Source organism: Rhinopithecus roxellana, chromosome 8, assembly GCF_007565055.1.
Source record: "Rhinopithecus roxellana isolate Shanxi Qingling chromosome 8, ASM756505v1, whole genome shotgun sequence".
In the NCBI taxonomy this organism is placed as follows: Eukaryota; Metazoa; Chordata; class Mammalia; order Primates; family Cercopithecidae; genus Rhinopithecus; species Rhinopithecus roxellana.
In genome coordinates this window covers 44,961,633-45,033,721 of record NC_044556.1, presented here as the reverse complement: position 1 = coordinate 45,033,721, position 72,089 = coordinate 44,961,633, and the positions used below count along the sequence as shown (strand labels likewise).

Sequence of the window (72,089 nt, the reverse complement as noted above, 5' to 3'; positions counted from 1 at the left end):
CTTTAGATTGTTTATTTGAAGTCCTTCTGCTTTTTTTCATGTAGGGCATCTATTGCTGTCAACTTACCTCTTAGAATTGTTATAGAACCTACATTCTATGGTTTTGGTATGTTGTGTATCCATTTTTTTTTTTGTTTCAAGGAACCTTTTAAATTTCTTTTAAATTTTTTCATTGACCCTTTCATTTTTGAGGAATTCATTCATTTCCATCAATTTGTACAACTTCCATTGTTCCTTCTATTATTGATTTCTAATTCTATTCCAATGTGATCAGAAAAGGTGCTTGATGTGATTTTGACTCTTTAAGACTTGTTTTGTTTTTCTTTGAAAGTTTGGTTGTATTTGGCAATGAAGCCAGGCAGTCCTGAACTTTTACTTCTTGGTAGGTTGTATGTGTCCATGAATTTACCTATTTTTCTTTAGGTTTTCTAGTTTGTTAATATATCATTTTTTATAGTCTCTGATGAACTTTTGTGTTTGTGGGGTATTAGTTGTGCTGTCTCCTTTTTCATTTTTCATTTTGTTTATTTGGGTTCTTTTTTCTCATTTTTGTCTTGGTTAGTCTAGCAAGTGATTTTCTTTGTTTGGGTCTTTTTTTCTTGGTTAGTCTAGCAAACACTTTATTGATTTTGCTTATCTTTTCCAAAAACAACTTTTCATCTCATTGACCCTTTCTGTCATTATTTTAGTCTATACTTCATTTAGTGGTGGACTCTGATCTTTATTGTTCTTTCCTTCTACTAATTTGGGGTTTGGTTTGTTCTTAGGTTTTTAGTTATTCAAACTATATTTCAGGATTGTTTATTTGAAATCTTTCTACTTTTTTGGTGTAGGTGTTTATTGCTATGAACTTCTTTCTTATCACTGCTTTTGTTGTATATCGAAGGTCTTGTTATGTTTTGTTTCAGCTTTCATTTGAAGAAATTTTTAAAATTTTTCTTTAATTTCTTTCTTGACCCAGTGGTCATTCAGGAGCATGTTGTTTAGTTTCCATGTATTTGTACAGTCTCCCAAGTTCCTCTTGTTATTGATTTCCAGTTTTATTCTATTGTAGTTTCAGAAGATACTTGATATGATTTTAATTTTTAAAAATTTATTGAGACTTTTATTTTGTCCTAATGTATGATCTACCTTGAAAAATGTTTCTGTGGTAATGAGAAGAATCTGTTCTGTAGTGTTTGGATGAAATATTCTACAAATGTCTGTTGGGTTTATTTTGTCTAATGTGAAGTTTAAATTCAAGGTTCCTTTGCTGATTTTCTGTCAGGAAGATCTGTCTGATACTGAGAGTGGTGTGTTGAAGTCCCCAGCTGTTATTTTATTGGAATCTATCTCTCCTTTTAACCTCAATAACATTTGCTTTATCTAATGGGTGCTTCAGTTTTGAGTGCATATCTGTTTAAAATTGTTATATATTCTTGTTGTATTAATCCCTTTATCATGACATCATTACCTTCTTTGTCTCTTCTTACTGTTTTTTACTTCAAGTCTGTTTTATCTGATAGAAGCATAACTATTTCTGCTCACTTTTGTTTCTTTTTGCATGAAATATCTCTTTTCATCCCTTTATTTTCAGTCTGTGTGTGTCTTTAGAGGTTAGACAAGTTTCTTGTAGGCCACATATAATTAGGTCTGGGTTTTTAAAACATCCATTTAGCCAGTCTGTATCTTTTAAGTTGAAAGTTTAATTCCTTTACATTCAAAATTATTACCCATATGTGAAGGCCTATTTCTTTAATTTTATTGTTTTCTGATTTTTTCTACATCCTTTGTTGCCTCGTTTCTCTCTTACTGTTTAGCATTGTGGTTTGGTGGTATTCTATAGTGGTAATATTTCAGTTTTTAAATCTTCTTTGTGTGTTTTATATACCAGTAGTTTTTGCATTCTCATGTGTTTTCATGATGCTATTAACTGTTCTTTCTCTTCCTGGTATAGGACTCTCTTAAGCATATCTTGAAAGACTGGTGTAGTGGTGATAAATTTTCTCAGCTTTTGCTTGTATGGGAAAGCTTTTATTTCTTCTTTACTTATGAAAGATAACTTTTCTTTGTTTAGCATCCTTGGTTGGGAGTTTTTTTTTTTCTTTCAGCACTTTGAATATAGCATTGAATTGTCTCCTGGCCTATACGGTTTCTACTGAGAACTCCACTGTTAGTCTGATTTCTTTTTTAGATAAGTGACTAAACATTTATCTTATGCTGTTTTTAGAATTTTCTCTATATCTTTGACTTTTGACAGTTTATAATGTGCTGTGGTTCTCTACAATTCTTTTAAAAAATTGTATCTATGAGGGTGTGCCCAAGATGGCGAATAGGAACAGTTCCAGCCTCCAGCTCCCAGCATGAGCGACACAGAAGATGGGTGATTTCTGCATTTTCAACCGAGGTACCGGGTTCATCTCACTGGGGCGTGTCGGACAGTTGGCACTGGTCCACGGGTGCAGCCTGACCAGCAAGAGCTGAAGCAGGACGAGGCATCACCTCACCTGGGAAGTGTAAGGGGGAAGGGAATTCCTTTTCCTAGCCAAAGGAATCCAGTTGACTCGATCAGCTGGAAGAAAGAGTATCAGCGATTAAAGATTAAATGAATGAAATGAAGTGAGAAGAGAAGTGTAGAGAAAAAAGAGTAAAAAGAAATGAACAAAGCCTCCAAGAAATACGGGATTATGTGAAAAGACCAAATCTGCATCTGATTGGTGTGCCTGAAAGTAATGGGGAAAATGGAACCAAGTTGGAAAACACTCTGCAGGATATCATCCAGGAGAACTTCCCCAACTTAGTAAGGCAGGCCAACATTCAAATTCAGGAAATACAGAGAATCCCACAAAGATACTCCTCAAGAAGAGCAACCCCAAGACACATAATTGTCAGATTCACCAAAGTTGAAATGAAGGAAAAAATGTTAAGGACAGCCAGAGAGAAAGATTGGGTTACCCACAAAGGGAAGCCCATCAGACTAACAGCAGATCTCTTGGCAGAAACTCTCCAAGCTAGAAGAGAGTGGGGGCCAATATTCAACATTCTTAAAAAAAAGAATTTTAAACCCAGAATTTCATATCCAGCCCAACTAAATTTCATAAGAGAAGGAGAAATAAAATCCTTTACAGACAAGCAAATGCTTAGAGATTTTGTCACCACCAGGCCTGCCCTACAAGAGATCCTGAAGGAAGCACTAAATATGGAAAGGAACAACCGATACCAGCCATTGCAAAAACATATCAAAATGTAAAGTCCATCGATGCTAGGAAGAAACTGCATCAACTAATGAGCAAAATAACCAGCTAATATCATAATGACAGGATTAAGTTCACACATAACAATATTAACCTTAAATGTAAATGGACTAAATGGTCCAATTAAAAGACACAGACTGGCAAATTGGATAAAGAGTCAAGACCCATCAGTTTGCTGTATTCAGGAGACCCATCTCACATGCAGAGACAAACATAGGCTCAAAATGAAGGGATTGAGGAAGATCTACCAAGCAAATGGAAAACAAAACAAAACAAAAAGCAGGGGTTGCAATCCTAGTCTCTGATAAAACAGACTTTAAACCATCAAAGATCAAAAGAGACAAAGAAGGCCATTACATAATGGTAAAGGGATCAACTTATCAGGAAGAGCTAACTATCCTAAATATATATTCACCCAATACAGGAGCACCCAGATTCATAAAGCAAGTCCCTAGAGACTTACAAAGAGACTTAGACTCCCATACAATAATAATGGGAGACTTTAATACCCTACTGTCAACATTAGACAGATCAATGAGACAGAAAGTTAACAAGGATATCCAGGAATTGAACTCAACTCTGCACCAAGTGGTCCTAATAGAGATCTACAGAATTCTCCACCCCAAATCAACAGAATATACATTCTTCTCAGCACCACATCGCACTTATTCCAAAATTGACCACATAGTTGGAAGTAAAGCACTCCTCAGCAAATGTAAAAGAACAGAAATTATGACAAACTGTCTCTCAGACCACAGTGCAATCAAACTAGAACTCAGGACTAAGAAACTCAATCAAAACCACTCAACTACATGAAAACTGAACAACCTGCTCCTGAATGACTACTGGGTACATATTGAAATGAAGGCAGAAATAAAGATGTTCTTTGAAACCAGTGAGAACAAAGATACAACATACCAGAATCTCTGGGACACATGTAAAACAGTGTGTAGAGGGAAATTTATAGCACTAAATGCCCAGAAGAGAAAGCAGGAAAGATCTAAAATTGACACCCTAACATCACAATTAAAAGAACTAGAGAAGCAAGAGCAAACACATTCAAAGGCTAGCAGAAGGCAAGAAATAACTAAGATCAGAGCAGAACTGAAGGAGATAGAGACACAAAAAACCCTCAAAAAATCCATGAATCCAGGAGCTAGTTTTTTGAAAAGATTAACAAAATTGATAGACCGACTAGCAAGACTAATAAAGAAGAAAAGAGAGAAGAATCAAATAGACACAATAAAAAATGATAAAGGGGGATATCACCACTGACCACATAGAAATACAAACTACCATCAGAGAATACTATAAACACCTCTATGCAAATAGACTAGAAAACCTAGAAGAAATGGATAATTTCCTGGACACTTACACTCTCCGAAGACAAAACCAGGGAGAAGTTGAATCCCTGAATAGACCAATAGCAGGCTCTGAAATTGAGGCAATAATTAATAGCCTACCAACCAAAAAAAGTCCAGGACCAGATGGATTCACAGCCGAATTCTACCAGAGGTACAAGGAGGAGTTGGTACCTTTTCTTCTGAAACTATTCAAATCAACAGAAAATGAGGGAATCCTCCCTAACTTATTTTACATGGCCAATATCATCCTGATACCAAAGCCTGGCAGAGAAACAACAAAAAAAGAGAATTTTAGACCAATATCCCTGATGAACATCGATGCGAAAATCCTCAATAAAATACTGAAACCAAATCCAGCAGCACATCAAAAAGCTTATCCACCATGATCAAGTGGGCTTCATCCCTGGGATGCAAGGCTGGTTCAACATTCGCAAATCAATAAACGTAATCCAGCATATAAACAGAACCAAAGACAAGAACCACATGATTGTCTCAATAGATGCAGAAAAGTCTTTTGACAAAATTCAACAGCCCTTCATGCTGAAAACTCTCAATAAATTTGGTATTGATGGAATGTATCTCAAAATAATAAGAGCTATTTATGACAAACCCACAGACAATATCATATTGAATGGACAAAAACTGGAAGCATTCCCTTTGAAAACTGGCACCAGACAGGGAAGCCCTCTCTCACCACTCCTATTCAACATAGTGTTGGAAGTTCTGGCTAGGGCAATCAGGCAAGAGAAAGAAATAAAGGGTATTCAGTTAGGAAAAGAAGAAGTCAAATTGTCGCTGTTTGCAGATGACATGATTGTATATTTAGAAAACCCCATCGTCTCAGCCCAAAATCTTAAGCTGATAAGCAACTTCAGCAAAGTCTCAAGATGCACCAGTAACAGACAGAGAGCCAAATCATGAATGAACTCCCATTCACAATAGCTTCAAAGAGAATAAAATACCTAGGAATCCAACTTACAAGGGATGTAAAGGACCTCTTCAAGGAGGACTACGAACCACTGCTCAGTGAAATAAAAGAGGACACAAACAAATGGAAGAAGATACCATGCTCATGGATAGAAAGAATCAATATTGTGAAAATGGCCATACTGCCCAAGGTAATTTATAGATTCAATGCCATCCCCATTACGCTACCAACGACTTTCTTCACAGAATTAGAAAAAATTGCTTTAAAGTTCGTATGGAACAAAAAAAGACCCTGCATTGCCAAGTCAATCCTAAGCCAAAAGAACAAAGCTGGAGACATCACACTACCTGACTTCAAACTATACTACAAGGCTACAGTAACCAAAGCAGCATGGTACTGGTACCAAAACAGAGATATAAACCAATGGAACAGAACAGAGCCCTCAGAAATAATACCACACATCTACAGCCATCTGATCTTTGACAAACCTGACAAAAACAAGAAATGGGGAAAGGATTCCTTATTTAATAAATGGTGCTGTGAAAATTGGCTAGCCATAAGTAGAAAGCTGAAACTGGATCCTTTCCTTACTCCTTATATGAAAATTAATTCAAGATGGATTAGAATGTTAGACCTAAAACCATAAAAACCCTAGAAGAAAACCTAGGGAATACCATTCAGGACATAGGCATGGGCAAGGACTTCATGTCTAAACCACCAAAAACAATGGCAACAAAAGCCAAAATTGACAAATGGAATCTAATTAAACTAAAGAGCTTCTGCACAGCAAAAGAAACTACCATCAGAGTGAACAGGCAACCTACAGAATGGGAGAAAATTTTTGCAATCTACTCATCTGACAAAGGGCTACTATCCAGAACCTATAAAGAACTCAATCAAATTTACAAGAAAAGAAAACAAACAACCCCATCAAAAAGTGGACAAAGGATATGAACAGACACTTTTCAAAAGAAGACATTCATACAACCAACAGACACTTGAAAAAATGCTCATCATCACTGGCCATCAGAGAAATGGAAGTCAAAACCACAATGAGATACCATCTCACACCAGTTAGAATGGCAATCATTAAAAAATCAGGAAACAACAGGTGCTGGAGAGAATGTGGAGAAATAGGAACACTTTTACACTGTTGGTGGGACTGTAAACTAGTTCAACCATTGCGGAAAACAGTGTGACGATTTCTCAAGGATCCAGAACTAGAAATACCGTTTGACCCAGCCATCCTATTACTGGAGATATACCCAAAGGATTACAAGTCATGCTGCTATAAAGACACATGCACACGTATGATTATTGCGGCACTATTCACAATAGCAAAGACTTGTAATCAACCCAAATATCTATCAGTGACAGATTTGATTAAGAAAATGTGGCACATATACACCACAGAATACTATGCAGCCATAAAGAAGGATGAGTTTGTGTCCTTTGTAGGGACATGGATGCAGCTGGAAACCATCATTCTCAGCAAACTGTCACAAGAATAGAAAACCAAATAACGCATGTCCTCACTCATAGATGGGAATTGGACAATGAGACCACTTAGGCACAGGAAGGGGAACATCACACACCGGGTCCTATTTTGGTGGTGGGGGGATGGTTAACACTAGGAGATATACCTAATGTAAATGACGAGTTAATGGGTGCAACACACCAACATGGCACATGTATACATATGTAACAAACCTGCATGTTGTGCACATGTACCCTAGAACTTAAAGTATTAAACAAAAATGTATCTATTTCGGGATCTTTGAGAATCCTGTATCTGGCTGTCTAAATCTCTTGTTAGACTTGGGAAGTTTTCAGCTGTTATTGCATTAAATAGATTTTCCAACCCTTTTGTTTTCATTTTGCCTTTTAGGAAACCTGAAATTTACAGATTTGGTGTTTTTTTTTTTTTTTTTCTTTTGAGATGGAGTCTCACTGTGTCACCCAGGCTGGAGTGCAGTGGCCTGATCTCAGCTCATTGAAACCTCCACCTCCTGTGTTCAAGTGATTCTCCTGTCTCAGCCTCCCAAGTAGCTGGGACTACGGGCACCCACCACTGTGCCCAGCTAGTTTTTGTATTTTTAGTAGAGACAGGGTTTCACCATATTGATCAGGCTGGTCTCGAATTCCTGACCTTGTGATCCGCCCGCCTCAGTCTCCCAAAGTGCTGGGATTACAGGCATGAGCCACCGTGCCCGGCCCTGCTCATTCTTTCTTACTCTTTTTTCTTCATTTTTATCTGACCTACTTATTTCAAAAGATCATCTTCAGATTCTGAGATTATTCTGCTTTATATAGTTTATTGTTAAAGCACTTGAATGCATTTTATACTTCAGTCAATGAATTCTTCTGTTCCAGAATTTGTATGTGGTTCTTTTCATCTTACCTATCTCTTTGGGAAATTTCCCATTCATATCCTGAGTTATTTTTTCTTATTTCCTTGTATTATTTTTCAGTATTCTCTTGTATCTCATTGAGCTTCTTTAGTATTGATATTTTGAATTATTCTTCTGAGATTTTATGCATTTCTTTTTAAATTGAGATCTGCTGCTGGAAAATTATTGTGATCCTTTTGAGGTGTCATGTTTCCTGTGTCCTTACATTGATATCTGTACTTTTGGTATAACAGTCGCTTCTTTTAATTTTTAAATTTGCTTTTGTAGGGGAAGATATTTTCCTGTAGATATATCTGTGGTGTTGGCTATGTAGGGCACTTTGGTTTTCATTCTGGGTGCATGTAGTAGTGTAGTCTCTTTCTAATTTCTTTGGCTGTAAACAGAATCAGTGGTATCTGTGATATCCTCAGTAGCTCAGAGTGTGGTTGTTACTGGAGGTTGTGATGTAGTTTTGCTGGAGACTGGGATACTAGTGAAGCCAGTGTTTGGAGCTCATTATTGGGATGAATATGCCTATCTTTGGGCCTCAGAAAGACCTATGCTGGCATCACAGTTAGTGGGTTAGGTTAGACTGATTCCTGGGCCTCCAAGTGGCTTTCTTGGGTTCTGGAAATGGTAACAGTGGCCTGGGGGATAGGTGGGTTCTCTAGCCCCTGAGCAGCAAGCATAGCATGGTTAATAGCAGTAGCATTGGTGGGATAGCCCTCTAGAACCCAAGTAATCCATGCTGGTGTTAGCATTAGCTGCAGTGGGCTAAGTGGGCCAGTGTCCAGGCTCATAGGTGCTAGCTATGGTAGTAGCAAGAAAAGAGATAATAAAGATTAGAGCAAAAATGAATGCAGTTGATGTAAAGAAAAAAAAAGTATGAAAGATCGACACAATGAAAAGTGGATTTTTTGAAAAGATTGACAAAGTTGACATAGCCAGAATAAATAAGAAAAAAGAAAGATGACCTAAATAAATAAAATCAGAGATGAAAAAGAAGATATTGCAACTGATACTGTGGAAATTCAAGGAACATGAAAGACTACTATGAACAACTATGTGCCAATAAATCAGAAAATGTATGAGAAATGGATAAATTCCTAGATGTATACAACCCGTCAAAATTGACCCATGAATAAATAAAAAACCTGAATAAATAAATAACAAGTAATAAGATTGAAGCTGTAATAAAAAGCCTTCCAGCAATGAAAAGCCCAGGCCCTGATGGCTACTGAATTTTACAAAGTTGGGGGCCTGGCACCACCACACCAGAGTTACAGCACATAGACTAGGAGTGCTGAGCTGAGCCTCAGCTTTCTAAAATTTTCCAGAAATGAACCCAGTCAATTGAACTCACCTTATACCACAATCAAACCCACAAGGTTATCAAAGAAGATACCTCCCCCCCAAAAATCCAAAGGACAACTTCAAAGATTGAAGGAACATCAGCACACACAGATGAGAAAGAACCAGTGCAATAACTCTGGCAACTCAAAAAGTCAGAGTGTCTTTCTATCTCCAGATGACTGCACTAGTTCCCCAGCAATGGTTCTTAGCCCAGGCTGAAATGACTGAAGTGACAGAAATACAATTCAGAATATTCATAGGAATGAAGATCATCAATATTCAGGAAAAAATGGAAACACAATCTAAGGAATCTAAGGAATGCAATAAAATAATACAGCATATAAAAGACAAAGTGGCCATTTAAAAAAAAGAATCAAACTGATCTGATGGAGCTGGAAAACTCACTTTAAGAATATCATAATACAGGAGTGTGGAGGATCATGGTGGGTGGGAGGCAGGACTAGATTGTAGCTCCAGACAGAGCAGCACCTGGAGGCTTGCAGTGTGAATTTTAGCTCCAGATTGACTGAAATAACAAGCCACCAATCCTGAGAGGACCCACAGACCCTCTGAAGGAAGTGGACTGCTCCTGAGGAACCTGGAAGATATCCCAAATACTGTGAGTGCCCCAACTGTGGAAGTGGGAAAGGGAGACCCTCCTCTCCCAAACCCACACCCCAACTAGAGAAACTGAAAGTCTGTTTGTGGGAGAAGTTTCTGAGTTTACCTGAAGCTGAGTCAAGTTAAGAGAGCTGAGCAAAATACAGGGGTAGAGGAAGCATTAGGAAGGCCCTGGGAGCTCACTGGGTCCCCAAGCAACCCATTTCTGCTTGGCACCACCAGGATCCTTTGGGAGGGTGGCCAGAGGAGCAGGGGATAAAACTCCACAGGGAGACTGAATTCGCTAGCCAAACTTTGTAACAATTTGAACCAGTCAAGAAGTTTCCTGGCCAGAATTCAGGTGAGGGCACAAATCTGGCATGCGGACTTCACCAGTTGGGGAAGAATTAAAGCCCTTTTCTTTTGCACCTGTGAAGCAGATAGTCTTGGGCAGGTTTTCAAGCCCCTCTTGCCCTCCACCTGGAAACAGACTCAGGGCTGTTGGGGAGGGCACAGTGGGAGTGAGACCAGCCTTTTAGATTGTGTGGGAGCTGGGTGAGGCCTGTGACTGCCGGCCTTCCCCGACTTCGCTGACAACCTGCATGACAGCAGAGACAGCCATAATCCTAGGTACACAACTCTAGTGACCTGGGAATCTCACCCCAACCCTTGACAGCAGCCACAGCAAGGCCCGCCCAAGGAGATTCTGAGCTCAGGCACGCCTAGCCCTGCACCCAACCTGATGGTTCTTCCCTATCCACCCTGGTAGCAGAAGACAAAAGACATATAATCTTGCGAGTTCTAGGGCCCTGCCCACCGCCCATTCCTTTCCATGCTACAATAGCTGATGCTTTCTGGAAAGCACCACCGCCTGGAAGGAGGCCAACCAGCACAAAAATAGAGTATTAAAACACTGATGCTAAGGACCATCACAGAGTCCATTGCACCCTCTGCCACCTCCAATGGACCAGTTGCTGGTAACCACACTGAGAGACCCATAGACACTTCACATCACAGGACTCTGTGCAGACAACCACCAATACCAGCCAGGAGCTGGGTAGACTCACTGGGTGGCTAGACCCAGAAGAGAGACAATATCACTGCAGTTTGGCTCACAGGAAGCCATATCCATAGGAAAAGGGGGAGAGTAGTATATTGAGTGAACACCCCATGGGACAAAATAATCTGAACAACAGCCTTTAGCCTTAGACCTTTCCTCTGACAGAGCCTACCCAAATGAGAAGGAACCAGAAAACCAATTCTGGTAATATAACAAAACAAGGCTCTTCAACACTCCCCCTCCCCAAGAAAAATCACAGTAGTTCACCAGCAATAGATCCAAACCAAGAAGAAATTCCTGATTTACCTGAAAAAGAATTCAGGAGATTAGTTACTAAGCTAATCAGGGAGGGACCAGAGAAAGGTGAAGTGCAATGCAAGGAAATCCAAAAAATGATACAAGAAGTGAAAGGAGAAATACTTATTTAATTAGATAGCTTAAATAAAAAACAATCCAATATCCAGGAAACATTGGACAAACTTTTAAAAATGTGAAATACTTTGGGAAGTTCTCAGCAATAGAATTTAACAAATAGAAGAAAGAAATTCAGAGCTTGAAGACAAGATCTTCAATTTAACCCAATCCAACAAAGACAAAGAAAAAAGAATAAGAGAGTATGAACAAAACCTCTAAGAAGTCTGGGATTATGTTAAATGACCAAACCTAAGAATAATTGGTGTTCCTGAGGAAGAAGAGAATTCTAAAACTTGGAAAACATATTTAGGGGAATAATCGAGGAAAAATTCCCTGGCCTAGCTACAGAGGTAGACATCCAAATACAAGAAGCACAAAGAACACCTGGGAAATTCATTGCAAAAAGATCTTCACCTACACAGATTGTCATCAGATTATCCAAAGTTAAGACAAATGAAAGAATCAGGATCTGTGAGACAAAAGCACCAGGTAACCTATAAAGGAAAACCTATCAGATTAATAGCAGATTTCTCAGAAGAAACCCTAAAAGCTAGAAGGGATTGGGGCCCTATCTTCAGCCTCCTCAAACAAAACAATTATCAGTCAAGAATTGTGTATCCAGTGAAACTAAGCATCATATATGAAGGGAAGATACAGTCGTTTTCAGAGAATTCGCCATTGCCAAGCCACCACCACAAGAACTGCTGAAAGGAGCTGTAAATCTTGAAATGAATCCTGGAAACCCATCAAAATAGAACCTCTTTAAACCATAAATCACACAGGACCTGTAAAACAAATATACAAGATAAAAAGGAAAAGCAAAAAAGCAAACAAAAAAACCCCAAAGTACACAGGCAACAAAGAGCTTTATGAATGCAATGGTACCTCACATTTCAATAATAACATTGAATGTAAATGGCCTAAATGCTCCACTTAAAAGATATAGAACTGCAGAATGGATAAGAACTCACCAACCAACTATCTGCAGCCTTCGGGAGACACAGCTAACATATAAGGACTCACATGAACCTAAAGTAAAGGGGTAGAAAAAGGCATTTCATGCAAATGGAGACCAAAAGAGAGCAAGGGTCACTATTCTTATATCAGACAAAACAAACTTTAAAGCAACAGCAGTTAAAAGAGACAAAGAGGGACAGTATATGGCAAAAGGCCTTGTCCAACAGGAAAATATCACAGTACTAAACATATATGCACCTAACACTGAAGCTCCCAAATTTATAAAACTATTACTAATGGGCCTAAGAAATGAGAGACAGTAACACAATAATAGTGAGGGATTTCAATATTCCACTGACAGCACTAGAGAGGTCATTAAAACAGAAAGTCAACAAAGAAACATTGGATTTCAACTATACCTTGGAATAAATGGAATTAACAGATACATACAGAACATTTCATCCAACAACCACAGAATACACATTCTATTCAACAGTGCATGGAACTTTCTCCAAGATAGACCATATGATAGGTCATAACATGAGCCTCAATAAATTTTAAAAAATTGAAATTATATCAAGCATGCTCTCAGACCACAGTGGAATAAAACTGGAAGTCATCTCCAAAAGGAACCTTCAGAACCATGCAAATACATGGAAATTAAATAACCTGCTTCTGAATGAGCATTGGGTCAAAAACAAAATTGAGATGGAAATTAAAAAATTTTTCAAACTGAATGACAATAATGACACAACCTATCAAAACCTCTGGGATACAGCAAAGGCGGTCCTAAGAGGAAAGTTCATAGCCCTAAATGCCTGCATCAAAAAGTCTGAAAGAGCACAGACAATCTAAGGTCGCACCTCAAAGAACTAGAGAAACAAGAACAAACCAAACCCAAACCCAGAAGAAGAAAGGAAATAACAAAGATCAGAGTAGAACTAAATGAAATTGACACAAATGAACAAAAAAAATGCAAAAGGTAAATGAAACAAAAAGCTGGCTCTTTGAAAGATAAATAAAATTGATAGACCATTAGCAAGATTAACCAAGAAGAGAGAAAATCCAAATAACTTCACTAACAAACAAAATGGGAGATATTACAACTGACACCACTGAAATACAAAAGATCATTCGAAGCTATTATGAACACCTTTATGCACATAAACTAGAAAACCTAGAAGAGATAGGTAAATTCCTGGAAAAACACAACCCTCCTAACTTAAATCTGGAAGAATTAGATACCCTGAGCAGACCAATAACAAGCAGTGAGATTGAAATGGTAGTTTAAAAATTACCACCAAAAAAAAAGTCCAGGCCCAGATGGATTCACAGCAGAATTCTACCTGACATTCAAAGAATAATTGCTACCAATACTTTTGACACTATTCCACAAGATAGAGAAATAGATAGCTTAAAGAAATAGACAAGAAAGAAGGAACCCTCCCTAAATCATTCTAAGAAGCCAGCATCACCCTAATGCCAATAACAGGAAAGGACACAACCAAAAAAGAAAACTATAGACTGATATCCTTGATGAACATAGATGCTAAAATCCTTAACAAAATACTGGTTAACTGAATCCAACAACATATAAAAAAGGTAATCCACCATGATAAGTGGGTTTCATACCAGGGATTCAGGGGTGGTTTAGTATACGCAAGTCAATAAATGTGATACACCACATAAACAGAATTTAAAAAAAAATCACATGATCATCTCAATAGATGGAGAAAAAACATTCAACAAAATCCAACATCGTTTTATAATTAAAGCTCCCAGCACAATAGACATACAAGGGATATACCTTAATGTAGTAAAAACCATCTATGACAGGCCCACAGCCAACGTAATACTGAATGGGGAAAAGTTGAAAGCATTCCTGCTGAGAACTGGAACAAGACAAGTATGCCCACTCTCACCACTCCTCTTCAACATAGTACTGGAAGTCCTAGCCAGAGCAATCAGACAAGAGAAAGAAATAAAGGGCATCCAAATCAATAAAGAGGAAGACAAACTGTCACTGCTGATGATATGATCATTTACCTTGAAAACCCTAAAGACTCCTCCATAATGTTCCTAGAACTGATAAAAGAATTCAGCAAAGTTTCCAGATACAAGATTAATGTATGCAAATCAGTAGCTCTTCTATACACCAACCGTGGCCAGGTGGAGAACAAAATCATGAACTCAACTCATTTTACAATAGCTTCAGAAAAATATAATACTTAGGAATATACCTAACCAAGGAGTCAAAAGAGTTCTACAAGGAAAACTACAAAACACTGCTGAAAGAAATCATAGATGACACAAACAAATGGAAACACATCCCATGCTCATGGATGGGTAGAATCAATATTGTGAAAATGACCATACTGCCAAAAGCAGTCTACAAATTCAATGCAATCCCCATCAAATATCACCATCATTCTTCATATAATTAGAAAAAACAAATCTAAAATTCATATGGAACCAAAAAAGAGCCCACATAGCTAAAGCAAGACTAAGCAAAAAGAACCAATCTGGAGGCATCACACTACCTGATTTCAAACTGTACTGTAAGGCCATGGTCACTGAAATAGCATGGTACTGGTATACAAATAGGCATATAGACCAATGGAACAGAATAGAGAACCCAGAAATCAACCCAAATACTTACAGCCAACTGATCTTCGACAAAACAAATAAAAACATAAAGTGGGAAAAGGACACCCTTTTCAGTGAATGATGCTGGCATAATTGGCTAGCCATATGTAGGAGAATGAAACTGGATCCTCATCTCTCACTTTATACAAAACTCAACTCAGGATGGATTAAAGACTTAAACGTAAGACCTGAAACTATAAACATTCTAGAAGATAACATTGGAAAAATCCTTCTAGACATTGTCTTAGACAAGGATTTCATGACCAAGAAGCCAAAAATAAATGCAATAAAAACAAAGATAAATAGTTGGTACCTAATTAAACTAGAGAGCTTTTGCATGATAAAAGGAACCTCAGCAGAGTAAAAAGACAATCCACAGTGTGGGAGAAAATCTTCACAGTCTATACATCTGACAAAGGACTAATATCCAGAATCTGCAATGAACTCAAATAAATCAGTAAGAAAAAAAACTCATCAAAAAGTGGACTAAGGACATGAATGGAAAATTATCAAAAGAAGATACACAAATTGCCAATAAACATATTTAAAAAACTCAACATCACTAATGATCAGGGAAATGCAAATCAAAACCGCAATGTGATACCACCTTACTCCTGCAAGAATGGCCGTAATAAAAAAATAAAAATAAAAAAACAACAACAGTAGATGTTGGCGTGAACGATAGATGTGGTGAACAGGGAACACTTCTACACTGCTGGTGGGAAAGTAAACTAGAGCAGCCACTATGAAAAAGAGTGTGGAGATACCTTAAAGAACTAAAAGTAGAACTACTATTTGATCCAGCAATCCCACCACTGGGTGTCTATCCAGAGGAAAAGAAGTCATTTGAAAAAGACACTTGCACATGCATGTTTGTAGTAGCACAATTCACAATTGTAAAATCGTGGAGCCAACCCAAATGCCCATCAATAAGTGGATAAAGAAACTGTGGTATGTATATATATGATGGAATACTACTCAGCCATAAAAGCGAATGAATTAACAGCATTTGCAGTGACCTGGTTGAGACAGACTATTACTGTAAGTGAAGCAATGCAGGAATGGAAAACTAAACATTGTATGTTCTCACTGATATGTGGGAGCTAAGCTATGAGGATGCAATGACATAAGAATGATACAATGGATTTTGGGGACTTGCAGGGAAGAGTGTGAGGGGGGCAAGGGATAAAAGACTACAAATATGGTGCAGTGTTTACTGCTTTGGGTGCACCAAAATCTCACAAATCACCACTAAAGAACTTACTCATGTAATCAAATATCACCTATATCCCAATAACTTATGGAAAAAAAATTATAATGCAGTCACAAGTATTATCAGCAGAATCAACCAAGCTGAGGAAAGAATTTCAGAGCTGAAATACTGGTTCTGCAAAATAACTGAGTCAGACAAAAGTAAAGAAAAAAGAATAAAGACAAATGAACTGAACATCTGAGAAATATGGAATGATGTAAAGAGACCAAGTCTATGATTCATTGGCAAACCTGAAAGAGAGGGAGAGAAAGCAAGAAACTTGGAAAACATATTGAGGATGTCATTGACAAGAATTTCTCCAACCTCACTAGAGAAGCTGACATTCAAATTCAGGAAATGCAGAGAACCTCTGTGAGATACTACACAAGATGACCATCCTCAAAATAAACAGTCATTAGATTCTCCTAGATAGAAATGAAAGAAAAAGTGTTAAAGGCAGCTAAGAGAATGGGCAGGCAACCCACAAAGGGAACCCCATCAGCCTAAGGTGTATGTTTCAGCAGAAACTCTACATCAGAATATATTGATGACCTATATTCAGCATTATTAAAGAAAGCCAATTCCAATCAAGATTTTAATATCCAGCCAAAGTAAGCCTTAGAAGTGTAGGAGGAATAAGATCCCTTTCAGACAAGCAAATACCATAGAAATTTGTAACCACCAGATTTGTCTTAAAAGAGGTCCTTAAGGGAGTGCTAAATATGGAAAGGAAAGACCATTACTGGCCACCACAAAAATATGCTTAACTACATAGACCATTGACACTATGAAGCAACCACACAATCAAGTCTGTGTAACAACCAGCTAATATGATGATAGGATCAAATCCACACATATCAGTATTAACCTTCAGTGTAAACGGCTAAATGTTCCAATTAAAAAGCACAGGATGGCAAGTTGGATAAAGAAGCAAGACCTAACTGTATGTTTTCTTCAATAGAGCCATCTCATATGTAATGTTCATTCATAAGCTCAAAGTAAAGGGATGGAGAAAAATCAAAAGCAAATGGAAAACAGAAGAAAAGCAAGGTTTCCTATTCAAATTTCAGGCAAAACAGACTTTAAACCAACTATCAAAAAAAGACAAAGAAGGGCATTACATATTGGTAAAGGGTTTAATTCAACAAGAAGTCCTGACTATCCTAAATATATATACAGCCAATACAGGAGCACTCAGATTCATAAAGCAAGTTCCTAGAGACCTACAAAGTTTAGATAACCACACAATGATAGTGGGAAACTTCAACACCCCAATGACATTATTAAACAGATAATTGAGGCAGAAAACTAACAAAGATATTTGGTGGTGTGAGTTGGTTGAAGGTATAAAAAAAAAATAAAATAAAGCAAAGAAAAATATAAAAATATGAATAAAAAAGATATTTGGGTCTTAAACTGACACTTGGCAAAAATAGGCCTAATAGACATCTACAAAACTCTCCACCTAAAACCAACAGAACATACATTCTTCTCATTTGCACATGACACATACTCTAAAATCAACTACACAAATGGCCATAAAACAATCCTCAGTAAATTTCTTAAAAAATGAAAACATAGGGGCGGAGCAAGATGGCCGAATAGGAACAGCTCCAGTCTCCAACTCCCAGCGCGAGCGACACAGAAGACCGGTGATTTCTGCATCTTCAACTGAGGTACTGGGGTCATCTCACTAGGGAGTGCCGGACAATTGATGCTGGTCAGTTGCTGCAGCCTGACCAGCGAGAGCTGAAGCAGGGCGAGGCATCGCCTCACCTGGGAAGCGCAAGGGGGAAGGGTATCCCTTTTCCTCGGTTTCCAGGGGAACTGAGACACACAACACCTGGAAAATCGGGTAACTCCCACCCCAATACCGCGCTCTAAGCAAACAGGCACACCAGAAGAATATATCCCTCACCTGGCCGGGAGGGTCCCACACCCACGGAGCCTCCCTCATTGTTAACACAGCAGTCTGCGGCGATCTAACCGCGAGGCAGCAGCAAGGCTGGGGGAGGGTCGCCCGCCATTGCTGAGGCTTAAGTAGTTAAACAAAGCTGCTGGGAAGCTCGAACTGGGTGGAGCTCACAGCAGCTCAAGGAAACCTGCCTGTCTTTATAGACTCCACCTCTGGGGGCAGGGCTCAGCTAAAAAAACAACAGGGGAAGCAACAGAGGCCTGAGCAGACGCGAACGACTCTGTCTGACAGCTTTGAAGAGAGCAGTGGATCTCCCAACACGGAGGTTGAGATCTGAGAACGGACAGACTGCCTGCTCAAGTGGGTCCCTGACCCCTGAGTAGCCTAACTGGGACACATCCCCCACTAGGGGCAGTCTGACACCCCACACCTCACAGGATGGAGTACACCCCTGATAGGAAGCTTCCAAAGTAAGAATCAGACAGGTACACTCGCTGTTCAGCAATATTCTATCTTCTGCAACCTCTGCTGCTGATACCCAGGCAAACAGGGTCTGGAGTGGACCTCAAGCAATCTCCAACAGACCTATAGCTGAGGGTCTTGACTGTCAGAAGGAAAACTATCAAACAGGAAGGACACCTATACCAAAACCCCATCAGTACGTCACCATCATCAAAGACCAGAGACAGATAAAACCACAAAGATGGGGAAAAAGCAGGGCAGAAAAGCTGGAAATTCAAAAAATAAGAGCATCTCCCCCTGCAAAGGAGAGCAGCCCATCGCCAGCAACGGATTGAAGCTGGTCAGAGAATGACTTTGACGAGATGAGAGAAGAAGGCTTCAGTCCATCAAACTTCTCAGAGCTAAAGGAGGAATTACGTACCCAGTGCAAAGAAACTAAAAATCTTGAAAAAAGAGTGGAAGAATTGACAGCTATACTAATTAATGCAGAGAAGGTCATAAACAAAATGACAGAGATGAAAACCATGACACGAGAAATACGTGACAAATGCACAAGCTTCAGTAACCGACTCGATCAACTGGAAGAAAGAGTATCAGCGATTGAGGATTAAATGAATGAAATGAAGTGAGAAGAGAAACCAAAAGAAAAAAGAAGAAAAAGAAATGAACAAAGCCTGCAAGAAGTATGGGATTATATAAAAAGACCAAATCTACGTCTGATTGGGGTGCCTGAAAGTGAGGGGGAAAATGGAACCAAGTTGGAAAACACTCTTCAGGATATCATCCAGGAGAACTTCCCCAACCTAGTAGGGCAGGCCAACATTCAAATTCAGGAAATACAGAGAACGCCACAAAGACACTCCTCGAGAACAGCAACTCCAAGAAACATAATTGCCAGATTCACCAAAGTTGAAATGAAGGAAAAAATCTTCAGGGCAGACAGAGAGAAAGGTCGGGTTACCCACAAAGGGAAGCCCATCAGACTAACAGCAGATCTCTCGGCAGAAACTCTACAAGCCAGAAGAGAGTGGGGGCCAATATTCAACATTCTTAAAGAAAACAATTTTCAACCCAGAATTTCATATCCAGCCAAACTAAGTTTCATCAGTGAAGGAGAAATAAAATCCTTTACAGATAAGCAAATGCTTAGAGATTTTGTCACCACCAGGCCTGCCTTACAAGAGACCCTGAAGGAAGCCCTAAACATGGAAAGGAACAACCGGTACCAGCCATTGCAAAAACATGCCAAAATGTAAAGACCATCGAGGCTAGGAAGAAACTGCATCAACTAACGAGCAAAATAACCAGTTAATATCATAATGGCAGGATCAAGTTCACACATAACAATATTAACCTTAAATGTAAATGGACTAAATGGTCCAATTAAAAGACACAGACTGGCAAACTGGATAAAGAGTCAAGACCCATCAGTCTGCTGTATTCAGGAGACCCATCTCACATACAGAGACATACATAGGCTCAAAATAAAGGGATGGAGGAAGATCTACAAGCAAATGGAGAACAAAAAAAAGCAGGGGTTGCAATCCTAGTCTCTGATAAAACAGACTTTAAACCATCAAAGATCAAAAGAGACAAAGAAGGCCATTACATAATGGTGAAGGGATCAATTCAACAGGAAGAGCTAACTATCCTAAATATATATGCACCCAATACAGGAGCACCCAGATTCATAAAGCAAGTCCTTAGAGACTTACAAAGAGACTTAGACTCCCATACAATAATAATGGGAGACTTCAACACTCCACTGTCAACATTAGACAGATCAACGAGACAGAAAGTTAACAAGGATATCCAGGAATTGAACTCATCTCTGCACCAAGTGGACCTAATAGACATCTATAGAACTCTCCACCCCAAATCAACAGAATATACATTCTTCTCAGCACCACATCACACTTATTCCAAAATTGACCACATAATTGGAAGTAAAGCACTCCTCAGCAAATGTAAAAGAACAGAAATTATAACAAACTGTCTCTCAGACCGCAGTGCAATCAAACTAGAACTCAGGACTAAGAAACTCAATCAAAACCGCTCAACTACATGGAAACGGAACAACCTGCTCCTGAATGACTACTGAGTACATATTGAAATGAAGGCAGAAATAAAGATGTTCTTTGAAACCAATGAGAACAAAGATACAACATACCAGAATCTCTGGGACACATTTAAAGCAGTGTGTAGAGGGAAATTTGTAGCACTAAATGCCCAGAAGAGAAAGCAGGAAAGATCTAAAATTGACACTCTAACATCACAATTAAAAGAACTAGAGAGGCAAGAGTAAGCACATTCAAAAGCTAGCAGAAGGCAAGAAATAACTAAGATCAGAGCAGAACTGAAGGAGATAGAGACACAAAAAACCCTCCAAAAAATCAATGAATCCAGGAGTTGGTTTTTTGAAAAGATCAACAAAATTGACAGACCGCTAGCAAGACTAATAAAGAAGAAAAGAGAGAGGAATCAAATAGATGCAATAAAAAATGATAAAGGGGATATCACCACCGACCCCACAGAAATACAAACTACCATCAGAGAATACTATAAACACCTCTACGCAAATCAACTAGAAAATCTAGAAGAAATGGATAATTTCCTGGACACTTACACTCTCCCAAGACTAAACCAGGAAGAAGTTGAATCCCTGAATAGACCAATAGCAGGCTCTGAAATTGAGGCAACATTTAATAGCCTACCCACCAAAAAAAGTCCAGGACCAGATGGATTCACAGCTGAATTCTACCAGAGGTACAAGGAGGAGCTGGTACCATTCCTTCTGAAACTATTCCAATCAATAGAAAAAGAGGGAATCCTCCCTAACTCATTTTATGAGGCCAACATCATCCTGATACCAAAGCCTGGCAGAGACACAACAAAAAAAGAGAATTTTAGACCAATATCCCTGATGAACATCGATGCAAAAATCCTCAATAAAATACTGGCAAACCGGATTCAGCAGCACATCAAAAAGCTTATCCACCATGATCAAGTGGGCTTCATCCCTGGGATGCAAGGCTGGTTCAACATTCGCAAATCAATAAACGTAATCCAGCATATAAACAGAACCAATGTCAAGAACCACGTGATTATCCGAATAGATGCAGAAAAGGCTTTTGACAAAATTCAACAGCCCTTCATGCTAAAAACGCTCAATAAATTCGGTATTGATGGAACGTACCTCAAAATAATAAGAGCTATTTATGACAAACCCACAGCCAATATCATACTGAATGGGCAAAAACTGGAAAAAATCCCTTTGAAAACTGGTACAAGACAGGGATGCCCTCTCTCACCACTCCTATTCAACATAGTGTTGGAAGTTCTGGCTAGGGCAATCAGGCATGAGATAGAAATCAAAGGTATTCAGTTAGGAAAAGAAGAAGTCAAATTGTCCCTGTTTGCAGATGACATGATTGTATATTTAGAAAACCCCATCGTCTCAGCCCAGAATCTCCTTAAGCTGATAAGCAACTTCAGCAAAGTCTCAGGATACAAAATTAATGTGCAAAAATCACAAGCATTCTTATACACCAGTAACAGACAAGCAGAGAGCCAAATCAGGAATGAACTTCCATTCACAATTGCTTCAAAGAGAATAAAATACCTAGGAATCCAACTTACAAGGGATGTCAAGGACCTCTTCAAGGAGAACTACAAACCACTGCTCAGTGAAATCAAAGAGGACACTAACAAATGGAAGAACATACCATGCTCATGGATAGGAAGAATCAATATTGTGAAAATGGCCATACTGCCCAAGGTTATTTATAGATTCAATGCCATCCCCATCAAGCTACCAATGAGTTTCTTCCCAGAATTGGAAAAAACTGCTTTAAAGTTCATATGGAACCAAAAAAGAGCACGCATTGCCAAGACAATCCTAAGTCAAAAGGACAAAGCTGGAGGCGTCACGCTACCTGACTTCAAACTATACTACAAGGCTACAGTAACCAAAACAGCATGGTACTGGTACCAAAACAGAGCTATAGACCAATAGAACAGAACACAGTCCTCAGAAATACTACCACACATCTACAGCCATCTGATCTTTGACAAACCTGAGAGAAACAAGAAATGGGGAAAGGATTCCCTATTTAATAAATGGTGCTGGGAAAATTGGCTAGCCATAAGTAGAAAGCTGTAACTGGATCCTTTCCTTACTCCTTATACGAAGATTAATTCAAGATGGATTAGAGACTTAAATGTTAGACCTAATACCATAAAAACCCTAGAAGAAAATCTAGGTAGTACCATTCAGGACATAGGCATGGGCAAGGACTTCATGTCTAAAACACCAAAAGCAACGGCAGCAAAAGCCAAAATTGACAAATGGGATCTAATTTAACTAAAGAGCTTCTGCACAGCAAAAGAAACTACCATCAGAGTGAACAGGCAACCTACAGAATGGGAGAAAATTTTTGCAATCTACTCATCTGACAAAGGGCTAATATCCAGAATCTACAAAGAACTCAAACAAATATACAAGGAAAAAACAAACAACCCCATCAAAAAGTGGGCAAAGGATATGAACAGACATTTCTCAAAAGAAGACATTCATACAGCCTACAGACACATGAAAAAATGCTCATCATCACTCGCCATCAGAGAAATGCAAATCAAAACCACAATGAGATACCATCTCACACCAGCTAGAATGGCAATCATTAAAAAATCAGGAAACAACAGTTGTTGGAGAGGATGTGGAGAAATAGGAACACTTTTACACTGTTGGTGGGATTGTAAACTAGTTCAACCATTATGGAAAACAGTATGGCAATTCCTCAAGGATCTAGAACTAGATGTACCATATGACCCAGCCATCCCACTACTGGGTATATACCCAAAGGATTATAAATTATTCTACTACAAAGACACACGCACATGTATGTTTATTGCGGCACTATTCACAATAGCAAAGACTTGGAATCAACCCAAATGTCCATCTGTGACAGACTGGATTAAGAAAATGTGGCACATATACACCATGGAATACTATGCAGCCATAAAAAAGGATGAGTTTGCGTCCTTTGTAGGGACATGGATGCAGCTGGAAACCATCATTCTTAGCAAACTATCACAAGAAGAGAAAACCAAACACCGCATGTTCTCACTCATAGGTGGGAACTGAACAATGAGATCACTTGGACTCGGGAAGGGGAACATCACACACCGGGGCCTATCATGGGGAGGGGGAAGGGGGGAGGGATTGCATTGGGGAGTTATACATGATATAAATGATGAATTGATGGGTGCTGACGAGTTGATGGGTGCAGCACACCAACATGGCACAAATATACATATGTAACAAACCTGCACGTTATGCACATGTACCCTTGAACCTAAAGTACAAAAAAAAAAAAAAAAGAAAACATACCAAACACACTGTCAAATCACAGCACAATAAGAATAGAAGTCAGTACTATGAAAATTGCTCAAAACTATGCAATTATATGGAAATGAAAGAATCTGGTCTTGAATGACATTTGGGTAAATAATATAATTAAGGCAGAAATCAGGAAATTCTTTGAAACTAATGAGAATAAAGGTAGAGCATACCAGAATCTCTGGGACACAGCGAAAGCAGTGTTTAAAGGGAAGATTATAGTGCTAAACACCCACATCAAAAAGTTAGAAAGATCTCAAATTAATAAACTAACATTGCACCTTGAGGAAAGAGAAACAAGAGAAAACCAACATCAATGCTAGCAGAAGACAAGAAATAACCAAAATCAGAGCTGAACTGAAGGAAATTGAGATGTGAAAAATGATACAAAAGAGCCATAAATTCTGGAGCTGTTTCACTGAAAGAATAAGCAAAATTGATAGACAGTCAGACTGATAAAGAAAAAAATAGAGAAGATCCAAATAAACACAATCAGAAATGATAAAAGGGGCATTACCACTGACCCCACGGAAATACAAAAAACCTCCAGAGACTACTGTGAACACCTGTATACAAAGTAGAAAATCTAGAAGAAATGGATAATTTCCTGGAAACATATAACCTCCCAAGATTGAACCAGGAAGAAAAACTGGAATTCCTGGACAAACCAATAATGAGTTCCAAAATTGAATCAGTATTAAAAAGCCTACCAACAAGAAAAAAGCCCAGGACTTGATCGAATTCTACCAGAGGTATAAAGAAGAGTTGGTATAATGCCTACTGAAACTGTTCCACAAAAATTGAAGAGGAGGACTCCTCCCTTACTCATTCTATGAGGCCAGAATCATCCTGATACCAAAACCTGGCAGAGGCACAACAACAACAACAAAAGAAAACTTCAGGCCAATATACTTGATGCTAATAGATGTGAAAATTTTCAACAAAACACTAGCAAACCAAATTTAGCAGCACATCAAAAAGCTAATCCCCTACAATCAAGTAGACTTTATCCCTGGTATGAAAGGTTGTTTTAATATACACAAACCAATAAATGTGATTCATCACATGAGCAAAACTAAAAACAAAAATCACGTGATTATCAAAATAGATGCAGAAAAGGCTTTCAATAACACTTAACATCCCTTCATGATAAAACTTGAATCAAACTAGGCATTGAGGGAAGATACCTCAAAATAATAAAGAGCCACCTATGACAAACCCACAATCAATATAATACTGAACAGGCAAAAGCTAGAAACATTCTTCTTGAGAACTGGAACAAGACAAGTATGCCACTCTCACCACTCCTATTCAACACAGTATGGGAAGTCCTAACCAGAACAGTTATGCAAGAGAAAGAAATAAAAGACATTCAAATAGGATGAGAGGAAGTGAAAGTATCTCTGTTTGAAGATGATATGATGTTATACCCCCAAAACCTCACAGTCTCTGTGCAAAAACTTCTAGATCTGATAAACTACTTCAATAAAGTTTGTGCATACAAAATCAATGTACATAAATCAGCAACATTTCTATACATCAACAGCATGCATGCTGAGAGCCAAATCAAGAATGCAATCCAATTCACATTAGCCAGAAAAAGAATAAGATACCCAGGAATATGGCTAACAAGGGAGGTAAAAGATCTCTACAATGAGAATTATAAAACACTGCTAAAAGAAATCAGAGAAGACACAAATGGAAAAACATTCTATGCTTATGGATAGAAAATGGCTATACTACCCAAAGCAATTTATAGATTCAGTGTTATTACTATCAAACTTCCAAAGACATTCTTCACAGAATTAAAAAAAAAACTATTTTAAGTATTCTATGGAACCAAAGAAAGAGCCCAAATAGGCAAGGCAATGCTAAGCAAAAAGAATAAAGGTGGAGGCCAGGCACGGTGGCTCAAGCCTGTAATCCCAGCACTTTGGGAGGCCGAGACGGGTGGATCACGAGGTCAGGAGATCAAAACCATCCTGGCTAACACCGTGAAACCCCGTCTCTACTAAAAAATACAAAAAACTAGCTGGGCGAGGTGGCAGGCACCTGTAGTCCCAGCTACTCGGGAGGCTGAGGCAGGAGAATGGTGTAAACCCGGGAGGCGGAGCTTGCAGTGAGCTGAGATCTGGCCACTGCACTCCAGCCTGGGCAATAGAGCGAGACTGCGTCTCAAAAAAAAAAAAAAAAAAAAAAAAAAAAAAAAAAAAAAAAAAAAAAAAAAAAAAAAAAAAGAATAAAGGTGGAGACATCACATTACCCAACTTCAAACTATATTACAAGGCTATCAAAATAGCATAGTGCTGATACAAAAATAGACACATAGGCCAATGAAGCAGAATAGAGAGCCCAGAAATAATGCCACATACCTACAACCATTTGATCTCTGACAAAGTCAACAAAAACAAGCAATGGGGGAAAGATGTCCCTATTCAATAAATGGTGCTGGCATAACTGGCTAGCCGTAAACAACTAATGTGCAAAATAACCTGCTAGCATCATGATGACAGGATCAAATTCACACATAACAATATTTACCTTAAATGTAAATGGGCTAATTGCCCCAGTTAAAAGACACAGACTGATACCTGTGTAACAAACCTGCACATTCTGCACATGTATCCCAGAACTTAAAGTGTATGTATATATACACACACACACTTTATATATGTACTTTATATATATACATGCATATATATATATATATATATATATATATATATATATGATACAGACTGACAAGTTGGATAAACAGTCAAGACCCATTGGTATGCTGTATTCAGGAGACGCATCTCACATGCAAAGGGATAGAGGAATATTTACCAAGCAAATGGAAAGCAGGGGTTGCAATCCTAGTCTCGGATAAAACAGACTTTAAACCAACAAAGATCAGAAAAGACAAAGAAGGGCATTACGTGATGGTAAAGGGATCAATGCAACAAGCAGAACTAACTATCCTAAATATATGTGCACCCAATACAGGAGTACCCAGATTCATAAAGCAAGTTCTTAGAGACCTACAAAGAGACTTAGACTTTCACATAATAATAGTGGGAGACTTTAACACCCCACTGTCAATATTAGATTGATCAATGAGACAGAAAATTAACACGGATATTCAGGACTTGAACTCAGTTCTGGACCAAGTGGACCCAATAGACATCTAAAGAACTCTCCACCCCAAACCAATGGAATATACATTCTTCTCAGCACCACATAGCAGTTATTCTAAAATTGACCACATAATTGGAAGTAAAACACTCCTTAGCAAATGAAAAAGAACAGAAATCATAATGAACAGTCTTTCAGACTACAGTGCAATCAAATTAGAACTCAGGATTAACAAACTCACCCAAACTGCACAACTACATGGAAACTGAACAACCTGCTCCTGAATAAGTACTGGCTAAATAATGAAATTAAGGCATAAATAAATAAATTCTTTGAAACCAAGGAGAACAAAGACACAAAGTACCAGAATCTCTAGGACACATTTAAAACAGTGTTTAGAGGGAAATTTATAGCACTAAATGCCCATCAGAAAGTGGGAAAGATCTAAAATCGACACCCTAATGTCACAATTAAAAAAACTAGAGAAGCAAGAGCAAATTCAAAAGCTAACAGAAGACAAGATATAACTAAGATCAGAGCAGAACTGAAGGAGATAGAGACACAAAAACCCTTCAAAAAATCAATGAATCCAGGAGGTGTTTTTTCGAAAAGACCAACAAAATTGATAGACTGCTAGCCAGAATAATAAAAAAGAAAAGAGAGAAGAATCAAATGGACACAATAAAAAATGATGAAGGGGATATTACCACTGATCCCACAGAAATACAATCTGCTATCAGAGAATACTATAAACACTTCTACACAAATAAATTAGCAAACCTAGAAGAAATTGATAAATTCCTGGACACATTCTCCCCTTCCAAGACTAAAGCCGCAAGAAGTTGAATCCTTGAATAGACCAACAAGTTCTGAAATTGAGGAAGTAATTAATAGCCTACCATTCAAAAAAAAGCCCAGGCCCAGACAGATTCACAGCCAAATTCTACCAGAAGTACAGAGGAGCTGGTACCATTCCTTCTAAAACTATTCCAAACAATAGAAAAAAGGGACTCCTCCATAACTCATCTTATGAGGCCAGCATCATCCTGATACCAAAACCTGGCAAAAAAAAAAAAAAAAAAAAAAAAAAAAAAAAAGAAAAAGAAAAAGAAAAAGAAAATTTCAGGCCAATATCCCTGATGAATATTGTTGCAAAAACCCTCAATAAAATACTGGTAAATTGAATCCAGCAGCACATCAAAAAGCTTATCTACCACAATCATGTCTGCTTCATCCCTGGGATACAAGGCTGGTTCAACATACACAGATCAATAAACGTAATCTGTCACATAAACAGAACCAATGAAGAAAACCACATGATTCTCTCAATAGATGTAGAAAAGGCCTTGGATAAAATTCAACGCCCCCTCATGCTATAAAACACTCAATAAACTAGGTATTGATGGAACATGTCTCAAAATAAAAGAGCTATTTATGACAAGCCTATAACCAATATCATACTGAATGGACAAAAGCTGGAAGCATTCCCTTTGAAAACCAGCACAAGACAATGATGCCCTCTCTCACCACTCCTATTCAACATAGTATTGGAAATTCTGGCCAGAGAAATCGGGCAAGAGTAAGAAATAAAGGGTATGCAAATAGAAAGAGAGGAAGTCAAATTGTCTCTGTTTTCCGATGACATGATTGTATATTTAGAAAACCACATCGTCTCAGCCCAAAAGACTCCATAAGCTGATAAGCAACTTCAGCAAAGTCTCAGGTTACAAAATCAATGTGCAGAAAATCACAAGGATTCTTACACACCCATTGTAGACAAACAGAAAGCCAAGTCATGAGTGAACTCCAATTCACAATTGCTACAAAGGGAATAAAATACCTTGGAATCCAACTTACAAAGGATGTGAAGGACCTCTTCAAGGAGAACTACAAACCACTGCTCAAGGAAATAAGAGAGGACACAAACAAATGGAAAAACATTCCATGCCCTTGGATAGGGAGAATCAATTTTGTGAAAATGCCATACTGCCCAAAGTAATTTATAGATTTAATGCCATCCCTATCAAGCTACCATTGACTTTCTTCACAGAAATTAGAAAAAACGACTTTAAATTTCATATGGAACCAAAAAGAGACCATATAGCCAAGACAATCCTAAGCAAAAAGAAGAAAGCTGGAAGCATCACACTACCTGACTTCAAACTATACTACAATGCTACAGTAACCAAAACAGCATGGCACTGGTACCAAAACAGATCTATAGACCAATAGAACAGAACAGAGGCCTCAGAAATAACACCACACACCTGCAACCATCTGATCTTCGACAAACCTGACAAAAACAATTAATGGCAAAAGGACTCCCTATTTAATAAGTGGTGTTGGGAAAATTGGCTAGCCATATGCAGAAAACTGAAACTGGACCCCTTCCTTACACTGTATACAAAAATTAGCTCAAGAAGGATTAAAGACTTAAATGTTAGACCTAAAGCCATAAAAACCCTAGAAGAAAACTTAGGCAATACTATTCAGGACATAGGCATGGGCAAAGACTTCATGACAAAAACACCAAAAGCAATTGCAACAAAAGCCAAAATTGACAAATAGGATCTAATTAAACTAAGGCACTTCTTCATGGCAAAAGAAACTATCAGAGTGAACAGGCAATTTACAGAATCAGAGAAAAATTTTGCAACCTACCCATCGGACAAAGGTCTAATATCCAGAATCTATAAGAAACTTAAAGAAATTTACAAGAAAAAAATGAACAACCTCATCAAAAAGTGGGCAAAGGATATGAACAGACACTTCTCAAAAGAAGACATTTATGCAGCCAACAGACACATGAAAAAATGCTCATCATCACTCGCCATCAGAGAAATGCAAATCAAAACCACAATGAGATACCATCTCATGCCAGTTAGAATGGCGATCATTGAAAAGTCGGGAAACAACAGAAGCTGGAGAGGATGTGGAGAAATGGGAACACTTTTACACTGTTGGTGGTAATGTAAATTAATTCAACCATTGTGGAAGACAGTGTGGAGATTCCTCAAGGATCTAGAACTAGAAATATTTTTTATTATACTTTAAGTTTTAGGGTACATGTGCAGAATGTGGGGGTTTCTTACATAGGTATACATGTGCCATGGTGTTTTGCTGCACCCATCAACCTGTCATCTATGTTTTAAGCCCTGCATGCATTAGGTATTTCTCCTAATGCTATCCCTCCCTGTCCCCCCATCCCCCAACAGGCCCAAATGTCATTTGATCCAGCAATCCCGTTATTGGGTATACACCCAAAAGATTATAAATTATTCTACTATAAAGACACATGCACATGTATGTTTATTGCAGTGCTATTTACAATAGCAAAGACTTGGGACCCACCCAAATGCCCATCAATGATAGACTGGATAAAGAAAATGTGACACATATATACCATAGAATACTATGCAGCCATAAAAAAAGAATGAGTTTATGTCCTTTGTAGGGACATGGATGGAGTTGGAAACCATCATTCTCAGCAAACTAACACAGGAACAGAAAACCAAACACCACATTTTCTCACTCATAAGTGGGAGCTGAACAATGAGAACACATGAACACAGGGAGGGGAACATCACACATTGGGACCTGTCAGGGAGTTGGGGGAGGGGGACAAGGAGAGATAGCATTAGGAGAAATACCTAATGCATGCGGGGCTTAAAACATAGATGACAGGTTGATGGGTGCAGCAAACCACCATGGCACATTTATACCTATGTAACAAACCCCCACGTTCTGCATATGTACCTCGGAACTTAAAGTATAATAAAAAAGTAATTTTATTTATAATAGTTACAAATAAGGCCAGACATGGTGGCTCATGCCTGTAATCCGAGCACTTTGGGAGGCTGAGTTGGGCAGATCACCTGAGGTCAGGAGTTCGAGACTAGCCTGGCCAAAATGGCGAAATGCCATCTACTAAAAATACAAAAATTAGCTGAGTGTAGTGGCATATGCCTGTATTCCCAGCTACTCTGGAGGCTGAGGTAAGAGAACTACTTGAACTCAGGAGGTGGAGGTTGCAGTGAGCTGAGATTGCGCCACAGCACTCCAGCCTTAGCAACAGAGACTTTGTCACACACACACACACAGACACACACACACACACAAAGTTGCAAATAAAATAAAATACCTAGAAATAAACTTAATCAAAGAAGTGAAAGATCCCTACAGTGAAACTATAAAACATTAATGCAAGAATGGAAGAGGACACAAATGGAAATATACTTTATGTTTATAGATTGGAAGAATAAATATTGTTAAAATGTCCATACCACCCAAAGCAATCTACAAATTCAGTGTAATCTCTATCAAAATACCAATGACATTCTTCACGGAAATAGGAAAAATAATTCTAAAATTTATGTGGAACCACACGAGACCAGAATAGACAAAGTTATCCTGAACAGAAAGAACAAAACTGGAAGAGTCGCGTTACCTGACTCAGTATGGTACTGGCATAAAAGCAACAACATAGATCAATAGAACAGAAGAGAGAATTCAGAAATAAAGTTATATATCCACAGTGAACTCACTTTTTTATTTATTTATTTATTTATTTATTTATTTATTTATTTATTTATTATACTTTAAGTTCTAGGGTACATGTCCATCATTCTTAGCAAACTATCACAAGAACAGAAAACCAAACACCGCATGTTCTCACTCATAGGTGGGAACTGAACAATGAGATCACTTGGACTCGGGAAGGGGAACATCACACACTGGGGCCTATCATGGGGAGGGGGCAGGGGAGAGGGATTGCATTGGGAGTTATACATGATATAAATGATGAATTGATGGGTGCGGACGAGTTGATGGGTGCAGCACACCAACATGGCACAAGTATACATATGTAACTCACTTTTAACAAAGGTGCCAAGAACATACACTGGGGAAAGGAGAGTGTCTTCAATAAATGGTGCTAAGAAAATTGGATACCCATATGGAGAAGAATAAAATTAGACCCTCATCTCTCACCATATGCAAAAATAAAAAATGTATTAAATACTTAAATCTAAGACCTACAATTATGAAACTACTAAAAGAACACATTGGGGAAACCATCTAGGACATTTTGAAAGATTTCTGGGCAAAGATTTCTCAAGTAACACCCTAAGCACAAGTAACCAAAGCAAAAGTGGACAAATGGGATCCACATCAAGTTAAAAAGCTTCTGCACCACAAAGGAAACAATCAACAAAGTGGAGAGACAAACCACAGAATGGGAGAAAATATTTGCAAACTCTCCATCTGATAAGGGATTAATAACTAGACTATGTAAGTAGCTTAGACAATTCAATAGGAAAAAATCTAATAATCCAATTAAAATATGGGCAAAAGATCTGAACAGGCATTTCTCAAAAGAAGACATACAAATGACAAACAGGTATATGAAAAGGTGCTTACCATCATTGATCGTCAGATGCAAATCAAATGCAAATCAAAAATACAACAAGATATCATCTGAGTTAAAATAGCTTTTATACAAAAGCAGGAAATAACAAAAGGCAAGGATATAGAGAAAAGGGAACAGTAGTATGCTGTTGGTAGGTGTGTAAGGGCAAGAGATCTGAACAGGCATTTGTCAAAAAAAGACATACAAATGGCAAACAAGTATATGAAAAGGTGCTTACTATCATTGTTCATCTTAGCAATGCAAATCAAAAATATAATGAGATATCATCTCACTGAGTCAAAATAGCTTTTATCCAAAAGCAGGAAATAACAAACAGAAGGCAAGGATGTAGAGAAAAGGGAACAGTAGTACACTCTTGGTAGGAATGTAAATTACAGCTACTGTGGAGAACAGCATGAAAGTTTTTCAGAAACCTAAAAATAGAGCTACTACATGATCCAGCAATCCCACTGCTAGGTACATACCCAAAAGAAAGTAAATCAGTATATTGAAGAGATATCTGCACTCCAATGTTTATTGCAGCAGTATTCACAGTAGCCAAATTTGGAAGCAACCTAAGTGTCCATTAAGAGATGAATGGATAAAGAAAATGTACCTACACACATGGAGTTATAGAAAAGAATGAGATCGTGTCATTTGCAGCAACATGGATGGAACTGGAGGACATCATATTAAGTAAAGTAAGTCAAGCAGATAAAGATAATCTTCACGTGTTCTCATTCATTTGTGAGATCTAAAAATTAAAACAATTGAACTCATGGAGATAGAAAGTAGAATGATGGTTACCAAAGGCTTGGAAGGGTAATGGAAGGTAGAGGGTAAGTGGAGATGGTTAATGGGCACAAAAATATAGTTAAATACAGTGAATAAGATTTAGTATTTGGTAGCACAAAAGGGCAACTGCAGTCAACAGTAATTTTATTGTACATTTAAAAATAAGTAAAATTGTATAATTGGATTGCATGTAACACAAATGATCAATGCTTGAGGTGATGGATACCTGACTATTTTGATACGATTATCATACATTGTATGCCTGTATCAAAATATCTCATGTATCCCATAAATATATGTATACCTACTATGTTCCCACAGAATTTTTAAAAAATATTTTCCCAAAGAAAAACTTAGAAACATGTAGTTATCTTGCAGGAAAATTGTTGATTTATATGTGAGAGAATTGGTCGACCAAGTTAAGGAAAAAGGTGAAAAAACAAATTTTATAAAGGAAGGAGAGAGGACAGAGAAAACTTGATGTTTCAAGTGAATCTTGTTGGCATCTTTTTGGGTAAACTGATTTTCTCTCAAAGAACAAAAAGGGGTGTCTGGTAATTTTATCCTTGAGTGGGCAGGGATACAAAAGAAAAGTTTCAGTTGTTTATGGGTTCTTCAGAAAACTTGAGAATTTAGCTGTCTAAACGTCTGGCTAAAACTATTTTAAGGTCTGTGTGTCCTTCTATCAGTACCTCTCCCATAGTTAGACTAGGTCTGCACTGTTTTCTCATTATATATTTTTTTCTTAGCCTGTTAGTTATGCCTGGCTCCTTTAGACAGGAGCTACAGGAGGTAGCCACATAAGCTGGTTGTGAGACTGGGGGCAAGGTGGCAAAGTGTATCAGACAAATGGACAAAGGCATTCTCTCTGTGTATGTCTGTGGAAGTTCAATGAGGCCTGAAGGTATGGTATCTTACGGAGTTTGCAGCTTTGTAGGGGCATTTGGGGAAGCACTTCAAGCAGCAAAGCATGACACTGGTGGGAAGGAAATACTATCTTCAAGTGGCTTGTGGAGAACAAATATAGACATATTGTTTGAGGCTAACTAGAAAAATGAGTTTGTTTGTTGCTTTTCATTCAATCCCTGCACCTATTGGGTATTATTGTAACTTTGACAATTTTACTTTATCTTGGTTTACTGAAGTGTAAGTTCAATAAAGGTAGCTTTTTGGAAGTGCTTTTATAAAACCACTAAATGCAGACTTGGAGACTTGAGATCTAAGTGCTACTTTGGTGTGGATTATTTGCGTAATAGACTCATCTGCAAAATGTGACCACTGGCCTATATATCACTTCTAGTGTGATATTATGGGAATGAAAATTCGGGTATGATTCTTACAGAAGCATATTCCTTCTAATGGTAGAACTTCATTCATATTTTTACTATTCTTTTTTCAGCCTTTTCATCTACTTGCTTAAATTATAAAGATACAAATATTTTCCTTCCAGGCCAGGAGGGCACTTCTTTTTAATTCTTTTTCCTTTGTCAGGATATATCAGCACAACTTCTCTGCTCCAACTAGTCTCCATTGCAAAGCATCTTCTAGTGTCTTTGGAAGAAGAATCTATGGTCAGTAATTCCTGTTTCCTGATCTTCCTTTGACATGGCTTAATCACCACCTAAGTTGATAATTCCATATTAATAATAGTAATTCTCATGATTGAACAAAGTGTGTTTTTTGTTTTCCTGAATGTGATTGTGGGACAGTGATTATGTTGGAGAAAAATATAGGCCTTGGTTAAATTTTGTCTTTCATTATTTATTACTTGTTATTTTGAATGTACTCTATCTGCTCTATGTTCATATAGCTTTCCAGTGATATAGAAGATATCTAATTCTGGCCATGGGGAAGTATGTAATTTGGGTTTATGACAAATAAGCATACAAGAGACAAGCAGTATTATATGATCAATAGTTTATTTTTAATTTAGATGCAGTTTATAAAATACTAATTATATCCAAGATGATTTTTTTGAACACAGAATAATAGAATTCCAATAGAAGGATAATAGAGAAAGATGTGCTAGCCCTGATGTTGATACAGCCACTTTGGTATACAGAATTGTTTTATATTTTTGGCTCCTTCGATATTTCTGGAAAAGATTAATTTAGAAATTCAGAAAGTATCTAAAATTTAAACTTTCAAAAACATAAAACATTACTTGAACCCCAATCTCCTAAAATACTCCTAGTTTTCTTTTCCTTCTTCTTTTTTGAGATGGAGTCTAGCTCTGAAGCCCAGGCTGGAGTGCAGTGGTGCGATCTCCGCTCACTGCAAGCTCTGCCTCCCAAGTTCACACCATTCTTCTGCCTCAGCCTCCCCAGTAGCTGGGACTACAGGCGCCTGCCACCATGCCTGGCTAATTTTTTGTATTTTTAGTAGAGACGGGGTTTCACCGTGTTAGCCGGGATGGTCTTGATCTCCTGACCCCGTGATCCACCCGCCTCGGCCTCCCAAAGTGCTGGGATTACAGGTGTGAGCCTCCGCACCCGGCCAAATACTCCTAGTTTTGTAAAGATAGCTCTCCATGATATTGATTTCTTCTATTTAATATTTCTGAAATATAGAGTTTAAAGATCACTACACAATAAAAATAAACCACCACCAAACTAATGAAATACTGTAGCATATTTTAAACAGATTGACAGGAAAAGATAACTTCCCTGAAAGTATTATGAAGTTTCTTGATTGAAAGTGATCTTGCTTCATTCTTCTATTCGTGGATTAATTCCTTTGCCATTAATTTCTTACTTATAGTAATAGTATCTCTGTGACTGACTAAATCCCAGTTGTTTTGATATATCACTAGAATGGCCATATAAACCTGGTTGCCTATTAATATTTGTTGCATAATACCTTGGATGATCTTCACCAAATGCACTTGCTTTTCGGATATCAGATCTTTCCTTGAAAACCACAGGATTGGAATTGTAACTAACACTTCCATGCTGAGAGGGTCTAAACCTGGATTCACCATAATCATAATCTGCACTACCATAGCTGCCATGTCTCCAAACTAAACCTGATTGACCTCTTTCCCTTTCAGTGCCCTCAGAGTGATAATTATAAGAACTAGAACTGTGAGGACTGCCACGTGACTGCATTCCTGAACGATATTCAGAATCTTGTGAAAGACTACCAAAGTGACCATGTTCTTTACTGGTACTAGTGTCTGAATGTACAGAGGAAGATTGAACATGATTGGCTGTATCGTGATAATAGGATCTGGGGTGTCTGGATACATCTCTTGACTGCTCCCGAACAGATGCATGAGGGTTTCTGGAAGCAGACTCAGACTGCCTCTCAGAGTCTTCTGAGTGTCCCTCACTGGCACTGTCTTGGCTAACACTGGATCCCCAGCGCATGCTTGTCCTGAACCCCCCTGATTGTCCCTGGCCGGACTGTGAGTGTCTAGAGCTGTCAGCCCAATTGGAAGCCTCGTGGTGACCCGACCCTGAGTGCCTGTATCCGTCTCCTGAATGTTCCTCATGACGTGTTTGTCTGCTTCCACTTCTTGATCCTGACTGCCCATGGGAGGCATCAGACCTTCCTTGGGATGTGGTGTGGCTGTGATGGGACCCTGAGTGTCCAGAGCTGTCTACTGATTGCTCGTGGTGGAATCCCTGCCTTCCTCCTCTGCTAGACCCTGTGTGTCCATGAATGGTATCCTGACCATCATGGGACACTGGGTGCCTGGAGCTGTCTCGTGCCTGCTCATTGCGGGACACTTGTCTTCCTCCAGTGCTAGGCCCGGTCCGTCCATGAGTGGACTCAGACCGTTCATGAGTGCTCACCTGGTAGAGGAAAGACCCTGAACGTCCAGACCTTTCCCCTGACCAGTCACGTGCAGACTCTTGGTGGCTCTGTGGATGGGGCCCAGCCTGTCCGTGGCCTGAAACTGACTGTGTGTCTGAGTCTTCTGAATGTCCCTCACTATCACTGACCTGACTACCTCTTGGTCCCTCATGTCCATGGTCACTGACCGCAGATGAAGCTTGTCCACGCCCAGTTCCTGAGTGTCTGGAGCTGTCTGCTGACTGCTGGTGGCGGAATCCGTGTCTTTCTCCTGGACTTGATCTTGCCTGTTCATGGGATGATGCAGCCTGTCCATGAGAGGAAGTCTCTGTGTGACGAGTCCCTGATTGTCTGGAGCTGTCTGCAGAGTGCCCGTGACTGGCTCTGTCTTCGTGATGGGACCCGGGATGTCTGGATCCATCTGTTGACTGCTCCCGAACAGATCCATGGTGGTTTCTGGAAGCAAACTCAGACTGCCTCTCAGAGTCTTCTGAGTATCCCTCACTGTCACTGTCCTGGCTAACACTGGATCCCCTGTGCGTGCTTGTCCTGAATCCCCCTGATTGTCCCTGGCCGGACTGTGAGTGTCTAGAGCTGTCAGCACGATTGGAAGCCTCGTGGTGATGTGACCCTGAGTGCCTGTATCCATCTCCTGATTGTTCCTCATGACGTGTTTGTCTGCTTGCACTTCTTGACCCTGACTGCCCACGGGAGGCATCAGACCTTCCCTGGGATGTGGTGTGCCTGTGATGAGACCCTGAGTGTCCAGAGCTGTCTACCGATTGCTCATGGTGGGATCCGTGCCTTCCTCCTCTGCTTGATCCCGGGTGTCCATGAATGGTGTCCTGACCCTCATGGGATGCTGAGTGCCTGGAGGTGTCTCGTGCTTGCCCATTGCGGGACCCTTGTCTGCCACCAGTGCTGTGCCCAGTCCGTCCATGGGTGGACTCAGACCGTTCATGAGTGCTCACCTGGTAGAGGAAAGACCCTGAACGTCCAGACCTTTCCCCTGACCGGCCACGTGCAGACTCTTGGTGGCTGTGCGGATGGGGCCCAGCCTGTCTTTGGCCTGACACTGACTGTGTGTCTGAGTCTTCTGAATGTCCCTCACTATCACTGACCTGACTACCGCTTGGTCCCTGGTGTCCACGGTCACTGACTGCAGATGAAGCCTGTCCACGCCCAGTTTCTGAGTGTCTCGAGCTGTCTGCTGACTGCTGGTGGCGAGACCCGTGTCTTTCTCCTGGACTTGATCTTGTCTGTTCATGGGATGATGCAGCCTGTCCACGAGAGGAAGTCTCTGCATGACGAGTGCCTGATTGTCTGTAGCTGTCTGCAGAGTGCCCGTGACTGGCTCTGTCTTCGTGATGGGACTCGGGATGTCTGGATCCATGTCTTGACTGCTCCCAAACAGATCCATGATGGTTTCTGGAAGCAGACTCAGACTGCCTCTCAGAGTCTTCTGAGTATCCCTCACTGTCACTGTCCTGGCTAACACTGGATCCCTGGTGTGTGCTTGTCCTGAACCCCACTGATTGTCCCTGGCCAGACTGTGAGTGTCTAGAGCTGTCGGCCCGATTGGAAGCCTCGTGGTGATGTGACCCTGAGTGCCTGTACCCATCTCCTGATTGTTCCTCATGACGTGTTTGTCTGCTTGCACTTCTTGATCCTGACTGCCCATGGGAGGCATCAGACCTTCCCTGGGATGTGGTGTGGCTGTGATGGGACCCTGAGTGTCCAGAGCTGTCTACCAATTGCTCATGGTGGGATCCCTGCCTTCCTCCCCTGCTTGACCCTGGGTGTCCATGAATGGTGTCCTGACCCTCATGGGACGCTGAGTGCCTAGAGCTGTCTCTTGCCTGCCCATTGCGGGATCCTTGTTTTCCACCAGTGCTGTGCCCAGTCCGTCCATGGGTGGACTCAGACTGTTCATGAGTGCTCACCTGGTAGAGGAAAGACCCTGAACGTCCAGACCTTTCCCCTGACCGGCCACGTGCAGACTCTTGGTGGCTGTGCGGATGGGGCCCAGCCTGTCCGTGGCCTGACACTAACTGTGTGTCTGAGTCTTCTGAATGTCCCTCACTATCACTGACCTGACTACCGCTTGGTCCCTGGTGTCCACGGTCACTGACTGCAGATGAAGCTTGTCCACGCCCAGTTCCTGAGTGTCTGGAGCTGTCTGCTGACTGCTGGTGGCGGGATCCGTGTCTTTCTCCTGGACTTGATCTCGTCTGTTCACGGGATGATGCAGCCTGTCCATGAGAGGAATTCTCTGTGTAACGAGTGCCTGATTGTCTGGAGCTGTCTGTAGAGTGCGCGTGACTGGCGCTGTCTTCGTGATGCGACCCGAGGTGTCTGGAGCCATCTCTTGACTGCTCCTGAGCAGATCCATGATGATTTCTGGAAGCCGACCCAGACCACCTCTCAGAGTCTTCTGAGTGTCCCTCACTGTCACTGTCCTGGCTAACATTCGATCCCTGGTGCGTGCTTGTCCTGGACCCTGCTGATTGTCCCTGGCCAGACTGTGAGTTGCTAGAGCTGTCAGCCCGAGTGGAAGCCTGGTGGTGAGGAGACCCTGCATGCCTGTACCTGTCTCCTGATTGTTCCTCATGACGTGTTTGTCTGCTTTCACTTCTTGATCCTGACTGCCCACGGGAGGCATCAGACCTTCCCTGGGATGTGGTGTGGCTGTGATGGGACCCTGAGTGTCCAGAGCTGTCTACTGATTGCTCATGGTGGGATCCCTGCCTTCCTCCTCTGCTTGATCCCGGGTGTTTATGAATGGTGTGCTGACCCTCCTGGGACGCTGAGTGCCTGGAGCTGTCTTGTGCCTGCTCATGGCGGGATCGTTGTCTTCCTCCACTTCTGGGGCCAGTCCGTCCATGGGTGAACTCAGACTGTTCATGAGTGCTCACCTGGTAGAGGAAAGACCCTGAACGTCCAGACCTTTCCCCTGACTGGCCACGTGCAGACTCTTGGTGGCTGTGCAGATGGGGCCCAGCCTGTCCGTGGCCTGACACTGACTGTGTGTCTGAGTCTTCTGAATGTCCTTCACTATCACTAACCTGACTACCGCTTGGTCCCTGGTGTCCACGGTCACTGACTGCAGATGAAGCTTGTCCACGCCCAGTTCCTGAGTGTCTGGAGCTGTCTGCTGACTGCTGGTGGCGGGATCCATGTCTTTCTCCTGGACTTGATCTCGTCTGTTCATGGGATGATGCAGCCTGTCCATGAAAGGCAGTCTCCGCGTGACGCTTGCCTGATTGTCTATAGCTGTCTGCAGAGTGCCGGTGACTGGCTCTGTCTTCGTCATGGGACTCGGGATGTCTGGATCCATGTCTTGACTGCTCCCAAACAGATCCATGATGGTTTCTGGAAGCAGACTCAGACTGCCTCTCAGAGTCTTCTGAGTGTCCCTCACTGTCACTATCCTGGGTAAGACTGGATCCCCGGCGCGTGCTTGTCCTGAATCCCACTGATTGTCCCTGGCCGGACTGTGAGTGTCTAGAGCTGTCGGCCTGAGTCGAAGCCTCGTGGTGACGTGACCCTGAGTGCCTGGATCCATCTCCTGATTGTTCCTCATGACGTGTTTGTCTGCTTGCACTTCTTGACCCTGACTGCCCACGGGAGGCATCAGACCTTCCCTGGGATGTGGTGTGGCTGTGATGGGACCCTGAGTGTCCAGAGCTGTCTACCGATTGCTCATGGTGGGATCCCTGCCTTCCTCCTCTGCTTGATTCCGGGTGTCTATGAATGGTGTCCTGACCCTCATGGGATGCTGAGTGCCTGGAGCTGTCTCGTGCCTGCTCATTGCGGGACGCTTGTCTGCCACCAGTGCTGTGCCCAGTCCGTCCATGGGTGGACTCAGACTGTTCATGAGTGCTCACCTGGTAGAGGAAAGACCCTGAATGTCCAGACCTTTCCCCTGACCGGCCACGTACAGACTCTTGGTGGCTGTGTGGATGGGGACCAGGCTGTCCGTGGCCTGACACTGACTGTGTGTCTGAGTCTTCTGAATGTCCCTCACTATCACTGACCTGACTACCGCTTGGTCCCTGGTGTCCACGGTCACTGACTGCAGATGAAGCTTGTCCACGGCCAGTTCTTGAGTGTCTGGAGCTGTCTGCTGACTGCTGGTGGCGGGATCCGTGTCTTTCTCCTGGACTTGATCTTGCCTGTTCATGGGATGATGCAGCCTGTCCACGAGAGGAAGTCTCCGTGTGACGAGTGCCTGAATGTCTGGAGCTGTCTGCAGAGTGCCCATAACCAGCTCTGTCTTCGTGATGGGACTCGGGATGTCTGGATCCATGTCTTGACTGCTCCCAAACAGATCCATGATGGTTTCTGGAAGCAGACTCAGACTGCCTCTCAGAGTCTTCTGAGTGTCTCTCACTGTCACTGTCCTGGCTAACACTGGATCCCCGGCGCCTACTTGTGGTGAACCCCCCTGATTGTCCCTGTCTGGACTCTGAGTGTCCAGAGGTGTCGGCCCGATTGGAAGCCTCATGGTGACGTGACCCTGAGTGCCAGGATCCATCTCCTGATTGTTCCTCATGACGTGTTTGTCTGCTTGCACTTCTTGACCCTGACTGCCCACGGGAGGCATCAGACCTTCCCTGGGATGTGGTGTGGCTGTGATGGGACCCTGAGTGTCCAGAGCTGTCTACCGATTGCTCATGGTGGGATCCCTGCCTTCCTCCTCTGCTTGATCCCGGGTGTCTATGAATGGCGTCCTGTCCCTCAAGGGATGCTGAGTGCCTGGAGCTCTCTCGTGCCTGCCCATTGCGGGACCCTTGTCTGCCACCAGTGCTGTGCCCAGTCCGTCCATGGGTGGACTCAGACTGTTCATGAGTGCTCACCTGGTAGAGGAAAGACCCTGAACGTCCAGACCTTTCCCCTGACCGGCCACGTGCAGACTCTTGGTGGCTGTGCGGATGGGGCCTAGCCTGTCCGTGGCCTGACACTGACTGTGTGTCTGAGTCTTCTGAATGTCCCTCACTATCACTGACCTGACTACCGCTTGGTCCCTGGTGTCCACGGTCACTGACTGCAGATGAAGCTTGTCCACGCCCAGTTCCTGAGTGTCTGGAGCTGTCTGTTGACTGCTGGTGGCGGGATCCGTGTCTTTCTCCTGGACTTGATCTTGCCTGTTCATGGGTTGATGCAGCCTGTCCATGAGAGGAAGTCTCTGCATGACGAGTGCCTGATTGTCGGGAGCTATTTGCAGAGTGCCCATAACCAGCTCTGTCTTCGTGATGGGACTCGGGGTGTCTGGATCCATGTCTTGACTGCTCCCAAACAGATCCATGATGGTTTCTGGAAGCAGACTCAGACTGCCTCTCGGAGTCTTCTGAGTATCCCTCATTGTCACTGTCCTGACTAACACTGGATCCCCAGCGCGTGCTTGTCCTGAACCCCACTGATTGTCCCTGGTCGGACTGTGAGTGTCTAGAGCTGGTGGCCTGAGTCGAAGCCTCGTGGTGACGTGACCCTGAGTGCCTGGATGCATCTCCTGATTGTTCCTCGTGACGTGTTTGTCTGCTTGCACTTCTTGACCCTGACTGCCCACGGGAGGCATCAGACCTTCCCTGGGATGTGGTGTGGCTGTGATGGGACCCTGAGTGTCCAGAGCTGTCTACCGATTGCTCATGGTGGGATCCGTGCCTTCCTCCTCTGCTTGATCCCGGGTGTCTATGAATGGTGTCCTGACCCTCATGGGATGCTGAGTGCCTAGAGGTGTCTCGTGCCTGCCCATTGCGGGACCCTTGTCTGCCACCAGTGCTGTGCCCAGTCCGTCCATGGGTGGACTCAGACCGTTCATGAGTGCTCACCTGGTAGAGGAAAGACCCTGAACTTCTAGACCTTTCCCCTGACCGGCCACGTGCAGAATCTTGGTGGCTGTGCGGATGGGGCCCAGCCTGTCTTTGGCCTGACACTGACTGTGTGTCTGAGTCTTCTGAATGTCCCTCACTATCACTGACCTGACTACCGCTTGGTCCCTGGTGTCCACGGTCACTGACTGCAGATGAAGCTTGTCCACGCCCAGTTCCTGAGTGTCTGGAGCTGTCTGCTGACTGCTGGTGGCGGGATCCGTGTCTTTCTCCTGGACTTGATCTCGTCTGTTCATGGGATGATGCAGCCTGTCCACGAGAGGAAGTCTCTGCGTGACGCGTGCCTGATTGTCTGGAACTGTCTGCAGAGTGCCTGTGATGAGCTGTATCTTCGTGATGGGACCCGGGGTATCTGGATCCATCTGTTGACTGCTCCCGAACAGATCCATGATGGTTTCTGGAAGCAGACTCAGACTGCCTCTCAGAGTCTTCTGAGTTTCCCTCACTGTCACTGTCCTGGCTAACAGTGGATCCCCGGCGCGTGCTTGTCCTGAACCCCACTGATTGTCCCTGGCCGGACTGTGAGTGTCTAGAGCTGTCGGCCTGTGTCGAAACCTCGTGGTGACGTGACCCTGAGTGCCGGGATCCATCTCCTGATTGTTCCTCGTGACGTGTTTGTCTGCTTGCACTTCTTGACCCTGACTGCCCACGGGAGGCATCAGACCTTCCCTGGGATGTGGTGTGGCTGTGATGGGACCCTGAGTGTCCAGAGCTGTCTACCGATTGCTCATGGTGGGATCCGTGCCTTCCTCCCCTGCTTGACCCTGGGTGTCCATGAATGGTGTCCTGACCCTCATGGGATGCTGAGTGCCTGGAGCTGTCTCGTGCCTGCCCATTGCGGGACCCTTGTCTGCCACCAGTGCTGTGCCCAGTCCGTCCATGGGTGGACTCAGACTGTTCATGAGCGCTCACCTGGTAGAGGAAAGACCCTGAACGTCCAGACCTTTCCCCTGACCGGCCACGTGCAGACTCTTGGTGGCTGTGCAGATGGGGCCCAACCTGTCCGTGGCCTGACATTGACTGTGTGTCTGAGTCTTCTGAATGTCCCTCACTATCACTGACCTGACTACTGCTTGGTCCCTGGTGTCCACGGTCACTGACTGCAGATGAGGCTTGTCCACGCCCAGTTCCTGAGTGTCTGGAGCTGTCTGCTGACTGCTGGTGGCGGGATCCGTGTCTTTCTCCTGGACTTGATCTTGCCTGTTCATGTGATGATGCAGCCTGTCCACGAGAGGAAGTCTCTGCGTGACGCGTGCCTGATTGTCTGGAGCTGTCTGCAGAGTGCCTGTGACGAGCTGTATCTTCGTGATGGGACCCGGGGTATCTGGATCCATCTGTTGACTGCTCCCGAACAGATCCATGATGGTTTCTGGAAGCAGACTCAGACTGCCTCTCAGAGTCTTCTGAGTTTCCCTCACTGTCACTGTCCTGGCTAACAGTGGATCCCCGGCGTGTGCTTGTCCTGAACCCCACTGATTGTCCCTGGCCGGACTGTGAGTGTCTAGAGCTGTCGGCCTGTGTCGAAACCTCGTGGTGACGTGACCCTGAGTGCCGGGATCCATCTCCTGATTGTTCCTCGTGACGTGTTTGTCTGCTTGCACTTCTTGACCCTGACTGCCCACGGGAGGCATCAGACCTTCCCTGGGATGTGGTGTGGCTGTGATGGGACCCTGAGTGTCCAGAGCTGTCTACCGATTGCTCATGGTGGGATCCGTGCCTTCCTCCCCTGCTTGACCCTGGGTGTCCATGAATGGTGTCCTGACCCTCATGGGATGCTGAGTGCCTGGAGCTGTCTCGTGCCTGCCCATTGCGGGACCCTTGTCTGCCACCAGTGCTGTGCCCAGTCCGTCCATGGGTGGACTCAGACTGTTCATGAGCGCTCACCTGGTAGAGGAAAGACCCTGAACGTCCAGACCTTTCCCCTGACCGGCCACGTGCAGACTCTTGGTGGCTGTGCAGATGGGGCCCAACCTGTCCGTGGCCTGACATTGACTGTGTGTCTGAGTCTTCTGAATGTCCCTCACTATCACTGACCTGACTACTGCTTGGTCCCTGGTGTCCACGGTCACTGACTGCAGATGAGGCTTGTCCACGCCCAGTTCCTGAGTGTCTGGAGCTGTCTGCTGACTGCTGGTGGCGGGATCCGTGTCTTTCTCCTGGACTTGATCTTGCCTGTTCATGTGATGATGCAGCCTGTCCACGAGAGGAAGTCTCTGCATGACGCGTGCCTGATTGTCTGGAGCTGTCTGCAGAGTGCCTGTGACGAGCTGTATCTTCGTGATGGGACCCGGGGTATCTGGATCCATCTGTTGACTGCTCCCGAACAGATCCATGATGGTTTCTGGAAGCAGACTCAGACTGCCTCTCAGAGTCTTCTGAGTTTCCCTCACTGTCACTGTCCTGGCTAACAGTGGATCCCCGGCGTGTGCTTGTCCTGAACCCCACTGATTGTCCCTGGCCGGACTGTGAGTGTCTAGAGCTGTCGGCCTGTGTCGAAACCTCGTGGTGACGTGACCCTGAGTGCCGGGATCCATCTCCTGATTGTTCCTCGTGACGTGTTTGTCTGCTTGCACTTCTTGACCCTGACTGCCCACGGGAGGCATCAGACCTTCCCTGGGATGTGGTGTGGCTGTGATGGGACCCTGAGTGTCCAGAGCTGTCTACCGATTGCTCATGGTGGGATCCGTGCCTTCCTCCCCTGCTTGACCCTGGGTGTCCATGAATGGTGTCCTGACCCTCATGGGATGCTGAGTGCCTGGAGCTGTCTCGTGCCTGCCCATTGCGGGACCCTTGTCTGCCACCAGTGCTGTGCCCAGTCCGTCCATGGGTGGACTCAGACTGTTCATGAGCGCTCACCTGGTAGAGGAAAGACCCTGAACGTCCAGACCTTTCCCCTGGCCGGCCACGTACGGACTCTTGGTGGCTGTGTGGATGGGGCCCAGCCTGTCTTTGGCCTGACACTGACTGTGTGTCTGAGTCTTCTGAATGTCCCTCACTATCACTGACCTGACTACCGCTTGGTCCCTGGTGTCCACGGTCACTGACTGCAGATGAAGCTTGTCCACGCCCAGTTCCTGAGTGTCTGGAGCTGTCTGCTGACTGCTGGTGGCGGGATCCGTGTCTTTCTCCTGGACTTGATCTTTCCTGTTCCTGGGATGCCACAGCCTGTCCACGTGAGGAAGTCTCTGTGTGACAACTGCCTGATTGTCTGGAACTGTCTGCAGAGTTCCGGTGACCGGCTCTGTCTTCCTGATGGGACCCATGGTGTCTGGAGCCATCCCTTGACTGCTCCTGAACAGATTCATGATGGTTTCTGGATGCCAATCCAGACCGCCTCTCAGAGTCTTCTGAGTGTCCCTCAATTTCACTGTCCTTGCTAACACTGGATCCCTGGCCCGTTCTTCTTCTGGACTCTACCAATGGTACCTGGCTCGTATTTGCATGTCGTGACCTGTTCACTCGATGTGAGGATTCATCATGAGATGACCTTGATGTCTCATATCTTCTGTTTTCTTCCAATATATTATCAGTGATGTCATCGGCTTCATCCTGGATTGCGTAATATATGGCAGCATGGCCTGATTCTGTCCATTTTTCAGTCATTCTTCCTGTATTTTCATAGTCATATTGTCCGTCCTCTTTTTCTTCTTTCTCTTCTGGTCTTTCACTTATCCTCTTCCCATTGTGTTCTAATCTAGTTATTTCAGCCTTGTTTTTCTCTTTTTTACTTGACTTATGATGGTTTTGTCCATATTCTTCCTCTCTATGTGTAGGTGAATATCCTTTTCTTTCCTTTTTCTCAGAACCAGATTCATGCCTTTTCCCCCCTGTTTCTCTTGGGCTCTTGGATCTTCCCGTATTCCCTTTTCTATTGTTTCTTCTTTCCAGACTTAAGGGTCTCTTTCTCTTTTCTTTGTTTTCTTCCTCTTTATTATCCTCATGTTTATCATGATGACTGTGCTTTCTGTGCTTGTGTCCTGATGTCGGTAAATTCTGTTTTCTGGTAGACTCATAGTATGCTTGCGCCAACTTGAATACCATCAGAAGAAACTCAGTGAAGTCAATTTTCTTGTTGTGGTCTATATCCAGGTGATCCATGAATACCTCAACCGTATCTGGGTCATCTGGATTCTGTACAGAGGGAAATCACAGAGGGAGACTGCATCAGACAGAATCACATTATCAGCCAATTAATTCAAAATTAATTTAGGCACTATGATCTTTGAGTATCAAATAGTGTGACAAAATCTTTTTGTTTTTTTAAGACTTTTTCATCTCATCCTCACTCAGGTGTTATATGTGAACAAAGATGTAAAGACTAGTAAGGTGTCAAGATATGATGGGGTAAGTGACCCTTTTTCTTATTTTAAAGGTCAGAAGTATATATAATTCATTACTTAATTTTATTTAATAAATACCCCGTTATAATGTTGACGTTTGGCAGAATATTATAAATACCAAATACTAAGAACTAATTTACATTAATTTTTAAATATTTATATATTTTTTTCTCTGAGTGTGTCTGTGTGTTTATAATGTACATCCAGGTATAGGGGAAGAAAATAAAATCTATCTCTTTTGAGACAAGATTAACTCTGTTCCTATTTTAAATGAAATAGTTCACAAAGAGCTCAAAATAACCCTTGCTTAGATTATTGATGAGAAACACAAATGCTGTATCCTTTGGTCTTGTCAGACACTCTTACCTTCAGGATTAGCCGAAACTCCTTTTCCAGAAGTTCCTTCAGCTCTTTTTTGCTCAATGTGTCAGTGTTTTTATCTTTTTTTGAATATTGCTTGAAAAGATTAATTATGGCAAAGATGTTTTCCAGGAGAGTAGACATCTTTTGGCAATAAATGTGAACCTAGAAAGAAGAAATGAAAATGTACTTTTTTTGTACGTCTTTTTTTCTAGGTTATATTAATTATTACAATCATTTTCCACATTTTAAACCTACATTTTCCTCTAAGTAATCCATCTTCAAGAATGGAAGATGGCCATGAGAAACTTTTCTCTACCATCTACATAAAGCAAATGAATAGAGTTTTACTTACTTAAATAAAATTGCCCATTTTTTTTTTGCCTTGTGCCCACTTACAGCTGGACTTAGCAGTCTCACAGACCTTAGTGTGCTCTAGGTAAGATCATCCCTCTTGCTGATCTTGCCATTGCTAATAACAAGAATTTAGAAATGCTGATTGGTTTTAAGCAGTAAAATTTACTCATATAAATTTACTGAAAATTACATCCCTAAAAGCTATCTTAATAAATGATTAATTTGCTAAGATACAATTCTCTGAAAGCCAGTTAGCCATATGACAAGATACTCAATGAACATTCATTCAAATTTTCATTTTTTTTTAACATTTCATGGTTTATAATATTTAATTGTATAGGATGGATTTAATAGCTCTTCAATATTTAAAGAGAAAGGTTTTTCTGACTGGGTTTCATTTTGCCATTTAAGGAATATTCACTTTATCTCATTGGTGAAGAAATTAGTAAGCATGTCAATAAATCTAAGTATGTATTATAAAGAATTATAACTTTATTAGGACTTACAAAACCAGGTGAAACTAAAATACTGTAGAAAACAATGTGAAGGAGATTACTGTAGCAGTCAGAACTAAAACATTTTTGGACCTTGGGTTGTTTGGTAAGAGGAATTAGATATTAATGAATTTTGCTGTGGTTAAGTCATATATGTATTTTGGTAAGTTTATGGGTATTTACTAAAAGAACAGAATTCATAATTTCTAAACCATTAGAGATGAAAAAGAGGAATTAAGAAACTTTAATAATTCAACAGAAGCCAGGAAAGAAGAAAATAAGAAGCACAGAAAAAGAAGGGTAAACAGAAAGCATAAAATAAATTAGTAGAATTATAAGTAATTTTATTATTATTAATTATAACATATGTAAAATAGACCAGATCTTGCCAGTTAAAATATAGATTGTAAAGACTGAATTTAAAAAATGACAGCTATATGCTTCTTATAAAACCCTTTTAAAATTTATGATTATTTTCAGCCAGTCTTATTTATGATGATATTCTATTCCCTGAACTTATCTTTACTTGCAACATATGCAAAATCTCTGTCTCAAGGATCTCACTCTTTGACCTCCTCTTCTACCCTGATGTCAATAATTCTTTAACCTCTCTATTTACTGCTTTATGTACTCACTTCCCTTTTTACCTTGGTTAGACATTATGGTTAATCTCCCTGATTGCTCCTTGGATACATCCACTTGTCCCACTCTTTCTTATACCCACTGGCCAAAGCTTCAACAACTTCTTCCTTTCCTTTGTCTCTGATGTCCTTGATTTTGATTCCTGAGAACTTGGAAGCCATTGGAAAAGAGTTTCCTCATTCTCCTAATATCTGATCTCCAAACCTGCTACATTTCTATCCATGTACCTTGCCTTCACTGAATTCAGGGTGAATAAACTGTCTGTGCTCCTCCTGTCCTTTACTTTGGCACTGAGCCCCATTCTCTCTTGCCTACCCAAACACTTTGCTTTTGCAGTTGCCTACTTTCTCATATGCATCATTAATTCTTCTTTGTCTACTGGATCATTCCCTTCAGTATATATTCGTGCTGAAATATCTATCTAATACTTAACTTCCCATCTCCACCCCACCCCCAATCTCACATCTACCTTTAGGTACCATCTGATTTATCTGTTCCCTTTTGTAGCAAAATTCCTCAAAACATATGCCTGTACATTCTGTCTTTACTTCCTCATTCTTGTTTTCCTTTACTCAAAGTATTTTTCTTTCTAAAAAAAAGTATGAAAACTCTCACTAAGTAAAAATATCCTTCATATTTCCAAATCCATGTATCCATGTTTATTTTACATATTACTTGACATATCAGCAGCATTTGATGCAACTGGCTGCATCCTTCTTTAGAGACCCCGCACTCTCAAGTTTCTCCTCCAACATCAGTGGCCACTTTTTTCTTAGCCTCCTCATTCAGCTCCTAATGTTGCTATGCCCAATGATTCACTCCTTAGCTTCTTTTCTCTATTATACTCCCTTGGGTCATCTCATCTAGTTCTATATAACTTTTTGAATAAGTTGACAGCTCACAAGTTTATGCCGCCAGTCACCGACTGTCCCCTAAACTTGAGATGTGTATGTCTAAATGCCTATCTGATATTCTTACTTGAGTCTTGTAGAGATCTTAAATTTTTTATGTTCAAAACAGAAGTCTTGATTTTCAACTGCTTTACCCTAACAAATGTCCCACACCTTTTATCCTCATCAGTGATTCCTGTCTTCCTGATGGCCCAAGTCACAAACCTGAAAATTAGTTCTGATTCTCCTTTTCTTACATCCAATATCTATTCCATCAACATGTTTTATTGATTCTGCTTTCAAAATATTCATAAAATTAGTCACTTTTCCCTACCTTCACTCTGTTGCCTTCTCTAGTAGTTTATTTTTATCACCACAGAAATATACTGGAGTATCTTCCATCTTAAAACCTTTCCCTTGCACCATTGTTACCCCCTCCCCCAACATTTCTCCGAACATCTTACTAGCCTAATTAACTGCTTCATTTCACAGGAGTCTTGGAGAAGTTTTCTCTGCTTTCTCTTTTAAAACGTTTACCACCCACTTTCTTTTTAACCTGCTTCTCTCAATTTTCTATCACCAAAACTCTACTGAAACTGCTTCATATCAAATCATCTGTGATCTCCAAGTTGTTGAATACAGTGGACTTTCTCCATCATCACCTTATCATTAGCATCTTATTTAATATCTTGGTAGGTGAAATAGAATTAACCATTCCTTTCTTAATGGAGTCTTTTTGTTTCTTGGATCTCATGACACCATATTCTTCTGATAATTCCTCTTACCCGTTGAATGCTGCTGTCTCTCAGTATTCTTTACTAACCTCTCTTCTGCTCAATCTCAAAAGGTTGGAAATATCTGTGGCTGTGTCTTAGACCTTCTTAAAAAAAACAAAAACAAAACAAAAAAACCCCACACCTTTCTGAGGCAATCTCATTGGATCCCATGATTTCAGATACCATCTATCTGATGACTTCAAAATTGATACCTCTAGGCATAACCTTTTCTCTGAGCTTACATTCATTCATTCATTCCTTCATTTATTTAGCAAATACTAAACAGCTACTAAAGAGTTAGGCACTGTTTCATGCTTTGGAGATATAGTAGGTTACAAGATAGCTGAGATGCCCGCCTACTTTTGTGAAGACAATAAACAATAAATGAATTCAACAATTAGATATTGATAAGTGATATGTACATAGTTAAAATAAGAGTGATATTATACAGAATATTTGGGGGTACTTTAAGGAAAGGAGGTTTTGTGGTAGAGGGGACATTTGAGCTTAAAATGGAAAAATAAGAAGGAAGTAGCCTTGTTAATTAATTGGAGAATTTTAGCAAAGGGAACAGTGCAAAGATTCCAAGATGAAAATCAACTTGGCATGTTAGAGATATAGAAAATTGCGGACAAATCAGGAGTAATACAACACAAAGTCAGAGATACAGACAGGGGTCAGATAATGATGCTCTTCTAAATAAGGTGACATTTGTGCATTTTATTTTAGGTGTGATGAGACTAGATGATATTTTTTGGTAAGAGAGTGATCTAATATGGTTTGATTTTTAAAGATTGCTTTGTGCAATTGTTTATTAGTTTGTTTCAGACTAACTCTGAATACAACTAGAAAATGTGTGTGTGTGTGTGTGTGTGTGTGTGTGTGGTGTATGTGTTTGAAGGTATCACACAGCTGTCAAGATTGTGACAATTTATTGGGGCTTACATTTGGATTTAGAGGGAAATACAGTGTTTTGGGAATGAAGAGACAAAATTTTCTAAAACTGATGAAAAATATCAAGGTACAGTTTCAAAAGGATATTACAAACTCCAAGCAGGAGATATAAAAGAAAACCAAAGCAAGACATATAATAATAAAACTGCTGAACATTTGAGGCAATGAGGAATTGTATTACCTTCAAAGGAGCAACAATAAGATTGATATCTATCTTTGCAAAAGAAACAATGGGAGCTAAAAGACAATGAAATGTTATATTCATCTTTCTGAAGAAAAATAAGTTATATGTTAACAGTGAAAATGTCCACCAAAAAGGAAACATATAAAGATATTTTCAAGCAAAGAAAAACAGAGCTAATCACCAGAGAACTGCTGTAAAGGAAATATTGAAGGATAATTCTAGTTGGAAGCACAGAGGAGCAAGAAAGAATAAGAACAACGGAAAGAGCATATGTGTGGAAAAATATAGCTAGATATTGATTGCATAAAATAATAATAGTAAGCTTTCAGGATTTAAGATAAATAAAATTAAATACATAACAATCCCAGATAAGGCAGTGAGAAAATGGAGTTAAGTATTGTAGGATACTTGTATTATTTGGGTAGGGGTTAAAGTATGTTTTTCTTAATAATACACTCTAACAAATCAAGGGTGCATGTTATAATTTTTAGGGCAAGCATGTAGATAATAAAAGAGTGAATAATTAATAAGCTTTTGTATAAAGATAATTAACTGGTAAATATTTACTTAATCCGAAAAATTCAAGAATAGAAAAAGAAATATAAAACAAGTGAGACAGTAGAAACCAAGTAGTAATATGGTAGAGATGTAAACCAAATAGTTCCATAATAACACTGAATATAAATAGAGTAAATATGCTAATTAAGAGACAAGACTGTCAGAGTGGATTAAAAAAAAACAACTGTATGCTGCTTATAAGAGACACACATAAAATGTGATTAAAGTGATTGTAAATGAAAGGATGGAAGAAAGAGATACCATTCAAACTCTAAAAGAAAGCTGTTGTTATTATAATAATATCTGTCAAGTAGAATTTAGGCAAAAAATATTGCTAGAAGGAAATTTTATAATAGTAAAAGATCAATTCTCCAGGAAGCCTCAAAATATATAAATAAAAATTGACAGAAGTATAAGGAGAAATAGGCAATCTACAATCATAGTGGGCTTTTTAAATACACCTCTCTCAGCAACTGATAGAACAAGTAAAAAATATGTAAGAATATAGAATATTTCTGCAAAATATTAATAAAACATCAACATACATTAAACACTATACCTAACAACTGCAGAATACCCATTCTTTTGAAATTGACCATATACTGGGCCGTAAAGCAAGTTTCAATAAATTTTAAAGGGTTGAAATCACATAGTTTGTTCTCTAACACAGTGGAATGAAGCAAGAGTTAAATAATAGGAAGATAACTAGAAAAATCTTAAAGTGTTTGAAAATTAAGTAATAACTTCTAAATAATCAATGGGTCATTGAATAAATTACAATGCAAAATTAGAAAATATTTTGAACTAAATGAAAATGAGAAAAATATGAAATAGCATAACTTGTGGAATACATTAATTCTATGCCTAATAGATATTTATAGCCTATATATATATATACACACACACATATATACACATATACACTCACATATATATATACACACATATATATGAATGATATCTCATCTCTCCATCCTTTCATTTTCAATCACTGTTATCATTTTTTATGTGTGAATCTTATAAGCAGCATACAGTTGTGTGTGTATATATATATAAAAGACTGAAAAATTAATTACCTAAGCATGTATCTCAAGAAGTTTTAAAAAGAACAAATTAAGCCCTAAGAAAGTATAATGAAGGAAATAATAAAGATAACTAAAAATTAATAAAATAGAAAGAAAATTTAGAGAATCAACAATGCCAAGATTCAGCCTTTGAAAAATCTAATAAAACTGATAACCCCAGCAAGATTAATAAAGAAAAAAAGAGTACAGGGATAAGTACCAGTGTCAGGAAAGTAAAAGGGGACATTGCTCTTGAGGTTTTGGACATTAGATAGATGACAAGAGCATATTATATAAAACATTATACCAGTTAATTTGAAAATTTAGATGACATAGAAGAAGTGTTTCTAGAAAAACACTTGTTAACAAAACTGAACCAACAATAAATAGAAAACCTAAATAGTCCTATGTTTATTAAAGAAATTGAATCTTAAATGCATTCATTTTCAGTAGGGGAGGAACCGCAGGTCAGATGGCTTTACTGAATTCTATTCGAGGTGAAAGAAAGAAATAACTGTAACATCACATAGATTATTTCAGAGAAATGAAAAAGAGGGAACACCCGTTTTATTAATCTAAACTGGCCTCAGTACCATAACCTGACAATGATATAAGAATCAAAATTTTCAGGACAATTCCTTTCATATAGATGCAAAACTCTGAAAGAAAATAATAGTAGATTGAATTCAGTGGTATATAAAAAGAATATACGTTATTCCTAACTACATTTTATTCCAAAATTCATGTTTGGATTAACATTTGCAAACCAACCAATTAAGTACTAAAATAGAATAATGGGGAAAATTATATGAACCTCTCAATAGATGAAAAATTGATAGAATCCAACATTAATTCTGATTAATAAATAAAAGATTGATTGTCTTTGAAAAATGTCATAGCAAAAATTATATTTAATGGTGAAATGAAAGCTTTCATCTCCAAGTTTGGGAATGAGACTAGTATGCCTGTATCATCCTATTGATATATACTATGTATAGTACCACCCTCTTTGACATTGTACTAAAGGTCCTAGCTAGAGCAATACATTAGGAAAAGGAATTAAAAGCAGAGTAATTGGAAAAGAAGTAATAAAGCTGTTATTACTCACAGAGTAACTTTTGTATGTGGAAGATCCAAAAGAATGTATAACTAAACTATCAGAATAAATAAACTAAACATACTTCTGGTTATAAGTATATAAAAATCAATTGTATTTCTATATAACTGCAATAAACACTTAGAAAATGAAATAAGAAAGGATGCTATTTACAAAAGCATAAAAAATCAGGAAAATTTTAGGAATAAATCTAATTAAAGGTATGAAATGACTGTACTCAGAATATTATAAATGTTGAGATTATAAGTGCTGAGAAAATGAAATAAGAAAGGATACTATTCATAAAAGCATAAAAAATCAGGAAATTTTTAGGAATAAATCTAATGAAAACATGAAAGAGCTAAACTCAGAAAATTACAAATGTTGAGATAAACTAAAGATTTTAATAAATGGAAGAATATATAGCTTGTTTATGAATTGAAAGTCTCAATAGCATTAAGATATCAAATCTCCTCAAATTCATTTATAGATGCAATGAAATCCCATTCTGAATATCTGAAGTTTTTTTAAAAAATAAAGATTAATGCTGGGCGCGGTGGCTCAAGCCTGTAATCCCAGCACTTTGGGAGGCCGAGGTGGGCGGATCACGAGGTCAGGAGATCGAGACCATCCTGGCTAACATGGTGAAACCCCGTATCTACTAAAAAAAAAAAAAAAAAATACAAAAAACTAGCCGGGCGAGGTGGCGGGCGCCTGTAGTCCCAGCTACTCGGGAGGCTGAGGCAGGAGAATGGCGTAAACCCGGGAGGCAGAGCTTGCAGTGAGCTGAGATCCGGCCACTGCACTCCAGCCTGGGCGACAGAGCGAGACTCTGTCTCCAAAAAAAAAAAAAAAAAAAAAAAAAAAAAAAGATTAATAAGGTGATTTCTAAAATTTATATGAAAATGTAGAGGGCCAAGATTAGGTAAGACCATCTTGAAGAAGACTAAGTTGGAAGACATACCAGATAGCAAGATGTGTTATAAAGGAAGACAATATGGCATGGTGCAAGGCTAAACAAATGGAATGATAAAAGATAATAGTACAAAGTCAGTCTTATATCACTCTGGACATTTGGTTAATGGCAAAGATGGTAGTGTAGGTCAGTAGAGAAAGAATAGTCTTTTGAATAAATGGTGCTGTGTTAATTGAATTTTCAAATGGGAAAAAAAATTAGTTTGCAGGTAGATTTTACATGTAAGAGATAAGGGAAGATAACATTGGAGAATATTTTCAGGACCTTGGGGTGGGGAAATACTCAAATAAAATTCAAAAAGTACTAATTACTAAGAAAAAGACTGATAAATTGTACTGCATTAAAAGTAGGAATGTTTATTCTTTTAAAGATACCATTAAAAGAGAGAAGGACAAGCCACACAGTGGGAGGATACACAAAACACATTTAACCAATAAAGGAATCTGTCCTGAATATAAAAATAACTCCTATAAATCAATAGAAAAAATTACAGTTAAGCCAATAGAAAAATGAATCTCTACCTTAGGAACTTTACAGAAAAGGATATCCAAATGGCCAATAAACATATCAAAAGTTCTCAACCTTGTTATGCACCAGGGAAATGCAAATTGAAATAATGTGTGAGACCACAATACACCCACCAAAGTGACTAAAAAGATAAGACAGAAAAAAATCCTTGACAATACCAAAAATTGGTGAGAATGTGGAGAATTGAGTTTTTTTTTATATACTGCTAAAGGCAGCATAAGCTGACAGAAACACTTTGGAAAATTGTTTGACAGTATCTAAGTCCTAGTGATTTACTCTTAGGAATATTCCCAACTGAAATATGTACATATGTGTAACCAAAAGTAATATACACAAAAGTGCATACACACAAAAGTGCATAGCCCTATTATTTATAATACCCTTCAAAATGGAAGAGACCCAAATATCTATCCATAGAAAAATGGATAAATAAATTTTTGTATTTTCAGATAACATAATAGGCAGTGTTGGGAGATAAAGGTAGCCTGGACTAGGATGATAATGGCAGAGGGGGGATAAATGGATAGATTTGGCATGTTTGTAGGCAGAGTTGACTGGATGTGGTGATGAATCAGTGTGATGAGAAAACAGGAATCGTGGATAACTTCTAGATTTTGCTATGAGCAAACAGTTATTTCTCGTTATTTCTATTATTTCCATCATCTTTCACATAAAAGACAGCAGTCTCTCCCTGTTCCTGCTCTTGCCTTCCTATAATCCTGTTTTCCACATAGCAGCCCAGAGTGGTCTTTTAAAAACATATATTATCTTACTCCTCTTGCTTAATACCCCTTTAAGCACACGTTAAAATCTAATATGTACTGTTTTAATTCTACTGTGCCCCTCTTTACATGGCCTACCCCTGTCTAGCTCTCTGACATCACCATACACCACTGGTCCTCTTTTTAGTTATGTATGCTCTAAGGCACACTAGCTTCTTTTTGCTCCTTGGAACAAGTTTACTCTTGCCTAGAATCTTGCCCTTTGCCTTGGCTAGTTTCTTTTGTGTTTAAGATCTCAACTCAAAGATAACTCCCTGGAGGGTCTTCCCCTGGCCATCTAATTTAAAGCACTCTCCTCCTCCCACCCATCACTTTACTACAAGCTTGTCCAATCTGTGGCCCAGGACAGCTTTGAATGTGGCCCAACACAAATTTGTAAACCTTCTTAAAACATTATGAGTTTTTTTTTAAGGCTCATCAGCTATTATTAGTGTTAGTGTGTTTTATGTGTGGCCCAAGACAATTATTCTTCCAGTGTGACCCAGGGAAGCCAAAAGATGGGACACCCCTGCTCTACTACATCACTCTTTTATTTTCTTCATTGTTCTTATCACTATTTGAAATTATCTTATTCATTTATTGTTTACTGAATGTTTCCCCCTACTAAAGGTAAGCTGCTAGGAAGTTTATGTAGCTCATTGCTGCATAGTCAGAGCCAAGACCAAATAGAAGGTAGTTAATACATATTTGTTAAATAAATGAATAAATGGACAATCTAACAATATAGAGTATTGAGTAGCTCCACGGAAAGCAAATTTATGCCCTCGTTTTCCTTCTACCTAGAAATAAAGCTTTTAGTGACAGTGCCACTAAAAAGAAAGAGAAAAACCCTAAACTTCCAGAACCTTTTGTCTTACAGTACACATACATTCAGATTTCCACCTTGGTTAATAGTAAGTAGGCAAAATTAAATGTATTCCTTCTTACCTTGTTCACCAAAAGAGCAAATAGAATGTAGCCTGAAGGAACCTGCTGGGTATTGAAGGCTGAGATAATGGCCCTTTTATAGCAGGCTGCATGCAGGGAGGAGCCACCCTCTGTGGGAAGGTCTGATTCATTCCTAACCAAACCTAGATCCACCCATATCTCCACCTCTATTTCTCCAGCAACATGTGTTTACTTCCCAGCTTCCTCACGTACTCATCTGTACTTGTTTTAGCAAGTTCCAAATTTAGGTTTACATATTGGAAATTTTATGGAAGGGTCCCTTTGGCCAAAACAGGTTTTTTTTTGTATGCAGGGCCCACACCTACTTTTTTGTAACCCCACTTTGGCTTGGCAGGTGCTTGATAAATATCTATTGATAAATACATTTCCTGATCCTTGTCTCTAGAAGAGTAGGACATATTAATACATTTGTAAGAACTTGAAATTCAATTTGTGATAGGAAAACATCACAAGCATCTACATATATGTTCCTTTTCAATCTATGAATTCCATCTTTGGGTACTGAAAGAACTTGCCATGAGATGAATGCTATCTTCTAGAAATTATGTTCAGTAGAGGATAGGCAAATTTAATTTTAATTTTTCAAAGCAGAGCAAGAATATGAACAATAGAGTTAGAAGTGGTGATCACTAGGAGCATGAGTTTATTGGGCAAGACTCATTAGTGTAATTTTACTTTGTTTTCAAGGTTATTACATCGTGGCATCAGAAACATGTTCTACATACTCTTCCTACTTAAACAATGAATTTTCTCATTTATTGCCACAAATATACAGGGAACTCCTATCCATGGTCTGTCTTATGATATACACACTGTTATGTTGAGCAGATTGCATCTCCATATGGATGTCCCATGGTTATCTCAATCCAGTGTTGAAAACTAAACTTACATTTTGCCTCCTACCAAAATATACTATCCTCCAGAAGTTCATATATTGGTAATGATGCCCCCACACACTGGGTGTCTCAAGCTAGACACAGTCATTTTCATTTCTCCTTTTCCTTAATCCCTCGTGCTCATGTCACATCATATCAATTCTATTCAGACTTATATTTTGTTATGTAGGCCTATTCTCTACCTCCAGTGCTATAATTTTAGTTCTGGACCTGACCATCTTTCAACTGGGTATTGGAAAGAAAAAAAAGTGTCGTAACTAGCCTCTCTTTCTACTGTTAAGCTGGCTAATTCATCTTACCATCTTATGTCATTTGCTGTGCTGGTTTCTTCCTGCCTGCAGAATTCCAAATTTCTTTACTTGACATACATGCCCCTTTACAATAGGCATGAATCTTTCTCTTTTCAGTTGTCCCTCTTATTACCTGTGTCTCATGGAAAAGTCACTCTAGAGTGAGCAATATTTCTTGGATGAATCCCTATTGGTCCACTACTGTTTAAAATCTTTGCATGCTATCCTCCACTACCTTAACTTGAGAGACCCTCAACCTTAACTTCTCTTTATCTTTTAAGATTCTTCAAAATTACCAACTCCTGCATAAAGTCTTACCTGACGTCTCCAGATTTATCAGCGTTCCCTCACATACTCTGTATTTACCTCTCAATAGCACTGGTGATATTTATATTAATTACTTATTAATATATGTGCCCCCTGCCCCCTGGTGCCTTGAATCCTGTGTTTCTTCTCACCCTAGCATTGACTGTGTCTGAGTCATCCTTTGTGTCCTTGGGCCCTATAGCAATGCCTGGGACATGATCAAATAACAGATGCAAGGGTGTGCCAATCTTGTTCAGAGTCAAAGAGATAAAAATATGCCTGAGTTTTTAAAACTGTTGTTAATGTCCTCATTCTTAACCTTATTAGACCATTGATTCTTTCTTTTGTGGAATATCAGTTAACACCTATAGAACACAGATATTCATTTTCTCCTTTTTTCTTCTTGGGTTTAATTTTTTTTTGCCAGTAGTTGTTGCATTTTTGTCTCTACCGTGATGTAATAATGAGAGTAATCTATATTGTATAGTCATTATGTGCTAGGAATGTGCTAAGATTTTGCATGTATTAATTTTAATCATCAGGACAACACTTTGAGGTCATTATTATTCCTCTATTTTAGAGATGAGGGAATTGACACTGATAAGGCACCCAAGGTCACCAAGCAAGTAAGTTACAGAACTAGGATTTAATCTGAGGTTATTCAGACTCCAACTCCCACGTTATTTCCACCATGGCATATTGTTCTGGGTGTGAATTTTATCCTTTTTTGTTAGCCTTATTTATATTTTTAATGTTTTAAACAGTGATTTCTTTCATAGTACCCATGTCTTGGATAAACTTAACTGTGGAAATCATTGCAGGACAGCAGAAAGACTAGGCCACAGACTATGAGTGAGTGAAGAAGGTAGAGTCGAGAGAGTGTCAAGAATGAGACAATCTTGGATATGACCTTTTAATGTCCAGAAGACCCCAAATCTTGCAGAATTATGTCAATATGGAGGGCAGTGTTTAGTGGTCTTCTCTAGGACTTTTTTCCTGACCATGTTATGCTCATTGTATTTTATCAATAACTTGGGCGAAAATTTGGATAGATGGCAAATATTTTTAGGATAGACTGAGGTTTCAAGAATATTTTACCATGTTGCACCAATAGCTGAAATCTGATAAATGAATATTATTGAAAAAGTAAAATTCTGACTCCAGTTCCAAATTACACTTTACAAGGATAGGGTAGAAGACATGAGTAAAAGAAGCAGTATTGTGGCAGTGGCAGAGTGATGCCATAGCCAAAAAGGTAATGCGATATTAGACTGCATTAAAAGAAACATATTAGCTGGAACAAAATAGGTGGTGATGTACTTCGCTCAGCATTTATCAGACTATTTCTGTAGCTCTTTGTTCAGTTCTGATGACCATTTTTCAATAAGGATATGGACAAATTGCTATGTGTTCTGAGTAAAGTAGATAGAATGATTGTCTAGATGAGTGGCAAACAAGTCAGTGGGATGGATGGATGGATGGATGGATGGATGGATGGATGCCTGGCTGGGAGATGCAATATCTGTCTTTGACTATATGAGTGGCTGTTATACAGAAAAGGGATTATACTTGGACTATATAATCTCAAGGCAGGTAGAACTCAGATAAATATTTAGAAACTATAAGAAACCATGTTTTGGCTTTATATAAAGGACTTTTTTTTTTTTTTTTTTTAGATTGGCCAAAACTAAATTCATTATCTTTATTTTCTTTTTTATTTATTTATGTATTTTTATTATACTTTAAGTTCTAGGGTACATGTGCATAACGTGCAGGTTTGTTACATATGTATACTTGTGCCATGTTGGTGTGCTGCACCCATCAACTCGTCAGCACCCATCAACTCATCATTTATATCATGTATAACTCTCCAATGCAATCCCTCCCCCCTCCCCCCTCCCCATGATAGGCCCCAGTGTGTGATGTTCCCCTTTCTGAGTCCAAGTGATCTCATTTAGAATTGTTCAAACATGCAAATAATTATTTTTGGAGATAGTGAGTTCCCTATTATTGCCTAGAGAATTTTGAAGTGGATGGAATCTTGGCATCAACTAGTTTAATCTGCTCACATTGTAGCTGAAGACTAGAAGATCCAATGTTGCATGGCTGGTAAATTAAAAATTCAAGGCCCAGGCCTCCAACTCAGGGCTTTTCACTCCAAAATCTCTTTATGTTGCCTCAGGATGCACCAGTGTGCATCAATTACAGGGAGATGAATATGAGAAAGGGATAATTGGGATGGGAGTTAGGTAGAGGAACATTGGATAGATGTCTGATAGATGCCCCTTTCAACCTGAGAGCTACTATTCTATGATTGAAGTAAATTTCTTTGCTTGACTCAGTTCAGCTCAGTTCAGATAGTTATTTGATCTGGGCAGTTTAATAACTGCAGGGGTAACAGAATTTTGAACTTCACATTATGCTGCAAACAGGAGGATAGTTCTTGGGTTTTCATGCCCCACTTTCTGCCAGTCTGGCTGATCCCACTTGCGTGCTAGCTTTTTACCCTCAGAATCGCACAGGAATTTCCCCCCTAAGTCTTTAAAATTCTTGGTTGTTGAATAGTGAACTCTGTGATGTGGCATGTCTTCTGTATCTCCAGAGAGATCTTATTATCCATATCATTGTTGCCACATAAATGCTTTCAGAGGTGTTTTAGGTGTCTGTAGTTACATATTGTGGCTGCCAGCATTTGCTAAGGAGTGAAGAGAACTCCCCCATGGCAGGAGTTATTGACAAATAATAAATTACAGGATTTCAATTATAATCATTCAATTGGTTGTCCCTCCCTTTTCCTACCCAGTAGGCTGGAAAGGCATTGTGTTGCCATCTGGCCTCTGGGCTGCTGATGTGGGTCAGATTGTCACAATTCAAGGATCAGCCCTTTGAGATGTGTGACTTAGGCTGTAGGAGTGAAGGGGAGTTGGAATTTGTGGTTAAATGATTTCCTACAGGAGCTGTAGTCATCTTTTGGGAGGTGCTGTTTGGGCTTAGAATTTTTCTAGGTTGAATATTCTCTTGAATTCCGTGGCATACTTGAAGCTGATATTCCTGCTTCATTAGCCATACAGTGGTGGAGCAGTATCTGGCTAAAACACTTCCTCTTGCAGCTTATTTTTACCAGGACAATGGTGATGGAAAGGAATCCTGATCCCAAGCAAACAAAATGTTCAAATTACCATTGATGCCCTCAGACGCTGCTTTCTTTATAGCCAGTCTCTCTCTCTCTCTCTCTCTTTCTGTCTCCCTCTCTTTCTCTCTCTCTCTCTCTCTCTGTGTGTGTGTGTGTGTGTGTGTTAGAGACAGAATGAGAGAGAGACAGAAAGACAGAGAGAAGGAGGTAAAGGATGTAGAAGGAATGAGTGTGAACGATAATAAGGCTTTTCCAGATAAAAGCAAGCCATTTTATGCCAATGTGGATTGTCTTTCTGTTTTTTTATATGCCCAACATTTTCATTCTCAGGTACTCATTAACAGTTTCTATGAGATTTGAAGAAGAGGAAATCAGGATGACTGGCAAGGTTGGAAATTGAGAATAGAATTGAAGGAAGCCTGTGACAGAGGTATGTGTGTGTGGTGGGGAGGTATATGTGACACATGTTATTCCAGCTACTACAGATGCAGAAGTCACTGGTCACACACACACACACACACACTCAGAATGTATGTGAGAGAGATAGACAGATATAGAGAAAACAACGATCCAATATGAGTTTTTTGTATAGTGAAGAAATATTCTCCAGGAAGTGCTTATATCAAAGCTAATTTTCCCCAAACTTATAGTGCTTTATTAAACCTCTCAAGTACAACTACAGAGATGGCCAGAGGCATTCTAAGGTGTGAAGGGAGGGGCATTTCTGTAGTAACTGTGTGGTATGAAAGTATTCTCTAACAATTAAGGACAAAAGTAATAACAAAAAATAATAAATAAAACAACTTATCATCCCATATAGTTAAGGGAGAAAGCCTTCACGACTTGACTCTTAAATGGTTATAAACAGAGAGATGGTGAGATCTTTAGGGTGGCTATTTCAGCAATGACTAGTATCAGCAGTAAAGGATAGACCATTCACCATTTCATGTTCCATAGAAACGAACAGTGAGGACTGGTGACAGAGTGATGCAGCATCATGAAACTGGAAAAAAAAAATCTAGGAGCAAGCCAGAACAGAGACATGATAGCTATTCATGCCAAGGGCTTCACCAGTATTTTCTGTTCAGACATGGACTAACATAGGCCAATAATTACAGGAGAATGTAGATCAGGAGGGACCGGAACTTGGAATAAGTTTCTACTCTCCCTTCTCACCTGTTTCCTTTGTATATAGGGATATTAGAGATATATAGAATAGATAGACAGACAGAGAGATAGACAAGAATATTACAGAAGGAAAATTTCTGCAGGTAACTGAGGGAAATTCAGACTAAGAGATAGGTCACAGTATTTAGGGATCATTTATTCATTCAAGAAACATTTCTTGCCAGTGACTACTTGCCAGTCACCATGCTTGTCACAGAACTGTAAGTGAAGAAGGCATGCTCCTTGTCATCCAAGAGTTTATAATCTAATGAAGAAAGCATACATATGAACAATATGATATGTGTTATAATAAAGGCATTTGTAAATACCTTTTGGAATACCTTAGGTATTAGTAAATAGCTTTTCTTGAGGAAGCGAGTTATTTTCTTTTAGAGAGGTCAAGGGGAGGTATTATTTAAGCTGAACTTTAAACGATGCATTTATTGGATTGTATGGGAAAGAACAGGGAGAGGCAGGCCTGAAAGATCATATGGAAAGGTCTTGGAAGGCTTAGAAGCTTCTAAGTGATGTAGATATTATTTATATTGGATGGCAACGGAAGGGTTTTTAAGTGGAAAATTGCAGGAGCAGATTTTCATTCAGTAAATGTAACTACTAGAAGTATGGATGGTGGATTAAGCTGGATACAGGCAATATATATAAAAGAAGAAAGAGATAGTAAAGTCTCAAACTAAGGCATTGGCAGTGGGATTGAAGAGAAGATACGTTTTAGAAGCAAATCTTGGTGATGCATTGGAGGCGGAAGATGAGAGAAGGTGAAGAACAAGAGGTAATAGGTTAGCATCCCGGCAAGCAGCTGATGTTGGGCAGGTTAGGGAGGGCAACCCAATGAAGTGGGCCTGACAGGTGGACTGAACTGAATGATGGAGAAGGCAGGAATAGGAGATTTCAGTGGGCAGTGCATAATGGGGAGTTGGTATCAACAATGTCATGTCACTAGGTAGCAGGACCTTAAGGCTCATATTTTAGGCCAGGACTTTAAACTTGGAAGTAAGGAAGACTAAAGAACAAAGAAGGTTTCTATCATGACCAGGCAGAGACTTTTATCATAACTGAGAAAGATCAAAATCAGATTAGCAGCATAGTTGAACTGATGCTAATTCGTGAGCTTTAGGTAACTTCTATTCTTAAATTCCTCCTGCTGAAGATCAGTACTTATTATGGATGATGGGGACCCTCACCAAGTACCTCAAGACCCCTCTGTCTACCAGCACTAACTTTTTATCAACTTGGACTTTATTCTCTCATTGTAAGTCTCCTGGTTACTCAATCTTCATAATTCACCACCTACACCCTGTAGATTAGGCAGATGTTTGATTGATAATCTCCATGACTATTGGTAAAGCACAACACCAGACTACACCACACTCCTCTTACCCAGGTGTAGTTAGGGGAGGGCCCAGAATAGTATATGTGGTTTAGCTGTAGGAGCAGAAGGGTTGCATAATCAAGTAGTTTGAGAACTAGATGAGTTCAGAAGGTGAACATCAGAACCACTCTGGAGTTGTATTTACATGTTATTTACAATTTCTGCTCATAACAAAAGTTAAAAAAATTATTCAAGACCCTAAACTACCGTATTTCCAGAAGAATCACTGAGACCTAAGGATCCAAAGTCCCTCAAATGTTAATTTTTGAGACTAATGATGCTCTTTTTTGTTAACCTAATGGATTCTCACATCAGTGGTGACCTTGTTGAGGTAGAGGTGGATGCACACCACCACCATTTCCACTCATTTTATCAGCATTCCTTAAAGTATGGCTTCCTCCATTTCTTAGAGCATTTGTTTTGAGTGATTTATGTTATTTTAGGATATCCAGACAACTTGGAGCCAAGTCCCCACAGCTGGATCAGACAACTTTTGGTGACATCTTACAGTGTGGATTATCAAGCCAGTGTATTAGTCTAGAGCCTAGGTTTTTTGCCTTTAGCTTTGCTCGGGATGACTTCTGCTCTTCTATGGCAATACTTGAGAGGGTAAGGTAGTTTTTGTTCTCATTTTTTGTTTCATCATTTTAATCTATGTTTCCCAGAATCTACCTCTTTCTTTACCTCATTCTATCATTTTTCTAACCAGGCCATCAGTTAGTTACTCTTGCAACATGTACTCTAGCACCATTTCATGTATATGCTTAAACTAATTCATAGAACAGTATTACTATTAATATTTGCATTTCTTTTTACAGTATGCATCTAGAAATCCTCAGCTATTTTTTTGTTTTCTTCATGAAAGTTTTAATTCTAGGAACTTTTCATATAAGATACAAAAAATGTGTAAATTCAAATAACACCATATCCACCATATTGGTTCCCTAATTAGAGCCAAGATCACAAAATCCATGATATAGTGTTGAGAGCACAATCTCACATACCTCACAGACTTGCCTTTGACTACTGGCTCCTCCAGTTGCCAGCTCTGTGACTTTGAGCAAATTTCTTAACCTTTCTGGGTCTGTTTCCCCATTTACAAAGTGAAGATAATAATACCTCATTTTCATAGTTCTTCAGTAGATTAAATGTCAATGTCACTTTGCCTAGCATGATAGCAAGGTATTCAGTATATGGTAATTATTAGTTTTGTATAACTATGAAGTCTTACAGAATTGGTAAACTAAATATGTGACACACTTATTGTGATTGAATTTTTGCATGTGTATTTGTTTCCATCAAGAGAGAAGAGCAAGAAACATACAACTTTTCCTTTTTCTTTTCCAAGATTTTTTAAAAATTAAGTCCCTCTCCCTGAGATTATGGAGGTTTTGAAATGTCCTTTAGGGTTCAGTGTGATCATCTGGATTCCTTTACTCACTCTAGAAGATCGGGGAGAAGATTTTCATCTGTTTTAGGAGAGTAACTTTAGGAGAATGTTGAATGTTGAATACAAGTACTACAAAAAAGTAGCAAAAATTGCTCTAGGTGCATTTATTGTTTTCCTCCATTGTATACATTCCACTTTTTTTTTTTTTTTTTTTTTTTTTTTTTTTTCTGGCAACAGTCCCTGATTTTCATTTAGGAATCCAATCATTGCCCATTCTTACTCCTTGTGGTCAGGGTGAAGGGAGGAGTTTATCTTTGACTTACGAGGGTGAAGAATGTTGCTTGGATATTAGTGGACAGGGATGGGTGAGCATGTGACCTGGGATGTCTAAGGCAGGGTGAATCTCAGGACTATTGTGGGAACTACCAGTAAAGAGATAGCATTCCTCCTCCACTTCTTCCCCCAACCCCTTGGCCCCTGCACCTTGAGATTTGAACAGGGGAGAATGTAGGCCGAGCTGCTACAGCCATCTCACGACTACGTGTCAAAATTGGAGTAAACAGAGAGAAAAGCAGGGCTGAGAGATTGAGAGACTCACCCAATCTTGATGATATCCTTTGAGCCTCGGAGTGAGGACAGCCTGCTATCCCCATTTCAAGACTTTTCAGTTACATGAACCAATACACTCTCCCTTTCATTTAATAAGGTTTGAGTTGTTCTATTACTTCAAGCAGAATTAGAACTGATATAATTACTATTTAATTTTTGCTGTGTTCTGCATTCATAATAAATATAAAAAACATAGCAAGATAACCAGGGGTATGTTAATGAAAGGGTGGTAATAGAGAAAGGGGAGGAAGAGGAATAACAAGCCCTCCCCTCAGTTCTTTCACGTCTCCTCTTTTCCTTCAGATGAAAGATCAGATCCCTTAACCAGTATTATCACATTATACTTTCTAAGTCTTATTTTGTTTTTAATTAACATGTAATAATTGTGCATGTTTATATTTAAGTGATGTTTCTATACATGTTTACATTATGTAATGATCAAATCAGGGTAATTAGCATATCAATCACTTCAAACATTTGTCATTTCTTTATGGTGAGAATATTCAAAATTCTCTCTTCTATAAATATCTATTTTGAAATATAGTATATGATATTGTTAACTATGGTTACCCCACTGTGTAGTAGAACAGTCAGATAAGAGGAATATTACACTTTTAAAAGGATAAATTCTTTTGGGGCCAAGAGCAGGGTCCTGGTTAAGCACATGAGGCCTGGCCGGGCGCGGTGGCTCACGCCTGTAATCCCAGCACTTTGGGAGGCCGAGGCGGGTGGATCACGAGGGCAGGAGATCGAGACCATTCTGGCTAACACGGTGAAACCCCGTTTCTACTAAAAATACAAAAAACTAGCCGGACGTGGTGGCGGGCGCCTGTAGTCCCAGCTACTCAGGAGGCTGAGGCAGGAGAATGGCGTGAACCCGGGAGGCGGAGCTTGCAGTGAGCTGATATCTCGCCGCTGTACTCCAGCCATGATGACAGAGCGAGACTCCGTCTCAAAAAAAAAAAAAAAAAAAAAAAAAAGTACATGAGGCCTGCCTGAGGAATTTCTGTGGAAACAGGAGTGTGTGTCTGTGACCCTAGGCCTGCTCAGCATTGGAAACTACTTGACAGTCTGAGCATGGTTCCTCCTGTAAACTAAAAATAAATCCTAAAGCCCTCAACTGACTGAACAGACCCTCCCCACTCCAATCTTGGCCAAGTGGACCCTAGATAAATCTTAAAAACTGAGTTCCCAGCCATGATGGAACAGGAAGTCAGACATATCTTCTTATATCCCCTCCCTTTTGCAAGTTTAGACACAACTGGCCAGCATTGATGTGAAAATAGAGAACGTAAGACTGATAGAACAGACTCTTTGTGGCAGTAAGATACCAAATTGTAAACAGGAGTTAAGACCATGCCAGGCAAAAGTTAAGTCACACACTTCTGCACTTAAAGAATAAACTATGTTCTAAATGCCATAAGGTTTCTCTTTTTCTTCAGCAACTAAACAAGCACTGGCCTCCAGGTAAGCAATATGAAAACAATTTGTAGCGTATTCACTGCCAGACACTGACTCCATCCCCTGTTCCACAAACTATAGCTACAGCTTTGATTAGACAAGAGGCTATTTCAATAACTTTTTCCTGATAAGAAGACCACAGACCATGGACGGATTCTGGCCAGTTTTCAAAGGCTGCATACATGAGTGCCTTTATGTCCTGAAAAGACCTTATAAAGCCTAATTATAATATATTTAAATGTTAAGTCTCCACCCCAAGGTGAACATTGATCAGATGTAACATGTACATTTATTCAGTATGTGTGCATTAGGAGGACCACGAATATTCATGGCTCCTTCTGCAACCCATTGAATATGTTTAGTCAACCTATTCAGCATAAAACTCCTATCCCAATCCCTCCTCCTTCAAAATACCTGCCTTTCTAGCATCAGCCAGAGTCCATGTCAGAGGCTTGTCAGAATTTGCCTGTCACCTTTGCGACTGTAACCCTTTATAAGAAATATAGCTCTCTTTTTGAAATTTATAAATTGTATAATTTTTAAGTTAACACCCCTCTAGAAAATGATTCAATTTTCCTTGTCTTCCTTTTCTTTTGTCTTCTGAAGTCAGAAATCCAGAATCTGTTTGTTCTTAGGTCTCAGCCCTTTTATTCTCTCCTATTCTTTCACCAAGGATGTTCTATTGTTGCAGACAGTTATGTGAGCTTGCAAAATTAACCATTCATAGACTTTGGCCCCAGACTTTTTGCTGACTTGCGACCATCAGCACTCAGGATATCAATTTTTTTTAAATCCTAAGTATAGAGATTTGAGTTAATCATATTCCTTATTTCATGGCACATTATAATTATTGAGCTATGCAGATTCTTCTGTGGAAGAGTTGGTTAACTTTCATCCCCATTCTTTATTCCCAGTCCTCTCCTCCTCCCTCACCAGATAATTATTCTAATGAGTTTACTGTATATCTCTTAATTTGTACAGGTGCTTATAAAGTATGTATTGTTACTTTTATGTTCATAGAGCTTTACTTTTATGTAAGTGCTATTTTTTGTTAGATCTCATCTTTTTTTCATTTAGTATCCATGTTGCAGTATGTATGTCTAGTCCATTGCTTCTAATGGTGCTGTTGTTTTGCGTCTACTCACTATACCTCTGCACTTCCCTGGTGATGAACACTCAAATTGCTTCTAATTAATTCCTCAGCACTAAAAATAATGTTGTGATGAACATCCTCTTACATATGTCCATTATGGATCTCTGGGAGATATTTTTGGGGATCATAAACACAGAAGTAGAATTTCTGGGTGATAGGCTATGTGTATACTTGATATTGACTAGATACTGTCAGATAACTCTCCAGAACAGCTTTACTTTCTTACCAGTAGTACATGAGATTTCCTAAGCCCGCATCCCAGCCAGCACCTAGCAATATCTAGTTTCGTAACTTTTTCCAGCCCATTTCACTGTTACTTTGATTTCCCGTATTCATGAGTTTGAACATCTTTATGTATATTTGTAAGTCATTTTGATGACCCTATTCTATACATTGCCTGTTCAAATACTTTGCCCATTTTTCTGTTAATTTTTTTTTACTTTAAGAAGTTCATTGTATGTTCTAGATACTAGTACGTTGTTATTTTTAGACACTGCAAATAATTTCAATGTGTCAACTGTCTATTAACTTTGTTCATAGTGTCTTTCACTGAACAGAAATCTTTAATTATAATGTAATAAAAGTCATCACTATTTTTGTATTATGTGTGCATGTAAAGTTCTATCTACAATGTTCTTTCCTGTGCTGAGATTACTAAGATATTTTCTTCTCTTCGTTGTTTTAAGCTTCATATTCAGATATTTATTTCATTTGCAGTCTACCTTTCTATGTGATTTTAGGTGAAGATCCAATTTGGTTTTTATCTACGGCAGGAGCCAGGTTTGCAACTCCTTCTATTAATCTGTCCTTTTCCCGTTGATATATGGTACCCACTTTACTATATGTTAAGTTCCCATATAAACATACTTAATTTCTAAGCTCCTTATCATGTTTCTTTGATCTGCTTGTCATTGCAATAATATCACATTGTTGTTATTACTTGACTATGTAGTATGTCTTAACACTTGGAAGGGCAAGTACCCACTCTTTGCCTTTTTCTTGAAATGTTGACTTACCTGTTCGTGGATGTTTATTCTTCCATAAAAACTTGAGGTTATTGAACTTCTCAAGAAATTCAACACCAATATTTTGAAGTATTTGTGATTGTATTGAATTTATAGATTAATTTGAATTAACATGTTTATAATATTAAGTCATCCCACCCAAGATATGGAATGTCACTCCATTTATTCAGATGATTTTCTATGTCATTTATTAGATTTAAAAATTTTCTCCATGGAAGTATTATATGTTGTCATTATTTTCTAGTGATTTTACATTTTTTGTTGCTGTTCTGAATGATATCTTGTTTTTAAATACATTTTTTAATTGGTTATTGTTGGAGAGAAGAGCTCTTTTAATTTTTGTAACTTGATCATTTCTGGTAAACTTGCTGAATTATCTTATTAGTTGTAATACTTCGTTGATTAGGTGCTTTTTTCTAGCTAGAGACTCATATTATCTTATTTGCAAATAATGTCATTTGTTTTCTTTTTTCTTTCAACCGATGTATTTATTTCTCTTTCTTTCCTTATAGCTTTGGGCAGGGCACCCCACTATGTTAAACACTAATAATTATATTGCTCCTTATTTTGTTTCTGAAGGGAATGGCTCTAAGATTTCTTCATTTATTATGAGATATATTGTATTTTTTGATATATAACACTTACCAAATTAATAAATGTCCATTTATTTCTTGTATGAGTTTTTATCTTTGATATGTATTGAGATTTGTCAAATGTATTTCCTGCATTAGTTGACATGAACATGTTATTTCAATTTTTTAGTATATAAATGTGACAAATTTTAAAGATATATTACATGATTTTTAATAATTTTTGCATCCTGTTATCAATCTGAATTAATCATTATACATAATGATTATATATGTAATTATATATAATATGCATATAATTATTAAGCATTTATTTTGTAGACAACATGTTGAATCTTTTTTGTAGTTTTTATCAACTATAAATGTCTCTGTCATTTCTTTTTTTTTTTTTTTTATTATACTTTAAGTTCTAGGGTACATGTGCATAATGTGCAGGTTTGTTACATATGTATATTTGTGCCATGTTGGTGTGCTGCACCCATCAACTCGTCAGCACCCATCAATTCATCATTTATATCATGTATAACTCCCCAATGCAATCCCTCCCCCCTCCCCCCTCCCCATGATAGGCCCCAGTGTGTGATGTTCCCCTTCCCGAGTCCAAGTGATCTCATTGTTCAGTTCCCACCTATGAGTGAGAACATGCGGTGTTTGGTTGTCTGTTCTTGTGATAGTTTGCTAAGAATGATGGCTTCCAGCTGCATCCATGTCCCTACAAAGGACGCAAACTCATCCTTTTTTATGGCTGCA

General features: G+C 39.7%; 1 protein-coding gene across 1 annotated transcript; it reads right to left on the bottom strand.

Annotated features, from left to right (window-relative positions):
- Positions 1-35,662: 35,662 nt before the first annotated feature.
- On the bottom strand, positions 35,663-57,917 carry FLG (filaggrin). The gene is made up of 3 exons (XM_010352972.2): positions 57,909-57,917; positions 47,687-47,845; positions 35,663-47,111 (listed from the first exon to the last, which is right to left on the bottom strand). The coding sequence occupies exons 2-3, from the start codon at positions 47,822-47,824 to the stop codon at positions 36,042-36,044; spliced, it is 11,208 nt and encodes a 3,735-aa protein (XP_010351274.2). The 5' UTR covers positions 47,825-47,845; positions 57,909-57,917; the 3' UTR covers positions 35,663-36,041.
- Positions 57,918-72,089: the final 14,172 nt, after the last annotated feature.

Excerpts from the sequence above, each read along its gene's own strand:
- FLG (XM_010352972.2), bottom strand. The coding sequence starts at position 47,824 with ATGTCTACTCTCCTGGAAAACATCTTTGCCATAATTAATCTTTTCAAG. Across the intron at positions 47,112-47,686 it reads AGTTTCGGCTAATCCTGAAG|AATCCAGATGACCCAGATAC; the intron begins GTAAGAGTGTCT and ends CCCTCTGTACAG.